The following is a 70,522-nucleotide window of genomic DNA, read 5'->3' as shown; positions in this document are numbered from 1 at the left end:
TGGAAGAGTGTTAAGCAAACTCTGGTGGCATCTTCTACTATGCAAGCTGAATTTGTGGCGTGTTATGGAGCTACTATCCAAGCTGTTTGGTTAAGGAACTTTATTTCTGAACTGAAAGTTATTGATTCCATCTCGAGGCCAATTACTATTTATTGTGATAATAGTGCAGCGGTATTCTTTTCAAAGAATAATAAAAGTTCTAGTGGATCCAAGCACATTGACATCAAGTATTTGGTGATCAGAGATAGAGTTATAGAAGGGCAGACAAATATAGAACATATTAATACAGAGGCGATGATTGCAGATCCTTTGACTAAGAGACTCACTCCTAAAGTTTTTAAAACACATGTTACTAATATGGGTATTGTGGAAACTTTTCATGTTTTTGGTTAGTGGGAGTTACTTATGTAAAAAGAACTACGTTTTGGCTTGATCCCTTTACAGGGTACGTAGGTAACCCATTTGTTTTAGGGTGCAGCCCCTTTCTAATAAAAATAAATCTCCCCTATTCATACACTAAGTTTTTGAGCATGCATTTGGTTTATGTCTTTTATTATAATATCATTATGATCTCGAGATATATGGGCAAAAGACATAAGATGAGTCTCTTTTAGAGACATGGCTTCATTTTGAAGCATTATGAGGACTGATATGAATTAGCACAACTTTTGATCACATTGGTGCTAAGTTCATACTACATACTACCACATTGGTCGGAGGATGGGGATCCATGTCGATAAGGATATTAGCATTTGTAGCTGTGGAGTGGTCTTACATCGTTTAAGTGGTGTAACGATTTCCATTTTCGATGTTGATATTCTTGTTGGACCGGATCGTGTTTTCTAAGGTGCTATCATTTGAGCTATGTATTTGTGTGGCCATCTATGTAGTCTAACCTGAGAGTCATTTTTTTTTTTAAAACAAGTTTTATTTTATAGCAATCAATGTTTGCCCAAGTGGGAGAATGTTAGAATATTTTTAAATATGGGCTTCATTTGATTGCACATTTTATAAAACGGGTTAGACATATATATATATATATATAGCTCACAATGGTATTTTGTTTTAACCCATTAAGTTAAGTGATCGGTTGGGGTTTATTGCATCTTAGTAATATAGGATTATATCCTATTTATATTGTGGTATAATTACGTATGTAGGCCTGAAAAACCAAGGGTCTTTATTCTGGAATTTTTATAGACCCATATTAATTTGAGTCCTTAATGGGTGGACTCCATAAGTTTTCATTTAAAAGAGGCTAGGTCCCTCATCCTCTCCATATGTCCATTGGCTTGCCCCATTGATAGCTGATAATTTGTGAGGAGCAAGGAGGAGAAGATCTGTCTATCTGCATTCTGCAAACATGGTTTCCGCAGGTATATTTTCACCATTTTCGTATTCAACATTGCTATCTTAGATTCTGATTTCTAGCATATATTTTCGTGTATTTTACAAAAAATGCTTGTTGGAAGATTCCTAAGATTCTCGCATCCTTTTAAATGCAGCAAAATAAGGCTTTTCAGGCATCCAATGGACTCATGTATCTCAACCAAACTTGTGCAACCTTCGAGTATTAGGCTCTCTAGATGTGGAGCTTGAAAGAACTTTGGTGATTATGTGAGCTCTTTGGAATGGCTAAGATTATGGACTTTCAGCTTGTTGAATATCTGTGAAAATAGCGTTATTAAAAAATATATATATATTGTGAGGTGTATACATATAGAGTAATACTACATACAATCGTACAATGCGCAAATGCCGTGCAGTTGCTTTGAAAAAGAGTGGGGTCCACTATTAAAAAATTAATTTATTTTCATGTGGATCCCATATTTATTCACTTTTTTCAAAGTAACTGCACGGCACTTGCATACTCACGACTGCAAATATCATTTCTCATACATCTAACATTAATAGAGGAATGAAAGATATTATAGAACTTGATTGTACTTTATACTCCTCCCAGGCTTGTTTGAGTTTGCCATGTTGCATTTCAAGAATAATAAGGTTCTCAAGATCAAAATCAGGAGGCAAAAATTCGAGGGGACACTTATGCCAACATAGCCATCTTAGCTCTTTGGAAAGATGCTCATAGCATCCTATGAGATGTACATCATTGAGTTGGAGCAATCTCAAATTCTTCATATCTGCGAATGCTTTAGTTTTCAAACCCTCATCTTTAAGTACAGGCACATTTAAGATGATACCCTTTACTGCTTCCTATCCCTGGCAAGATAGAAAGTTAGCTTAACAATACACATCATCTTCTGTAAAACTAGAAGATCCATGAAACCAGATTAAGCCAGGTATTCTCACTATAATCCAAACAAACAAACGAACAAACATGGGATTTATGCATGATTAGAACTGCTCAAAACTCAACTGCATACCTGTAAATGTTTTCAATTATTTGAATTCATTTACAGTTCTGGATAGTAATATCATAGGATATGTTGATATACCATTCACCTTATGATGCATGCTTTGCAGAAAAGGCAAACTCTCATGCATACCTACACGTCATGTATATTGTGTCTACGTGTATGCACATGTTTACAAAAACAAATTAAATGTTTCTTACCGTATGTTTCTTTAGTACATATAACACATCTTTATGAGAATACAACCTACTACGTTTTCCGAGATTACGAGGTGACCCTTCACGAACAACCTCCCTTGCCATATCTCGAATCAAATCATGCATCCTCAACTTATTATTGGAATCAATTATCAGAAGGGACCTCTGAACAAGAATGCTTATACCAATATCAGGAAAGAAACCACACCCACAAAATATTTTGCTTACATAGTCTTTGTCCATACCAATAAAGAAACATGCAGTATCAAGAAATATGTCCATTGTACCATCATCAAGTGAGTCAAAGCATATTTTAAGTTTTGTCAGAATCTGGGGATGAGGAATTTTTTTCAATTTTTCCAATGCACTTCTCCACACAATAATGCTTTTTCCTTATGGATAAGAACCCACAACTTCAAGAACTAAGGGAACCCCACAAGCATAACTCACTACATCACTGGAAAGCATATGGTAATCTTTTGGTGGATAGGGCATCTTGAAGGCATGCCAACTAAAAAGTTGAAAAGACTCTGAAGGACCCAGTTCTTGAACCTTATATATAAACATGTAACCTTTGCCTCCTGGACGGAGGTTTGCTTCTTGCATCCTTTGTAGTCTGACCTCAGTATGGAACCTAAACCAGAAGCTACGATCTGTTATTTGTGTTAGTAAATCTTCATCTCTAGTCAGTCCAACTTTGGTATTGAAGTTACATTCTTTCAATTCTAGTAGTAAATGTTCATATCTAGTTGTAATGATGACTCTACTCCGAGAACCAACCCATTCAAAGTTTCCAATTAATGCCTGTAATTGTTTCAAGTCATCCACATCATCAAGAACAACAAGAACTCTTTTGCAATGAAGTCTTTCCATAATCAAATTGATTCCTCTATCAATGTTCCATATCTTCAAATTCTTCATTTTCAAGATATCAGAAAGGAGTTGCTCTTGTAACTGAACTAGACCATTGGGTTGGTCTTCTCAATGAAGTATGCTTCATACCTGATCATTATATCAAAAGGAAATGAAAAAAAGGGCAAGAAGTATTTTAGCTAATCATTTGAGACTAATATGTCATGACAAGAAATTAAGTGGCATCAAATTTATTAAGACTAACTAAAAATTTTGTAACTGAACAAGACCATTGGGTTGGTCTTCTCGATGAAGTATGCTTCATACCTGATCATTATATGATCAAAAGGAAATGAAAAAAAAGGGCAAGAAGTATTTTATCTAGTCATTTGAGACTAATATGTCATGACAAGAAATTAAGTGGTATCAAATTTATTAAGACTAACTAAAAATTTAGGATAACCGTATAATGTTTTCTCTCTCTCTCTCTCTCTCTCTCCTCCTTATTTTCTCTCCGTACACTTTTCTATTTTTTCGTTTGTTTGGCTGGTGATGCTGTTCATGGGAGGCTAAGTGAGTGATTATTGCAAGTATGAGAAGGGATACGGGCATGTTGAATGCTGCTACTATTGATCTTAAGTCCTTTGAGGTAGTTAGAGCTGGGCGATGGATCCACATTACAAAAAGGGGGTGGAAGTTGGTGAGAAGCCTTCACTTGAAGTTAGCCACGACATGGTGGTTCACTAAAACTTTAGAGGATTGCTTGAAGGAAGGAAGGAGGGAGTTTTATTCAGCTCACAGAGAAGGAGACAGGGGCATTCATGGCGTTGGTGGAATTCAAACAGGGAGTCGGAGAAACAATATTCTCATTCTTGAAGGAAGAGATGGGAGGGGGTGGAGAAAACTGGTAGAGGTTTTGAGAGAGGCAGGTAGAGAAGGCCGTGTAGCTAGGTCAACACCTTCAACGATTGTGACAGCAACGTCGGCAGCTCAACCCTCTAAATTGTATATGGAGGCTCTGCAAATTTTTTAAATTTTAATATAAAATATAATAAACAGTTTAATATTTTCAAATTTTAAAATAATAATAATATTAAAAATTAATATTTTAATAATATTTTATTTAATTTTTAACTTTTATCTAAATTTATTTCATTTCATCTCAATATATATCCCGGGCCAAGAGTACTCGTCTTACGTTCTATATAGGACACAAAAGAATCGATCCCGTCGTATTCCCTGAACATCCGCCGATTACGAGGTCCATGTCTTGTAAGCTTCGTAGCAAGAGTGTCCTGCATCAAATCGTCTTCCATCATTTTCTTTTTCTTTTCACTGTACACCATTGAACCGGCCTCCTCCTCTACAAAACAATTTCAATGAACAAATTTATTTACAGTTTGCCACAATACTGTAATATTAATTAGCCAGGACGTACACAATATTAATTACCAGGCTGAATGATCAGGAGATGAACTCCACACTCCTTTACTCGATTGTACTCTGGCGCCTGTGAACACTCGAACTCGAAGGACACCTCGATTTCCTCCCCATTTATCATCACCTGACCATATGGGATTTCACTACCTCCACCCACCCCCACCTGAACCAAAAGTAAATAATCCTCAGACCCTACAGTGTAACAGATAAATCCTTCAATAACTTGTCTGTGGCCTCTTGTTTTATTATGGAATACCACGCTAATTGAACCGTGCCATACATGGAGAATGTTCTTATTACTAATTACAACTCCAAATACTAATCCATTAATCACTCCTTGATCTGAAAGTGGTGGTATATGAAAGGATATGGAAGACCCTTTTCTCTTATGGCTGAACCAATTTGGAATCTCGTCACCATAAAGCCATATCTGGCGCCTCTCAACCATAGACGGCCACTTCCACTTCTGCCATTCGGGGAAAGAAACACAAATGTTCAGAACAGAGAATAAAAGAGAGTGATCAGTGATAAAGAGAGACCCAGAAAGAAAGGGAAAGAACCTGGAGCTGGAGTAGAGTATTCTTCACAAAATCAATATCTTCTTCTTGTTCAAGGCACCCTTCCAGGCCAACCGCTATCGTAGATGCTAAACTCTCAAAGCCTTGAATGTCAACTAGTTTGTGGCAGTCCCTAAGTACAAGTGCATCCAATCGCGACTCCGAAATTGAGATTCTTTCCAGTGATTCGCAGCTAAATGCAAATAAGATCCGTAAATTTGCAGGGAGAGTTGAAATTGAGCGAATGGATCTAGACTCAGCTAAATTTAAACGGGTTAATTTAGGAAGGTGACAGATGCCATGAGGGAGATCATGAAAGTCGTTGACAGATAAATCCAAATCTTGGAGTGAAGATAAGCCCCCAAAATCAATGGGAAAGTCACCTTCCAATAAATTGCTGTTACGGAGACCTAGTTTTACCAAAGACCCAAAAACATGAAGGGAAGCCCTTAGGAAATTTCTGAGATTCCATGATCTATTTGATAGGTTAATAGTAGTTCTGTCTGCAAGGTTACGCATGATATTGAAGCAGCGACCCATGAGAAAACATTTGAGAGATTTTAGGTTAGAAATGCTTTCCGGAAGATTCATAAGGCTCTTGCATCCGTTCAAATTCAGCAAAACAAGTCCTTTCAGATATCCAATAGACTCATGCAGCTCTACCAAGCCTGTGCAACCTTCAAGTATTAGTTCCTCTAGATTTGGGACTTGTAAGAAGTTCGGTGATTTGGCGAGATCTTCGCAAAAACTGAGATTTAGAACTTTCAACTTGCTGAGTATCTGCCAAAACAAATTCGCAAATGAGTAAAAAAACCTCGTGAGTTCAGCGATTAACATCAAGTACCATTGAATAAAAGACATACAAGCTAGGCATGGTAAGATTTTGCATACATTATTCTCCAGCTTCCAGACTTGTTTGATTTTGCTATACTGCATGTCAAGCACAACAAGATTTTCAAGATGAAGTCTTGGCGGAAGAAATCTCAGGGGACAGCTATGCCAGCAAATCCATCTTAGCTCTTTGGAAAGATGCTCAGCGCATCCTTCGAGTTTTAAATTTTTTACACCCTTGATTTGAAGCAATCTCAAATTCTTCATGTTTGCAAATGCTTCAGATTCCAAAGATATGACATGATCTTCATGTATGGGCGGATTTAGGCTGAGACCCTCCACTACTTCCGATCCCTAACAGAACAAAAATGTTCGATTAGGAATGTATTTAATCATTTTTTTTCAAAAGAATATATAACACCTTTGGAATGGACTAGGCCAATGATGCATGCTTGATTGGCTCAGCATACCTACATAACACGTATATCATAGTTCTGTACTACTTGGACGGACATTCTTATATGATATAACAGGAAATATCTCTTACCGTATGGTTTTTTAGTACTTTCAACACGTCTTCATGAGACCACAATCTACTACGTTTTCCTGGATGACGTGACTCTTGACGAACAATCTCCCTTCCCATATCTCGAATAAGATCATGCATCCTCAAATTGGGATAATCAATCTTCACGAGAGACCTTTGAACGAGAATATTAATAGCAATATGTGGAAAAGATCCACATTCCTCCAGTATTTTGAAGACGTATTCTATGTTGACACCCGTAAAGAAACACGCAATATCTAGAAACACCTCCCTTGTAGTATGGTCTAGTGACCCAAAACTTATTCCAAGTATTTTCTGAATTTGGGCATTTGGACTCTTTTTAAATCTTTCTAATGTAGTTTTCCATTTAATAATGCTTCTTCCCCGCAGTTCAGAACCAAAAACTTCTAATGCTAATGGAACCCCTCCCGCATAATCCACTACAGCAGTCGAAATCTCACAAAAGTCTTCTTCTGGATGGGGCATGTTGAAGGCATGCCAACTAAAAAGCTGAAGAGAATCCGAATGATTCATTTTTTCAACTTTGTAGGAGTAATTTACTCCTAGTTTATCCAGCAAATGTTCATCTCTGGTCGTTATAATGACTCTACTTCCAGGACCAAAAAACCATTCACCATTTCTGGCTAACGCATATATTTGATCGAGCCGATCCACATCATCAAGAACAACAAGAACTCTTTTTCGGTGAAGTCTTTCTTTAATCAAACTGATTCCTTTGTCAACATTACCAATCAGAAAGATTTTCACTCTCAAGATATCAAAAAGAAGTTGTTCTTGTAACTGAATTAGACCATTGGATTGTTCTGAGACTTCTCTAACATTTAAAAGACAACTACTTCCTTCAAACCCATCGCATATATGGTTATAGACAGCTTTAGCTAAGGTTGTCTTACCAATTCCGCCCATCCCATACATACCCATGATGAGAAGTTCATTAGTACTACTTGTTCCAAGTTGTAATAAAGTTTTCATCTCTTCGACATGAAAATCTATTCCTACTGGGTGCTGGACAACATTCAAGCGAATGGGGTTCAATTTATACAGAACTTGTTCAACAATCTTCTCGATGAACCTTGCTTCATACCTGATCATATCAATTCAAATGGGAAAAAGAACAGTGAATTAAGTATGAGGAGAGAGAAAGAAGAATAAAAATTTTGGAGTTACAATCTCAATCTATTAGGAATAGAAAAAAAAAATTGAATCAATAATATTCATACGTCATTGCAAGAAAGTAAGTTCTAGCTAATTTATTAGGAATACCATTCAAATAAGTTTTTATAGATAAGTTTGCATGAAAATTAATTTTTACGTACTCTCAAATAACATGCAATAGTTTTTTCTTAAAAAAGTTTGTCAAGTTAATTATTTTCATCTAAGATCCCAATGAAAATTAAAGGACAAAAGTCAACTAAAAAAACTGCATGAAAAAACACGAGTGCTTAGAAGAATAAATACCCATTTGCATCGCTCTGGGGGTTGAAGCCAGAACAATCCGCAGCTTCAGTGAAAGCTGCTCTCCAACGTTGCACTCGTTCCATATCTTCTTGAAATCTCTCTTCGTGTCTAGCAAATGTTTCGGCAAAAGGCCCAGTCTGCTGTCGTATATCGGAGGGATTCACATGGTAAAATATCGGGATAAAAATGTGGTTCATGGTACTTCTACAATGAAGGATCTGAACAAGCTCATCGAGGCACCAAGTAGAAGAGGCATAATCTTTGGAGAAAATTACAAGGGAAATCTTTGACCCATGGATCGCATTGATTAGTTCCTTGGATATATTCTCCCCTCTTGGAAGCTCATTATCATCGCAGAATGTCCGAATTCCGATTCGCACCAAAGCGGAATAGAGGTGATCAATAAAATTCTTACGAGTGTCTGCACCTCTAAAACTTAGAAAAACCTCGTAATCCCATTGGTTCGAACAAGATTTGGTAGATGATCGTACTGAAAAATTACATACAACCTCTGAGCAAATAGGGAAACGATGGAAAAAAAAAAAAAATTTGGAGGTTAATTATAATTTCACACTAAAGCATAACAGATGTGATGTGATGGACACATTAATATTTCGAAGAGCTTGAGTTTAATGAAAAAGCTCTATTACTGATCATTTGACATGCACGTACAGTCTTATACTTTTTTTTTTTTTTTTTTAGAGTTTTTTTACTCGTTATATATATACGGACATTTAATAAGAGGATAAATTAAAAAATTATATGTATGATGTGTGATGTGAAGATAATAAAATATAATTTTTTTTAATGAAAATCACCGTAAATAATGAAGTGCGTAGATATGTCCCGATACAAAATCACTGGCATGTCTACTATTTATAGGAAAATAATAAAGTCACGACTATAATTCGAAGTTTTACAATTACAATATTGATTAATTATAAAACGATTATATAAAATTATAATTATTTTTAATGAAGTTGTAGAATTACATTGATTAATTATAGAGCGAGTTATAAAATAGCTGTAATCAAGTACATCATTCACGACAGTCATAGAAATCGCACATAAATTGCCCAAAGATAAAGTCATCTGTAAAATCGGATTATTAGAGGAATAACATGAATTAAAGAAAGCTAGCTTATGATTCTCGAACCTAACATATATAAAGTACTCCATAAATCACGAAAATAAAAGTAGTAATAGACGCAACATGGTATGATATTCTATTGTACTGATCATGTGCCAGAGAGAGCGGGGAAATTAATGGTACCGTCTTTGCTCATATGGTCTCCGACAACGAGAACCTTTTGATGGTTGTTTTGGCCTTGGAATCCTGGATCAAGCTTACGCTTCAAGCTTCCTCTCGCAGGGGTGGTTTGGCCCTCCATGGTTGGGTAGTTAGATCAGTGGCAGAAAGGGAGAGATGTTGGGATTAGCAAGGGCCAGAAATCGTAGTAATTTTGGTAATCAAAGAGAAAATATGTATATCGAATAATTAAGGCTCAGTTTCTGGGTTTGGACCAATTATACACACACATATATAGGGGACCGTCTTCAGTACGACTCCACGGGAGATCAATTCTTTTACGGAAATGTTTTGGGTCTCGAATTTGGATCCACTCCACGGAGATCAATCCTTTTACAAAAATGCCTTGGGTCTTGAATTCGGAATCTAAAATATGTCCCAAATGTAATTTTTTTTTTTTTACTGAATGATTAAAAAAATATTTTTTAATAATGTTGTTTTTTTAAAAAAATATTTATGATGATTAAAAAAATACATAAAAAAAAAAAAGAAGAAAAATAAAAAACCTATTCGGGACACACTTTGGGTCCCAAATTCAGGACTCATAGCAGTTCCCATTCTTTTAAGCGTTTTATCCATGCAGTACGCGTACGACTCCAGCTTTTCAGGTATTGGTTCAACCTTCAACGATGGAAAAGATCCTCTTTTCCTGTCTCGTTTGTATTCGTAACTCATCTCAATCCATCTCAATTCATCTCATCTCATCATTATAATTTTTTTAAATTTTTACACAAAATATAATAAACAATTCAATTTTTTTAAATTTCAAAATAACTTTTCTAAATTTCTACATAAAATATAATAAATAATTTAATTTTTATTCTACTATTCATAAACCATCTCAACTCATCTCTGAATCCAAACCATTATAATGTTTTAATTCTCAAAGAATACAAGTCAAAAAGCAAGAAAATTAAACGCGTTTTAGTTTTCTATTCTAATCTGATCTTTAAAAGCCCTCAAATTAAGAATAATATATATGGAAGTAGTCGACGTTCGTAGTTGATTTTTCAGTACCATTGACACTACTCATGTTGATGATTACTACAGATTTGGAATTTCGAAGGATGGATCAGTAGTTGTAAAAAACTTGGCAGTACTTGACATGAGTGATCACGATCAAAGAAATTAAAATGAACCTCAAGACCAAGACCCATTTAAATAACTCTTATCAGCGCAAAATATACGTACGACTGCTCAAGATCATTGTAACGCCCCATTTTTGGAGATACGAAGAATTAGCTCTTATAACTTAAATTCAAATTTTATAACATATTTAAAATACTCTAATATTTTCAAAAAGTACAAATCAATTTTTTCAAATCAAAATATATGTTCATCTACCATGACACCAAAAAATACCTCAATGAGATAATTTTAAAAACTCCGTAAATATTTAGAAATATCTAGGACTCCAAATACCAAATAACATAAAATTATAAACCTATTAAATAAGACTATCCAATCAACTTGTACCTTCTGGCACTTATTCCTCTATAATCATCAAACTAATAAACTTGTACCTTCTGACACTTATTCCTCTATAATCATCAAACCTTACTCTTGACTTCCAGCTGATGCATCAAAATTATCCGAAAAATATTGTGAATATAAGGGATGAGTTATCAACAACTTAGTAAGCAGAGAACATATACCAGTGTGTAAACATGAGCATTTACAGAGATTAGAATGCATAACAAAACATTTCCATTTTCAGAGTGCGGAAGTAGAACATGTTATCAAAATATCAGAGCGAAGATTCAGAAATAAATTCATTCAAAAATATCCTTTGGCATAGCATAAATGATCATCATCATTATTAAAACATCATATCAGAACATAGGTCATGTATAATTCCCGTGATAGGGTTGTATATCTGCAGATAGCCAAGCAGAACATAAATCACTCTGTCACCAAGATGTGCACTCAAAACAGAGACCACTACTATAACCCATTGCAGGACCGTATCCACTATTATTACCCGTGATTGGGCCGTATCCACTATTATTACCCTTGGTTGGGCCGTATCCACTATTGTAACCAGTGGTTGGGCTGTAAGTCACTATTATCATCCGTGGTAGGGCCATAACTAAACAGAGTGGAAATAGAATCAAATTCAGAATTAGAGAGTCATGCCAAAAGTTTTCAGAAATCAAATCTTATCCAGAGTACTGAACAAAATTATATCATCTTCGTAATCAAAGCAGATCCAAATCATATTTACATAATTATGCACAAATTTTCATATTCGCTCTTTTTGCATAGGTCAGAAATAATATGTCAAAAATAAACTCATGTCTACACTAGTCATGACAAAAATATTTTCTCTTTTATCAGAGTTCAATGAGTATGAATAATAAATAACTGAGGTTATTTTCACATTTCTTTTCAAAACATATGATGCACATTTTCGTAAATCAACCCCAGTTCATTTTTATTTTATACAAAATCTAGCATAGGAACCCCTTTTACCTTAACTTCCTAAATTTTTCAAAATTTTCTCAAAAATGCCGAACAAATATTAATCGTCACCTATAACATAATCATGTAATTTTCATAAATTTCCAATCGAACACGTATTTTAATATTTAAGCCTAAGATTCTAAAATAACCTATTTTAATTCCTCAAAAATCTAAATTCATGTAATCCTAAAATATCGTCACATTTCTAAATTTCCTCGATATCAAAATAATACTTCTGACTTATACATTAATATAATAATTAATTAGATCCAACAAAAATGAATATTATTTAACAAAAACCTTTATTTTAATATAGTTCAATATAGAAATTGGTATCTTTGGAATATAATCCAATTAAACACATTTTAATTTAAATAAAATACCATCTGCACAAAATATAAAATTTTGAGACTTAAAACAAAGCCCATAAAAATATAACTCTGCCATGAATTTATATTAAGGATAAAAATGTAATTAAAACTCTTGATAGTTTTATAATTAGAAAGGCAAAATTGTAAAAACACTTGAAGGAGTATGAGTTGTGCTACGTATAAACTATAAACCATAAACAAAGCCTTAATGGCATTTCCGTAATTACAAGGAGATATGGGTTATTTGTAAAACAAGCTAAATTTTACGTGAAGTACGTATGCGGGTAGAGGCTAATCGAGAAGGGAGGAGAGACGCAACGACAGTGCTGGGCGGAGGTTGAAGGTGGTCCACGCGGCGGCAGAGCACTGAGATTGAGAGAGAGGGAGAGATGAGTGAGAGAGAGAGAGAGAGACGGAGAGGAGAGTGGGTGAGTTCGGGGGTAGCTTACCGAGAGGAGAGCGATGAACTTGGATGAAGTGCAGCGCCCGACGATGCTCTCTGTGCAGTGGCGATGACTTCGAGGAGGTTGGCAGTGTGGGGTGGCAGATTTGTGGCACATGGTGGGGAAGACTACTTCCTCTATTTCATGGGTCAAAAACAGAGTATTTAGTGAGTGGTGTTTCTTTCAACGGCTGGGCGACGGTGATGTAGGGCATTGCTGTGAAGGCTCTTGACCTTGCACGGTGGCTGAGAGGGAGGAGACTACGATGTGGTGGTGGTGGTTATGCTGTGATATAGAGTCTGAGTGTCGGCTGGGCAATGCTATCACACGGTGGTTTCCGTTGTGCGGGATGTGGTTCGTGTGTTTCGGGCTGGGCTTGATTGTGGCAGTGGCTGGGGTGATGCGCGGCTGTTCCACGATGGTCCCATGATTAACGCTAGGAGATGCGGCTGCTGGTCTTCATGCGAGTGTGAGGATGTGCACTGAAATTGGACGGTGGGAGGGCATGCAACGCTGTAATTGCTATCTCTATGGCAGTGCACATGTTTCGTGGTGTAGGAGGGCAGAGGTGGATGGTTGTTCTGCTGTGGAGGAAGAGAAAGTGTGCAGGACGTGTTGAAGGTGAATATATATAAAAACAAAAACTGATAAAAACCCTAGAGAAATAAAAAGGAGAGACGTGCATTAGTGCAAGAGCGTGGAAAAACGGTCGTGAAGAGCAACCCTAGTTGTGGGAGGTTATACGTGCATGAGATATGCCTAAATAGGTTTTTGAAACCCTAGGAAAAAGAGGAAGAGATGTGCATGGCGTGATCTCACCGGTTTGGCTTTAGGGCTCGTTAAAAAATAAAAAATAAAAAATTGGGCCTTGAGCCTAACTCGTTCCATAACTTTTCGGGCCAAAAACTTAAAAATAAATCCCCCTTGCTCCATAAAAAATATTTTAACCAAAAAAAATAATCTAAAATATTCAAGCTCAATAAAAAGTCCATAATCCATTAATACAAAATTTGAAACCCGTAACCTATTCTTAAAAATTACTCGTTAAAACTCAGGTGGACTTTCCATTCATATTAAAATAAAATAAAAAATTTAAACACGAATTTTGTGTTGGACTTGGGTGTTACAATCATCGTTCAAAGTTCAAAACTGCATACATATGCTTGGCGGCACGCATGTGTACGGTAAATGCAATAATATTATAAATAAATGCATGCAGTCACACTAGTTACCAACTTGTTTTTTCTTTTTCAACGTCCTAGAAAAATAGATAGATACGATTATCTATCTGTCATTGCTAAAAAACTGGTGGGTGTAGCACTGTTAAAAAAAAATTTATATATGATTATATCAAAAACAAACTCCATGATTTTTTTTAGCAATCCTACACCCACCGAGTGCGTTGTGATTCAGAAGCATTTTCAAAGCCTTTATCCCATTCGAATCACAAAATGCATTATAATATTTAAAAACATTAATTATAAAATTGACAAACTTACAAGCATACCTTCTTTTTTTTTTATACAAAACCTTCAAACTTTATTGAAAATAAACCCTCGTTTAAGGCAGATGAATACTATATAACAAACAAATCAAACCAATACCGCAACCCAAAACAATAAAACAATAAAACAATAAAAAAAAAACAAACTAAAAGTCCTATAAAGATTATCGACAAATATAAGGCAAATCCAACCTCTCCAAACGCAAAAAACCCTTCAACTCTTTAGGAAGCAAGTCATACTTTTCATACATTCTACCACCTACAGGCCAAAAAATCTGCGACCATATTACCTTCCCAAAATTGATGAGAAATAGAGGAAGAAAGTCCAGAAGAAGCTACAAGAAACTCTTCCCAAAAATCTTATAGATACCAAATCGAGCATCTTCGGGTTCTAACCCAATCCACCACAATTTAGTCACGTTCTATTTCAACATGCAAGAAACCCATGTTAGTACACATCCTTACCCCTTCCAACAGCACGCTTAGCTCAGCCTCATTACTAGTGCCATGACCAAAAAACTTAGAAAAAGCTGCCAAGAAATGTCCATCACAGTCACGGATAACACCCCCACCACCCATACTTCCCGGGTTACCTCTACAACTTCCATCCACATTTAATTTCATCCAACCCTCCAACGGCTTCCTCCATTGAACAAGGTGAGGGCTACGTACAGTGGCTATAGGGACCCTAACTTCCAGCGCAGCCAAGACCTCTGCGTCAATACGAGAAACAGCACCCCCATTAGACATTCTATCCGAGATAATACGGAGCCACACCTTCACTACCCTCCAAATGCTTGTCACAGGTTCCAGGCTACCCTCCACGCGCGCCTTGCACCTTCGGATCCACAACCTCCAAGACAATAAACAAGGCAGAATACCAATTAAAAGACCCCTCATGAAAGATTTCCTAACAAACGAAAACCAGTGAGACTCTTCATGACCACTACAAAACATGATGCACCTTCTGCGTCCCAACGCTATTTCTGCAAGACCCCATAAATTATCTGCAAACTCACTAAAGCATTACACATGATCCCTCGACTCATAATGACCTGAAGAACAGCAATCGCACTTGGAAGCAATTGGGAGTTTATTTTATGATGTACTGCTTTCGGAATGTTAAGAACAGCTAGAAGGTGCATAGACATGCTCGAAAGGACATGCCGAAGAAGAATGAGGCGACCCCCATGCGACAGCAAATTAAACTTCCACCCTGCCACTTTTTCCCTGATTTTAGCCACTAAAGGTTCCAAATCTCGAACCTTAAGTCGCCCCACAACAATAGGAACACCAAGATGAATCACCGGGAAACTCCCCTCAAAAAACCCGACATCCTCTTCAAACCAAGCCTCCTACCCGTAGAGATATGCTTAGAAAAGAACAAAGCAGATTTTTCTTTGTTAATCAACTGACCCGACCACCTCCAATAAATCCCCAAAACTTCATTAAGTCTGCGCAAAGGCCTCCTCTCCCCATTAAGAAAAACCAAAAGATCATCCGCGTAAAGAAAATAAGAAATCAAAGGTACCCCCAACGGATGAGAAAAACACTTAATCCTACCCTCCGCAAAATTCCTTCTCAAAACACTTCCTCCTTGATGATAAAATAAATAAGACGATAAAGGATCTCCTTGATGGAGACCATGGGTCAACTTGGAAAAACCCTTGTAAGAACCATTCATCGTAATTGAGAATCATTGTGAGCACACACAGTTTACCACCAAAGCACGAAATTGACTTGAAAATCCAAGACACTCAAGAACATGTATAAGGAAATCTCAATCAACTCTATCATAAGTTTTGGACATATCAATTTTTACCATAAAATTTCCATCAAATATTTTTTTATTTAAAAAATGCACCATTTCTTGAAACAGCATAATGTTCTCAAAAATACTCCGCTCAAGAATAAAAGCGCCTGCTCCTGTGAAATCATCAAGAAATACTTAATCAAGAAATTCATATACAAACACAATTCAACTTTTACACGCACATCACTCATTTCTTCTCCTCGCAATTGACTATAGATACTCAATAATGGAAAATGATATGTCAAAACATGTACGTTTCGTGCAAATTTTTTGAACAAAAAGCAAGAGCAATTCGAAAAAAATTCCTCCTTTTTAAAAATGATTTATGAGAGACTTGAATGCCCTCAACTTGTAGCGAATATATATGTCGCTTCTCACCTATAGTAAAAGGCCTTTGAATTGTTTTTAATCACATATTAAAAGCTTGTTTGATCACTTGGAATATCTCAAAATTCTATGAAAAGTAGTGAAATAATTTGCTTTAAAGTATTTTATTAGATTTTGAAAAATGAGAGAGAAAATATTGAATAAAAATATTACAAAGTTAAAAAATTATTTGAATCTAGTTTTTTAAGATTATATTTTTGTAAAACTTGTATTATTTTTATGTTTGAATGATAATTAGATGAAAAATTGTAAAATCTGAAATTGAAAAGTATTTTGTGTTTAAGCGATCGATATTTGGAAAAAGAAATTATGAGAAACTTTGAGAATTTTATATCTCATATTTTTGTCCAAATGTCCTCTTAAGTCAATTAACTAGTAGCTTCAAGAGAGTTTATCTAACCGTTAAAGAATTGGAAGATTCTTGCTTATGACAGGTAATAGATTTTTCTAGCTAGATGATTGATGTGAACTTTCTCGAGAGATGGAGAGATTTTTCTAGCTTGATGATTGATGAGAACTTTCTAGGTTACACATTTTTTTTAAATGATTTACTAGAGATTTATATGTCCTAAAACTTGTATAGAACATGTTGCCTATGATCACCTACATTCTTCCTTTTTACGGCCTTTAAAATGTTTTTAAGCACATATTAATTAAAAGTTCGTTTAAATACAAATTCATCTTAATTCATCTTAAATCAATCATTGATTAAATTCATTACTTTTTAACTTAGTATAAAAAAGTTAAACTCATTTCAACCTACTTCATACATTTATACACATATCATAAACTATTTACATTCAAACACATCTTAATAGAACTTACAAAATACTACTATTTACATATCAACTCGAATTATCTGAGATCATCTCAACATTCAAATGCAGCCTTAGAGTAACTCAAAATTTTGTAAATAGAAGTGAAATAATTGAAGTTAAAATGTTTATTGAATTTTGTAAAATGAGAGAGAAAAATTTAAGAAATTAGTGATAAATGGTTTTAAATTATTTTTGAAAAATGAGAAAGAAATGGTTAATTTTGTATTAAATTTTTTGTTTTGTTTTGAAGTTTGTTAAAATTATAATGATTAGATAAAAAAAAAATTGAATATTTAAAATTAGAAAGTATTTTGTATTTGAGTGGTGTTTGAAAAAAAATTATAAAAAAATTTAAAATATCTCATTTCATCTCATATACTAAATGTTGCCGACTTTTAACGAGTATCAACAATTCAACAGTTGGTGTAAAAAGATCAAAAATTACAAAAAAGAGCCACTTTTCTTTATAGGGTGGAACAAAGAATCATTTCTCATGTTCCATATGTAGATAATCCGTTGGAATATCTGCATTCATATGAATTAAACTAATCATCATCCATGCCGAATAAGTTGGTCAGAAAAAATGGCATTTCAAATCAACATTTAAAGGTCATTGTACAGAGAATCTTCCAATCTGAAGTCTCTCTCGTTGAATTCTTCATTCTACTTGCAATCTTTGATACTTCCCATGCAGTTAGTGATTTCAGTGTTACTGATTGGAACTCAAAATCGTTGGACTGAAAATGTTTTATCCGGGTAGAAAGGTACAGGCCCATTAGTATGGCCAGAGGGGTTTTACCCTATTTTTGTAAGGTTGCGGAAGGAAACAAGGGAAAGGGATGGGTTGCAGAGAAGGTCTGGAAGAATCCCTTTTAGGTGTATTCCGTATATTTTATGTATATCAAAGCATAATAATACAACTAAATATAGGCACTGTTCACTGACAAACTAGCAAAATCAGTTGCCCAACAAAAGGCAAGGTAAAATGCTGAATACAATTGCTTCATGTAAGCGGTGCGTAGACGGTGCTGATGTGGAAAAATAAAACATAGTGTTTCGAAAAGATTTGACAAAGCTGTGTCATGCTTTTTGGGATTTGAGCCAACTGTCGCTCAATTTTTCTCTCTCTTGGCCCCTTTGTTTTGCTCTCTTTTACTGTCATTTTCTTTTGTTTTGTTTGTTCTTGAGAGGGAAAAAAGAAGAGAGATTCAAAGCTCTGACCGAAGGCAATGGCTCCTAAACAGCCAAATAAAGGCCTCTTTGTGGGTTTAAATGAAGGCCATATTGTCACCAAGAAAGATTTGGCTCCTCGACCCTCTGATTGCAAAGGAAAAACAAGTAAAAGAGTCCACTTTGTGAGGAACTTGATCAGGGAAGTTGCTGGATTTGCACCATATGAGAAGAGGATCACTGAGCTTCTAAAAGTTGGTAAGGACAAGGGTGCATTGAAAGTTGCCAAAAGAAAGCTTGGAACCCACAAGAGGACAAAGAAGAAGCGCGAGGCATGTCTGGTGTTCTCTGCAAGATGAGGTCTGATGGAGCTGGAGAAAAGAAGTGATCTATAACCTATGCAATATTTACGGTCCAGACTGTCTGAGACTCGTTCCGAGTCTTTTTTATTTTCTTTCCTTTTATTGAGACAAAATGTGTAACACTCTTATGCGCATTCAGTATTTTGCTAGAATTGAGGTGCGACTTGAAGACCAAAGACCCACATGGAAGTCTGCACTAATACGAAGCCAAAGACCCACATGAGGAAGATGACCCACGCAGATGAGTGGGCACAGATCCACTTGAGGATCACAACGCAAGAAACCAAAGACCACGGAAGTTTATGATCTGAGAGGAGCAACACCACGCCGAAGACGAGATTGATGTCCACTGACCAGAGCATCGAAGCTGGAATCCAAAACAAACAAAACTCTGTTTTGTTATTTATTATTTTTTTTAAAGCCGTTTGCATGCCGCTTACATAGGACAACTATACTGGTAGAACCCCATGTTTTGTGGCCCATGGCCAAGCCACTAGCCATGTGGAGACAAGGGTAGACAACCCCAAAACAGCCTCTTGGGCATGCCATGGGCCCTGCCTTGACATGCCCAGGATGCCCAAGGAGGCTGGGGACCAAGCCAGCCCATTCAGCATGGCCAGAGCGCGCAGCCCAGCGCGCCCGCCTCACGCACGCCCCGAGAGAGTAGCAGTCTCGCGCGCGCGCAGCGCCCACGCCCCACGCGTACGCCCAGCTCACTTGCGCCCCAGCACCCCACGCCCAGTGCCCAATGCCCCAGCGCCCAGGCACCCTGCCTAAGCCATGCCAGCGCCTAGATCAGCCACATGCCAACAGCCATGCCAGCCATGGGCCAGCCTAGCCCACCCATGAGCTCATGCATGTCATGGGTCAACTTGGTCCATGCCAACTATGTTATTTTCTATTATTTATTTTTATTTAATTATTTATTTTCCAAGGGACCTATTGGAGTTTTCAAGTTGTAATCCTTATAAATAGGACCTTTAGGCTTTGCATTTACATCTTTTGGCAAATTTCCTAGTGAGTAGACTATTTTGTTTTTGAGATCACCATTCGGTGCTAAGGCACTTGGACTCTTTGGGGTGTAATATATGAATCCCCTAAGAGAGAATCACACATTTCAATTCGTGAATATATGTGATTCAATCTATCTATCTTGTTCTTTTTCATCTTTAGGGTGCAATTCGTGAATCCCTAAGGATCCATTAATCTTATGAGTATTTTCTATTTCATCTCTTGTCTTCCATTTTCTATCTTTGATCTTATTATTTTATGTGCATTGTTCTTGAGTTGTTCTTAAGTATTCATAGTGTTTATCCATTTCATTGCTCATTTGATCCATTCCATACCTCATACTCGACCACCATAATGTTTATCATCTTTTCTTTAAGTTTGTCAACTTCCCATAAATTATTCCCTCCATACACCTTGCCCTAGTCGAAATACACATAGCCTCCACTCCCACATACACCATTTGGCCAACCCTAGTGTTGCCTTACTTTCCATATTAATTCACATTCCCATAATTGCACTTCATCTATCACATTCATAAAACCCTAACCATACCATCCACTTACTATATTCGGTCATCCTAAAGTCATCCACCATAAACCCTAGCCGCCCACCTCAAGCCCTATAAGGAAACTCATTCCTTTTAGGAGTTTTGACATCCTCACATTCAAATTCAAATCCCTTAATTTAAAGAATTGTAAATCATCTTCAATTCCTTAAATTACTCTTCCTACAATCTTTCTAGTCAACTATTGTTGACTAGCCATCTTAATTCAAACTCAAATTCCCTTCTTCCCTCAAAGATTCCCTCCATCTTACAAACTTCCATATCCATTTCCAAATCATCTAAAATCTAGCCAACCTTCCAAAGACCAAGTCAACCCAATCCCTTCATCTTAGCCACCCAACATCCAAAACCCTAATTCCACATTAACCATTTCCGCAACCCTAGCCAACCAAACCCTAACATCACTCTTCCAACTCATTCCCAAACTCAAGTATCATCCTAAACTCCAACCCTAAGCCAACTCTTCCAAATCTCGAAATCCACCTAAGCCACCTCACAAAATCCTAGCTACACTTCACCATACCTACCCTAATCACCATCCAAGTGGCCCAAACATCAAGGGTAACCCTTAAGCCATCCCCATTGCATCAAACACCCATAATCCTAAGTCCATCTTCCTAGACCACGCCACTCCTAGTCTTACCATAGTCCACGGCAACTCTAGTTGTCTCCAACCCGAACCCTAACCCTAACCCCATCTCATCCATTCAACCCGAGCCTCCATCATCTTGGCACTTCACTCAAGAACAAGTCTAGCCGCCCACATTGATTTGCCTTAACCTAAACACTTAGCCTACCCAAATACATCAACATCCCATCACTCAAACACCATCCTTTTGTGGAAGGCCAAGCAAGTTAGCAAGATCACTCGGTCACCATCATCACCAAGGCGAGTTAGTGGACCTTAATGTTAGGGACAAGACTGGAGTCCCTAACAGTACGTAGCAGTTTTGGACTACAATTTGCTAATTACAACGAATGAAAGAATAATGTAAAATGTAAATAATCTGAAATAAAAAATAATTTACTATCCTTTATCCAAACGACGTGTAGTATCCTCTTTATTATGTAATAGTTTTGTTTCTTTTTTCTTATATGTTTTCTTTTAAAGAGATCAGAACCTTTGAGAACATAACGCTTTGGCGATATCATAGGATACGGTACACAAGCTTTCTTAATGTGCAAAACGACATGTTATGCACGTTATTTATGCAGACATTCACTTCAATTGATGAACAAAAGCATCATGGAGTAGCTGTGTCTTTCTGAACTATACCGCCGCTACTCTTTTTGGCTGCACGAAGATGATTCTGGGTCTTCAATTCTTTCCCTGCAAACATAACACCAAATTTCCACGTTTATTCAAGGCGTCTTATGAATGCAATCTTGATTAGAAGAAGAACAAAAAATAAAAATAAAAAGTGAGATCTGGGTCGGCTTTGCATCCAAAAAGAGAGAGATTGGTTGCAAATCATAGGGTTCTAAGCCATGACATACACTTTTTGTCATGCACCAGTACTACAAATTACAGGTTCTCTCTACTATATATATAAGACATGCATAGAGAGAGAGAGAGAGAGAGAGAGAGAGAGAGAGAGAATGACAAACATATATACTTGGAAGTGAAGTGGAAACGGGCATTGCAGGAGGAGGGTGAGGATCGTGTCTCGGGTTGGCTCCATGGCCATCGTAGTCCTCGGTGCCCCAAATGGTTTCATCTCCTGTGGAGTAACATCAACAGTTTACATATGCTTTTGCCAAATATCTTCTTATATTAAGTGGATAGTGACCGTTTAAGTGAATCTGGTATTTACATGCAGCTTCAATTCGTTAAGATTTTTGGGTTTCCTCTGATCCATAAATCGTATATCTCGAGATGATCTTAACTACGTCAGACCTAACAGATAAATGAAGATAATGAAATCATATATCCTACTGCATGCAACAACGATGTTACATACCTGCAGGGATTTTGCGACCAGAGCACAGTATGGAAAAGGTGAGTGAGAAGAAGAAGACGCTGAGGCGAGCTTCAAAACCCATCCCTCTCTTTCACTGTTTCTCTCTCTCTCTAGCCGAACTGTGTGAAATCTGTTCATGACTCATGACCCATCTTCTATTTGTATTGCATAGGAAAAAAAAGGCAAAACGGCTATCCGCTGCCGCTGGTAATGACAAATGGCCAACCTTAAGATAAGCCTAAGGGATTTTTTTTCTATTTTTTTCAGGTTTTTATATTAGAAGTGAAATAAATAGAATTTAAGATGCTAGGATAAAATCAAAATGTCAGGACGGTAAAACATAAATAAGAACTGAACTTGTACAATTTTTATGTTTTTACACGCTTATAAAAGCAAAATTTCCCTTATTTTATTATGTCCGATCTCACTTTCATTTGGCTTCTAATCGTGTAACATTATCTATGATGTCTCATTTAGTTTTTGTTAGCAATCTGGTCAAAATGATTTGTCTTTATAGTAACAATCCAATGAGCTAATGATCTTTGCTCTTTGCTCCACAATTAAGGAAATCTCTTATAAAATCTGATTTTAAATGCAAACAGTGTAAGCAACATGATGTCATACATCAACTTACAAATCTAATTTTTCTAAAACAAAATGAATAAATATCAGTTTGATACACATTTAAAAGTTTTCCTTTAAGAGCCCCATCTCCAAGCTACAAATCATGCAAGAATTTAATATTGAATCCGTTTTCCGTTTCAAATCATATCTAATAGCACTTCGTTGATATTTTAGTGCATAAAAGCTGTTTAAAAAAGCAGCATATATATGTTTATGCCATGCTCATCATTCAGAGGTTCTCCTCGTAAAAGGAAATCATCCGGTGGTTCCAACATATCAAGAGTCGTCATCTCAAACAGAGCAACCAAAAAAGAAAAGGCAGTTCAAAAGCACCAAATATTTTTCTATCCACTGCTCATCATCATCTTTTCTTAAAACCATACTTCTTGCGTTCATAAAATAGGTCAGTTTTTGCACTACCTAAATTAACAATTTTCGGACATCCATCTCTATCTTTCTCCTGCTGCGTACACTCCTTGCAATAGTAGGCATCAGAAATCCCCACTCCTCCACAAATAACACAGCGACCCTGAAAGGACCCATAGTTGCATTCATCACAAACCCGCACAAGCGTGCAAGGGCGCACATAGGAGTCACAGATTACACACTTCCCATCACATTTCTCACAAAGTCTTCCAATGGCAATTCCTGGCTGCTTCCGGCACATAATCAGATCTGGATGATGCTTGGCCATGCTTTCTGAAACCAGCTAGTTCCTTAATGAGAAGTTTTAAAGAACACGCAAAATCCCTGCATGGCATTTTTTTTATCAGAGATTTTATCATCCAGAAGACAGAAAAGCTCATCCACAAACAAAAAAGAATATTAACAGCATCTCAGTTTCTAATTTCTATACTGGAATGAGTAAAGAATATTGTCCTACAGAGAACAAATCACAATGCCTGGCATATTAACATGATGTGTGCACGCACATCAAGCAAAATCAACCGCTTGGTTTAGACAGCTGACTATCATCTGATGACATAAAAAGAAAACTTCCAACTTTCCCCATAATCATCCAATCACCAACATTTTGTCAAACAAAAGTTTAGATAGGGAACAACTAGATGTCACAAAAGTCTCCAGCTGAAATTCACGAGGATTAAAATGGCAATGGTCCTACAAACTCAGGCGCCCTTCTCCAAGCAATTTGCCACGTTTCTTCAAGTAAAATGGATTTTTCTTTTAATTTCAACACTACCTCCTCCATGCGTTGGACGCATACAACTAGACAAGAAATCAAAATTTGCGTATAATATGTGAGCATTAAAAATCCAGATAAATGTCACACAATCAAATATATTTCCACGTTCTTCAGAATTCTAAAACAGTTCAGCAGTCAACGAATATGGGTAGGGTCCGGATAGACTATATTTATTTACTGACAAATGAATGAGAGGGGAAAATAAGAGAAAAAATCATTGCAGTGCCTGAGATAAAAACAATTTCAAACATGTCCAGGATGAGGAATTCAACAATGAGTTTAGAAGTATGCTTCTGTTCAAGTTTTGAGCCAAATTCAAGAATGGCCAAAACATTGCTCCTCACAATATGAACTTAACTGATCAATCAAGTTTTTCCCATCCCTGGTCAAATAAAGTGTCAGCTTATCATCACACTACAACAGCTACTACTTAATTCTAGCACCATGGTCCAAGAGACAATACATACGATACAAAACCCATGTGTGAAATGGAGGAAGAAACTATTCTTTTCTTTTCTTTTTCTTATCAGATCCATATAACATACAAATTGCGCCAAGCTCAAACTGAAATTATACACCAACTAAATTTAGGGTCATTAATGGCAAACCAGAATGATCTTAGGTCCTAAACTTCCAAGCAAGGTATAAACTAAATGGACCTACCTAAAATTTGATCAAACAACAGTAAGTCCAGTTTATTGTTTGTTACTATGCCCAATATATAGATAATCATTGTAAAAAATAAACTGAAATATACCATTGTAACAATACATCAATGACATGCAGATTATTTCCTTTCAAATTGTGTTACAAAATGGTCCTCCAAACCTAACTTGTTCTAAGAAAAAGTAATTGCACCACTACATCCCACAAAAGCTCCAATCAACCCTCAAGTTTCCTTAACAGCTTCTTCCCCTACTCTTTTTCTTAGCAACACTTAACAAGCTCAACCCAGTTGCTTATATTTTGTCCCAAAATAACCCACCCAACTATCTTTTAACCCAAACATTCTCAATAGCACTTCATCAAACATTTATTTCCTATAATATAGTTATTAGTTTAGGAACAATGCATGACCTATCAAGAACCAAGATGCAATCAAGTACAGTCCGATTTAAAAAAAAATGATAATAATTACATGGCACTTAAATCAAACTTTGATGAGAATATTTCGTAAACATGCATTAACAAAATGCACTTAAAATATAACAAAAACCATGTATGTGTCTGCTTGGCGTGCACAGCGCTATAGCAGGCAATACGTACTCAAACAATGCATCTTGGCATTTTTTCTAAATTTGATATTCTTTGACTAGCTTCTCTGTATCCAATTTCAATGCAAAATTTCTAGTTTTATGGTCTTAAAACCCCCAATATTTTAGGTATGTGCACTAACTCCGCCACAGGATTGCCTACCTCCGAATTAATTGGAGGTTGAATCTGAAATCCAACTTCACCTCCAAAAGTCTCTAAATATCCACTTCACTCCACTCTCGCTCCAACTTCACAAAGACCAAGCAGAAGTAGGGTTGGTGTGTCAGATTTGGGCCCTTAAGGCCTTCCAAACAAATTTAACATGCACAAAAAGCCAAAATGCAAACTACATGTTAGACATAAGATCCGTTTATGTAACATTCACGCCAAGATGCACAAAGTAATTCAAATGAAATAAATCTTGTAGACACGATCCAGCCTTCCAACAGGCGAATTTTCAAGAAAGGAAAAAAAAATAAGAATAATAATATGCCATATATGAACGCTGGATTTTGTAGATCTGCATTCCAACTCCTGGATATTAAGCTAGATCAATTAAATACAGAAACTAGTAAAGTTCTAGAATAATTGTAGAGAACTGTAGACACTTTCTCTGCAGTTATGTAACGGTTTTGATTCTCTTTATTGTTGTATAAATATCCCATGAATAGTAAATGAAAGTAAGGAACATTATTCCTAATATTCTCTCTCTCTGTTATGGTATCAGAGAAGCACAACTAGTTGTCTCTCTCTGATCCTCTATGATCCATGGAAGTCACCAACCCCACCCCTTCCCCATCTCTGCCCACTGCCACCTCCATAATCTCCTTCTTCTCCCATATCGTGACTACCAAGCTCACGACTGACAATTACCCACTCTGGAAGGTGCAAATCAGCACCTACCTCAGAGTCCAGGACCTCTTCTACCTTCTTGATGGCTCACGCCTAGTTCCTTTTGAATTCTTACCAAATCAACCCACCACAACCAACCCATAATACACGGTTTGGAAACGTACCGATCAGTTGGTTCTTAGCATCCTCGTTTCCTCCATCTCGGACTCCATTGTCAGTGATGTTCTCTCATCAAACACCTCTCTGGAGCTTTGGAATTCTCTTGCTGCAATGTACTCTTCACAATCGCAAGCCAAGGAGTTTCACATCCGTTTTCAACTTACTCATCTCTCACCCCCAGAATATCACTGAATATTTTGGCAAGGTACGTGCTCTCCCTAATACACTAGCAGCCACAGGCAATCCTCTTCCTAACAAGGAGTTTGTTTCCTATTTGCTTGCTGGTCTCAATGCTTCCTATGAATCATTTGTGACATCTTTTACCACTCGGATTGATCCTCTCTCATCTCATGAGTTATACCAAATGCTCTTAGTTCATGAAAGCAGGGTAGCTCATTTGCTTACTAAGAACAACAACTCATCTTCTGAACCCTCTGTTAATTTTTCCTCTGCTAATGGTGGTCGTTCCTTCCAAGGACAAGGTCCAAACCGTGGTGGCAGACAAGGCAGAAATGGCCGTGGTAGGACTGGCAACAATTCTGGTGGTGGACGCTCTTACAGTCCTTCACAACAATCTTACAGTCCTGCCAGCCCCACCTGTCAGGTATGCAACAAGCAAGGGCATGTTGCACTACAATGCAGATACCGTTTTGATCACTCTTATCAGCTCGAGGCTCCCCCATCTTTCTAAGCGAATTTTACTTCTCCGAGCACCTTCTCTGATGAATCATGTTATCCAGATTCTGCTACAACGCATCACATTACAAATGATACCAGTAATCTCAACCTTACGTTGGAACGGTACTCAGGCAGTGACCAGATTCGTGTCGGAGATGGCACAACTCTGCCGATTCAGCACTTTGGTAACTCTTCCTTTTCCTCTAATTCTTCCTCTTTTCTTCTTCAAAAGCTTCTCCATGTTCCGTCGATTACGAAGAACCTTGTTTCTGTTTGTAAATTATGTGCTGACAACCAATGCGTCTTTGAATTTCATGACACCTTCTTCTCTTTAAAGGACAAGCTGAGCGGGAAGATCCTCCTTACTGGTCCCAGCCATAATGGTCTTTACATTTTTCCTCCAGCATTGTCCTTTTTGTCTCCTAGTTCTTCTCCTTCCGTTCAAGTTGGTGAACAAACCTCCATGGCAAACTGGCATCATCGATTAGGCCATCCGTCTCTCAAAATTGTCTCCCAGATATTGCACTCCAACCATTTGAAGTTCCTTCCCAACGAGTCTACTTTTTTTTGTTCTGCTTGCCCACTCGCTAAGCACCACCAGTTGCCCTTTTGGCCCAGTCAGGCCCAATATACACGGCCTCTTCAATTAATTGTTGCTGACTTATGGGGTCCGGCCCCTAATGTTTCCAGAACTGGTTTTAAATATTATTTGTCTTTTATTGATGTTTTCACATGTTTTACTTGGATATTTCTCATTAAGCTTAAATCTGATGTTCTCAATATCTTTACCAATTTCTTGCCATATATTGAAAGATTGTTCCAATCCAAACTTACAACATTGCAAATTGATGGTGGAGGGGAATTTAAGCCCCTAACTCCATTATGTCAAAAATTGGGAATCACTCATCGTCTTTCTTGTCCACACACGCACACCAACAAAACGGGCTCATTGAGCGCAAACATAGCCACATCGTTGAAACCAGGCTCGCCCTTTTGGCCCATGCCTCTCTTCCTATGACCTTTTGGGCCAAAGCTTTTGAAACTACTGTATACCTCATTAATTTGTTGCCAAGCCCAACTTTAAATAACAAATCTCCTTATTTTCTGGTCCACAATCGTAACCCTGACTATAATTTCTTGAACATATTTGGGTGTGAGTGTTGGCCAAATTTAAGGCCCTACAACAATCATAAAATGGACTTTCGTTCTATCTCCTGTGTCTTTCTAGTCTATTGCCCAACCCATAAAGGGTGTCGTTGTTTGGACCTTAATTCTCAACGGCTATACATTTCTTGTGATGTGCTTTTTGCCAAATCTTCCTTCCCATTTCGCAAACCTCACACTCAGCCCACTCCACTCCAAAGCCCATTAACCAAACACGCTGCTCATCTTCCTCTTCTAACTCCCTCTATCCTTGGTCCAGGCCCACTACCTTCTTCCCTTCCACTCTCTCCAACTCGATCCTCTGCAGATTCCTCTTCTCCATTACCTAACCCTAATCTTTCATCTCCTCATCTCGCGGTTCCTTTGCCTTCTATTTAGGGGTGGCAATATGTGACACGACCCGTTAACCCAATACGAACACGACACGATAAAAGCGGGTTAGGGTTTAACCTTAACGGGTTCGGGTCAAAACGGGTTGACCCGTTATGACACGATTGCTTAACGGGTCACTAACGGGTCAACCCGTTATAACCCATTATGACCTGTTAAGAAAATTAAATTTACCTTTATACCCTTAGACCTAAAGGGCAAGGAGGACGCTCCACTTCCTTCTTCAAGTTCTAAATTTGTTTAGATCTGTATTTTAAATTTTTTATTATATTTTTTTTTTTTTTTGATAAGTAAAAAATATTTGGGATTGTAACATTAATATATTAACATTGTCTGTTTTGTTTATTATATTTGGGATGTAATTTTAATAATGAATATTATTACAAATTGTGTGGATCATATTTGTTTGGATTATAATTTTAGACTTGTAGTTAGTTTTTTTATTTTTTATAGATATTATTTATATTTAAATATTTATATAAAAGCAATTAAGTCAAACGGGTTGAAACGAAACGGGTCGTGTCGTGTCGTATCGTGTTTGTTCAACCCATTAACGTAAACGGGTTGAAACGAAACGGGTCGTGTCGTGTCATATCGTGTCAATTTATTTATTATTCATTAACGGGTCGTGCCGTGTCAACCCGTTATCTTATCGTGTCGTGTTCGGGTTTGGAATTTTGACACGAAATCCTTAACGGGTCGTGTTCATGTTGACCCGTTAAGTATAATGTACATGCCTTGACACGACACGAACACGACCCGTTAACACGATTTGACACCCCTACTTCTATTCCCACGATTCCCTCATCATCTCTTATACCTCCTCGATCACCCATCATCACCTACTCACACACTCAATCTTCTTGACCCCGTTTACCCACCGACGAAACTGTACTGCATCCTTCACGAAAATGTTTCATTGCCCAAGTCACTGTTCCCGACTCTCCTTCAAGCTACTATGTAGCTTCCAAATGGCCTGAATGGAAACATGCTATGTTGCAAGAATTTGATGCCTTGAAACACAACTCCACATGGAGTTGGGTTCCTCCCGATCCCTCGGCCAATGTTCTTGGCTGCTGATGGGTCTACAAGACAAAACTTCGAGCTGATGGATCCATTGACAGACGCAAGGCCTGTCTGGTAGTCAAGGGCTACCACCAGCAACTTGGAATCGACTATGAGGATACCTTCAGTCCAGTAGTGAAGATGCCCACCATCTGTTTGATTATTGCTCTTGTTGTTTCTCATGGGTGGAATTTGCGGCAAGTAGATATTCAGAATGCATTTCTACACGGGTCACTCACTGATACCGTGTACATGCAGCAGCCACAGGGTTTCATTGATCCAGTTCATCCCACTTACGTCTGCAAATTGCAAAAAGCAATCTACGGGCTCAAGCAGGCACCCAGGGCGTGGTTCGCTCGACTTAGTTCGTGACTCATTGGCTATGGCTTCACTGCATCACAAGCTGACCCTTCCCTATTCATCCTTCATCAAGGTGATATCCACATTTATTTGCTTGTTTACGTGGATGATATTGTTATTACCTCTTCACTGCCCTCTGCCACTGATAAATTGGTTACTAATTTGGGACTTGCCTTTCCTGTTAAAGACATAGGAAAACTTTCATTTTTCCTTGGTCTTGAGGTTGATTACTTGCCTACTGGTTTAATACTCTCTCAACGGAAGTATATTAAGGACCTTTTAATTCGTAGTCAGATGCTTCATGCCAAGCCTATTTCATCACCCATGGCTGCTTCTCTTAAGCTCTCTGTTTTTTATTCACCTGATCACGATGATGTTCATCAATACCGTAGCATAGTGGGTGGGTTACAATATCTCTCTCTCACATGGCCTGATATCTCTTTCGCTGTAAATAAAGTGTGCCAGTTTTTGCACAAACCTAAACAGCCTCACTGAAGTGCAGTCAAAAGGATACTATGGTACCTTAAGCACACAATTAACTTTGGGTTGTTTTTCTCCTCTAAGTCCTCACTTCAGTTGCAAGCATGCTCAGATGCTGGTTGCCCAGATGATCGTCGTTCTACTAGTGGCTATAGTATTTTCCTTGGCAAAAACCTTGTATCCTGGAGCTCCAAAAAGTAGCGTACTGTGGCACGCTCAAGCACAGAGGCTGAATATAAAGCACTGGCTTCCTCTGCTGCCGAGGTCATAGGGGTTCAAACTTTAATTTCAGAACTCGCCATTCCTTTGTCTAAGGCCCCAATATTATGGTGTGATAATATGGGAGCCACCTTTTTGGCTGCAAATTCTGTTTATCACTCAAGAACAAAGCACATGGATGTTGATTTCCATTTCATTAGAGACCGAGTTGCTTCTAAGAGCCTTATTGTTTCCTTTCTCAGCTCTTAAGGATCAAATAGCGGATGTCTTCACCAAACCACTGGTTTCAGATAAATTCTTTCATTTTAGATCGAGTCTCACTGTGTTAGATACCCCATTGGACTCGAGGGGGCGTATTAAGCTAGATCAATTAAATTCATAAACTAGTAAAGTTCTAGAATAATTGTAGAGAACTGTAGACACTTTCTCTACTGTGATGTAATGGTTTTGATTCTCTTTATTGTTGTATAAATATCCCATGAATAGTAAATGAAAGTAAGGAACATTATTCCTAATATTCTCTCTCTCTGTTACAGGAAAACCATCTTCGAGAGTAATCTTGAAATAATCCAAGCTAAAAGCATCATAGAGTCATACTGAGCTATGACTCATACACGATGACATGAGTTAAAAACAATTCAGTGCATCTAGAAGACATGAGTTAAAAGAAATTCACCATATTAGAAAAAAAAAGTATAAGCCAGAGCCAAAAGAAGAACAAAAGAGCTACAACAACCAAAAGGGGAAAACAAGGTAAGATTGGAAAGCACAGGGATGCCAGTCGGGACCCGAAAAACATCGAGTACCATTACAAAGCAATAAGGAAAAACAAAACAAAACCCTAGATTAAAATTGAAACCTGGCTGTACGATGGGAAGGAAGGGCGAAGCTCTGCCTCTGTTTGACTTCGAAGAAAACCGAGAGGGGCAGGCAGGTGTGTGGGCGAGGGAGTGTTGCCGGATTCGAGTCTGTGACAGTGAAGCGAGAGAGAGAAAATCAGACAGAGAGCGAGAAACAAACGGGAGAGAGGGGCAGTTTACCAGAAAACATTAGGAAAAACAAAACGAACAGTCACAGTAACAAACTTAAAACAACGAAATAATACTAGAAAACGCAAGAACCATACCCACAGCTAAACCGCGCCGAGGGGCGAAGGGCGATGCTCTGCTCCTTTGGTGTAATGTTGAAGAGGCTGCGCAGTCGATGGGGAAGTGGAAATGTTGAAAACGACCGAACCATCACTATTTGGGCCGGGCTTTTTTTTAGGACAGACCTAATAATTTTATCTATTGCTTTAATTATATGGTCTAACTACTCTTGGAATGAGGCCCACATGGCCCAACCCATTTCTATAATAGTTGATTTCTGTTGCCATAGCCCCATCCAACGTTAGATGAATGTAAGAACGTTCTCATTTTTATTCCGTTTCATTAAAGTAGAAAGTTAATTAAAAAAAAAAAAAAGAGTATGTCTCCTAATGAAAAAGAGTGTCAATAAGAAATGTTTTAATGTTAATGAGTTTTAATACAATCGTTTTAACCTTTAGTAATGATACACGCACCCGTCATTTTTATAATCTTTTATATAACTATATTTTAAAATGAAGGTATTTATATAAAATAATATTATTCTTATAAATTAGTTTATTAAAATGTCTCTCATTTAAAATATAGTTGTATAAATAATTAAAAAGGACATTGTGTGTTTGTCATTTTCTAACAATGTCACTATAGTCATGTTCGGTACCTTTCTATGTACCAATAAAAAGGTGTTTGACAAAAAAAAAAAACTGTTTTTGTCAAGTGAAAATTCTTGAAATGGTTTCAAACTTGAAAGGGGGAATGGATCAATGTTACTCAGATGGATAATTACAGTAAAAGAAAATAAGAAAATAAGTTCAACTTTATAAAAATCTTTCATTCATGGTTAGTGAACCAATTAGGCTACACGGGATAGATATTTGTAACCACATATTTTTATTAAGAAAATGATATTTGGCTCTTTGAGTTTATCCCTTAAAATTACGGTTCGAGTATTTATTTTTTAATTTTTTTAATGATTCAGATTATTAATGAAGTGATGTATTTTTTTTATTTTTAAAAAATATTTGAAAAAAAAATACAACCAATAATAAATTTAAGAGGACAAACTCATAGGTTGAGCAGCACCCTTTTTGATGTCCTCAATCTATTGTCTCTTCTATTGTCCTTGGCTTCGCAAGTAGTATTCGAGTCGAATCACAAATTCCATCAGAATCGACAAAAGACTATATATTTTAACATATAACTGATTTCGATGTGTTTTTGTTGGCTTTTGATCCATTCTTAAGTAACTCGACCCAATCTAGTCCGTTTCATGAAGTCTAATCAAATTTCATCAAATTTACTATAAACTAATAAACCTATTGACTAATCTATAAAGTAAGAAACTTTAGGCTGCCCTTTCAATATACGGCTATTCATATTCTTCACGCAACTACATCGGCAAGACCATCAAATTTAGCAAACTGATCAGAACCAGCTTTAGGAACTGTTCAAAGACTTTGTTCTTGAAGTTGCAGAGAGCCGTGTGTTGGATCTGTAAGCCAAGACAGGGCAGGACGGAGGGTCCCCGGAGGCATGTGTCGCGATATGGGCCAAAGTGGACCCTGTCCTACAATAAACTAAGCTTTCCAGAACTTTTTCTTTTTGTATGTTTCTTCTTTGAATTTTAGCATTACCGTATTCTGGGTTGAAGTGCAGGATTGAAAACATGTCTGAATCTGAAGTGAACTTTGATTCCTACCCTCCGGTCTTTCGCCAGTTGAGGCAGCATACCCAGAACTTTGACACGGTTGGTGCTATAAACCAGGTCCCAGATTCAGACCCTATACCTGTCATAGATCTCCAATGCTTAGACCTTGAACAGCTTGGGGAGGTTTGCAGAGATTGGGGTCTTTTTCGTTTGGTCAATCATGGGGTTCCTCCAACCCTTCTGAGCCAACTTCAAGACCATGCCAAGAAGCTTTTTTCTCTTCCCTTTGAAACCAAGCAGGCCATATTTAGCAGCCCTTTGTCATACTTTTGGGGCACCCCTGTCCTCACTCCTTCTGGTGCAGCCCTACAGATAGGTCCCCAGAATGTCAATTGGGTTGAAGGGCTCAATGCTCCTCTTCTTCAACTCTCGCAAATGCAAGCTGAAGATCCTGTACTTGCATCTTTCAGGTACACGTTTCATTTGCTAGTTCTTTTTTTCTTCCTTTTGCTTTGTAGACTGTTGGAAGCACATGTTAAAATCTTGAGATATTATGATAAATAAAATACGGCAGAGACGAAGGAAAAAAGATCATTCATACTATATCAAGTACTGATGATGAAAGAATGATAAATAATATTTTTTTTTAAAGGAAAATATCTCTAAAATCGATCGTTTTTAATCGGATAATTTAAACTCGTTTCATATTTGATATTAGTCAAAAGACTCAAAACTCTTATTTTTAGGGACACATTTATATAATATACCAATATATAGTTTGTTCTATATCATGTTTCACAAGAGTGCTACTAGAAGAATATGGAAAGCACCTGTCGAGACTTGCTACAACCATATTCGAAGCTATGGTGATGAAACTCAATCTAAATTCAGAAGAATCCAAGTCCAATATTCTATCAGAATCCACAGGATTCGTTCGTGTTTATCGCTACCCACAATGCTTTGTGGCTAACTCTGCCTGGGGCATGGACGTGCACACAGACAGCTCGGTTCTGTCCATATTGAACCAACACGAAGTGGGTGGCCTCGAAGTCCTCAAGGACAAGGAATGGATCCAAGTTAGACCTATTTCCAACACACTCATTGTCAATCTTGGAGATATGATGCAGGTCCCTACAAAAGACCTTCCCTCGTATATATATTTGCGATGCATTAAATGCTTGAGACATAAAACAAAATATGGTAATCTATTCGTTCATGAATTGATCTTTTCTGGGCTTTTTCGTTGATGAAAAGCTCTTTGAATATTGCAGGCAATAAGCAATGACGAGTACAAGAGTGTGGAGCACAGAGTGAAGGCAAGCAAACATAAAGAGAGGATCTCAATCTGCTACTTTGCGTTCCCAGGTGAAGGCACTGTGATTCGAAGCTCGAAGTACAGACCATTTACATACAGGGACTTCCGAGCACAAGTGCAAGAAGACGTTAAGAGCGTTGGGTTTAAGGTTGGGCTTGAAAGATTCAAGCTTACTGAGACCTCTTGAGCATGATGGGCTTCAACGATGTATTGAGAAAAATTATATTTTCAAACCGTTCTTTTTGCTTTGATGATGTAATAGAGTTTAATTTGTAAGAATATTTAATTTTATATTTTTTTATACATCAAAATTTTCTATTTACGAATGTTATATATATATATATATATGTTAGAATTTTATTTAGAGTGACCATATGCCATAATTTGTTAAGAAGTTTAATTCAATTAAACTTGGGTATTAAGAGTTTTATTTATAATAAACAACTAATAATGGATAATTCATATTCCTTTATGGGAGGAATAGTTCCAAGTCCAACTCTGATAGAGGGTCCTTAGCCTAGCCTATAAATAAAGAGCATGTGTACACCATTGGTATGGCAATAAAAATGCATAGGCCAGAAGATTCTCTTCCTATTCATGTTTAACATATTTTTCTTAAAATGAGATTTATTTTATGCCCTTGTTTATTCTTGAATCACCATGGCAAGAGGTACATGCTATTTTATTTCCACTGCTAGCTATTCCCTATTTAGTATTTTATTCTTTCATGTGGTTTCAGAGCCACCTTCATGCCAGTTGTTTCAGATTTTTGAGACATTTGTTTTTTTTTTCGTTTGAGTATGAAAATTCAATATCATTGTGTTTTCTTTGTGAGATCACATTTGGTTTGATATGAGAAGTTTTATGGTCTTTCTTGTGATTTATGTAGCCTCTGGATCTCTGGAAAATCATAGACATCTTGGTTTGGTTTTTTACTTTATAGCCCACATTCTTACATGTTCAATTTTGATTCTTTGTGATTCTTGATTTTGTATTTAAACATGTTCATAAATAAGACTATATAGTCCATGCTTACACGATTTTATTCCATTATTTATGCTTTAAGAGTCTAGGGTTTGATGTTTTATTCATAAGGTTTTAAGGCCGAATGATTTTTTCAAAATCTGTCACACGTTGTTGATACCTACTTCAAATAAGCATTAAATTGTGATATATGTTCTAATTATGAATAAACGCCTCAATAATCACTAAATTTGGAGCTCTAGAGCTCAAGTTATGTCCAAAAAACCCGTTTTGAGACCCGCAGACCCGACCCAAACCAGTTCCAGACCCGGTGAGGTAGGGGATGACCTCTTGCCAAGGCGTGTGAGATTCACGCGCCCATATAATGCATGATTACTGCCCCTCCTCTTTACTTGACAGGTGCTGATTATTTTAAAAAAAAAAAAAAAAAAAGGATACATGCGAATCTGCAATAAGGTCTAGGTTTTATAGAAGGATGGGTCTGCTTATTATTTTGGTTTCTTGACCTTATTAGGCCTTTGGTCTTTTAACACTTTTACCCATTAAAATGCACCCATGTTAGGCCAGCCTTTCGAGCTGGGCTATGTGCTTAGGTAGGTGCAGGTTGATCCACCCAGAATGATTTTTTACTAGCTCTATCTTTAGGAATAAAATATTAATTTTTAAATTATTATTTTAATGACTCGGCCCAAAGGGAGGTTATTATTTTGTAGTTTAATTAGAATAAGATAGATGGTTTAGTGTTGGTGGTAGATTTTCCTAGGCCCAAAGGTATGGAGAATTTATTTATTAGCATTGAATTGTTCTAGTCTTATTATTTAGATATGTAGTAAATTTATGTGTGATGCAACTTCTATTTATAGTTGGTTAAAATTTACTATTGGTTAAATTGACATTGTTTGATTTAAATAAAATAAAATTCATAGAATTAAAGTGTTTCTTGATTATTACAACATTAACATTTCTCACTTCACTTTTTAATGATATTACTCGTATTTCGATGCTAAATGGTGACAATTTCTCTGACTGGAAAGAAAATATTCTTCTGAGATTGGGGTGCTTAGAGTTTGATATAGCACTCTGTGTGGACGAACCACCTACCCTCACGAAATCAAGTACGCCAACATAGATTTCTAAACATGAATGGTGGGAGCGATCTAAAATCTTACATTTGTTGTTCATGAAATCTCATATCAACAAGAACATTAGAGGTTCTATCCCTAAAATTGATAAGGCTGAAGCATTCCTGAAGGTTGTTGAGAAACAATTCATTCGTTCCAATAAGGCTTTAGCTAGCACCTTAATGAAGAAACTATCAAGTAAGACTTTTGATAATACTAAAAGTGTGCGTAAGCACATTATGCAGATGAGGGACATGGCAGCTCAACTTGAGTCCCTAAAGATGGAGATCTCTGAATCATTCTTCGTACATTTCATTCTGAATTCTCTCGTTTCAGAGTATGGTCCTTTCAAAATCTCTTACAATGCACATAAGGATAAATGGTTAGTTAATGAATTATTGACCATGTGTGTTCAAGAAGATGAGAGATTGAAAAATGAGAGGCCTGAAAGTGTTCATATGGCCACTCATACCAATGGAAAAACCAAGAAAGGCAAGGATGCCAAACTGCATAAGCACAATGTGTCATTCAAGAAAATGGTTACCATAATGATTCTTGTTTCTTCTCCGAAAAGAAAGGGCATATGAAGAATGATTGCCAAAAGTATAAGAGTTGGCTCGAAAAGAAAAGTTATCTCCTATCTCTAGTGTGTCATGAATCATTTTTTGTAGAAGCTCTCTGAAACACATGATAGATTAATTCTGGTTCTACAATCCATATAGTTAATACCATACAGGGATTTCTCAAAACAAAGAAGACGAAACCAAGTACACAATATGTTTATTCAAAAAACAAGATGCGCTCACAAGTAGAGGCTGTTGGGATCTTTAGATTATTTTTAAAGACTAGTTTTGTTTTAGACCTTAAAAATGTATTTTTTATTCCTAATTTTTCTAGAAATTTGGTCTTAGTTACAAAGTTAATTGAGATTTAATTTGAGTTCAGATTTGTTAATCTTACTTTCAGCATTTTTAAGGATAATGTTTACATTGGTAGTGGAATAAGAGTTTATGATTTATTTAAATTTGAGTTAGATCCCAATTTTAAGAATAATTATTTATCCTTGCATATTGATGTTGGTATTAAGCGGAGCATCATAAATGAGAACTCATCCATGTTATGGCATAGGAGATTGAGACAAATCTTCATAGAGAGAATTAAAAGGTTGGTGAATGATGAAATCTTACAAAATCTTGATTTTATTGATTTTAGGACTTGTGTGGACTGCATAAAGGAAAATCAAACTAACAATACCACTAAAGGTACCACAAGGAGTTCAAGTATTTTGAAAATCATACACACTGATATATATATATATATATATATATATATATGGACCTTTTCCTATTCCCTGCCTAAATGGTCAGAGATATTTTATCTCTTTCATTAATGACCATATAAGGTATATGTATCTCTACCTTCTAAATGAAAAGGTTGAGGCATTAGTTGTTTTCAAACCTATAAAACTGAAGTAGAGAAATAAAAGGAAAAGAAAATCAAGATTGTAAGATTTGATATGGGAGTATTATGGTAGGTACATAGAAAATGGATAAATGATGGGTCCATTTGCGAAATTCCTCGAAGAAGAGGGTATTATTGCTCAATACATAATGCCCGACACATCGCAACAAAACAGTGTATTTGAAAGGAGGAATCGCACGCTTATGGACATGGTAAGAAACATGATTAATAATTCCAAACTGTCATTATTCTTGCGGAGTGAAGCCTTAAAACTGCTGTGTATATCTTGAACAGAGTTCCTTCCAAGGCTATCTCTAAAACACCTTTTGAGTTATGGGCTGGACGAAAATCAAATTTGAATCATTTACACGTATGGAGTTGTCCTATTGAAGTGAGGATTTATAATACTCACATAAAGAAATTGGACACAAGACCAATAAGTAGTTTTATCATTGGCTATCTAGTAAACTCCAAAGGATTCATGTTTTATTGTCCTTCAAATAGACTAAAATTGTTGAGAGCATAAATGCCAAATTCCTTAAGGATGCTGAACCTAGTGGGAGTGCTTGTCCTTGTAAGCTACAATTTCAGGAAGCACAAGAGCATACTAAAACTCCTTCATATGGAGGACGTATGATTATGCTAAGAGAAGATCAAATTGATTGCTTTGAGCAACAATCATTTCCAGAACAGTCTACTCATGAAGAACAGATTCAAGCAGAACCTACCCCTAGTTTACAAACTAGAAAGGAGATAGTATTAAGGAAATCCTCAAGAGTAAGGATACCAAAAATTTCTAATGACTATATGGTTTACCTCCAAGAATCTGTCTTTGATGTTGGACCTAAGGAAGATCCAAACTCGTTTTCAGAGACCATGAGTGGAGATAATTCCACATCTTGGTATGATGCCATGAAAGATGAGATGGAATTCATGGCTAAAAATTAAGTCTGGGATCTCGTTGACTTACCTAATGGAGCATCAACCATTGACTGCAAATGGGTTTATAAAACCAAAAGGGATGCTTCTGGTAATGTTGAACAACGTAAAGCTAGACTTGTAGTTAAAGGATTTACTCAAAAGGAAGGCATTGACTACCATGAAACCTTCTCTTCAGTTTCTAAGAAAGATTCATTCAGGATAACCATGTTATTAGTAGCTCATTTTGATCTAGAGTTACATCAGATGGATGTGAAAATGATATTCTTGAATGGGGATCTTGAAGAATATGTTACAACCTAAGGGTTTTAAAAATAACGATCAGAGAGTTTGCAAATTAAAGAAATCTATATATGAACTTAAGCAGGCCTCCCGCTAGTGGTATATAAAGTTTCACAAGGTTATTAGCTCATTTGGGTTTATTGATAACGTTGTTGATCAGTGCATATACCTTAGAGTCAATGGGAGTAAATACATTTTCTTAGTCCTATATGTAGGTGATATTTTGCTTGCAAGTAATGATTTAGGCTTGCTTCGCGACACCAAGCAGTTTCTTTCTCAAAATTTTGAAATAAAGGATTTAGGTGAAACCTCTTATGCAATTGACATAGAGATTCACAGAGACAGAGAACAAAGAATTTTGGAACTGTCTCAAAATGTATATGTTGAAAAGGTTTTGGAAAGATTCAACACGAAGAGCTGTAAGGCTTCAGTGGTACCTATTGTCAAAGGTGATACATTTAGTAAAATCTAATGCCCTCAAAATGCATTGGAGCAGGAGCAGATGAAAGAAATACCATATGCATATGCAGTAGGAAGCCTAATGTGTAGGTCATCTACACTAGACCTGGTATTGGCTTTGCTAATTATTGGCTCGATATCAAAGTAACCTAGGTTTGGGCTATTGGAAGACTGCGAAGAAGGTTCTACGATATTTACAATGAACCAAGGACTATAGATTGACCTACAAATACACTAACTGTTTAGAGGTAGTTGGTTATTCAGACTCGGATTTTGCTAGATGTGTAGATACTAGAAAATCTACTTCAGGATATATTTTTCTACTTACTGGGGTGCTATATCTTGGAAAAGCTGTAAGCAAACTATTGTTGCTACGTCTATTATGGAGGCAGAGTTCATAGCATACTATGAAGCTACTATACAAGCGTTATGGTTGAGGAATTTCCTCAGTGGTCTTAAGATGAGAGGCTACTAAAAATCTTCTGTGATAGTACTGTTGTAGTTTTTTCTCCAAGAACAATAAAATCAGTAGCAGAAGTAAGCATATCAACATCAAGTACCTCAGTGTTAGAGAGAACATTAAGAGTAATGAGGTGTTTATTGAGCACATAAGTACTGAGTTGATGATTGCAAATCCCATGACCAAAGACTTACCAGTACTGCAGTTCAAAGGTCATGTGGACAATATGAGACTTGTCAATTTATTTTATGTTTAGTTTCTCTTTATTTGGCCTACAGACATACAATATTCATTTTGGTTTTATTTTGGAGAATAAAGTTGTTTTGCGCATATTGTTTTTATCCATGGGGATAATGTAAAATAGGACCCGAATAACTTATTGAAAGTTCATTCATAAAGTTGTTTGCTTATATGATACTTATTTAAGGGGTATTGTGCATGTGTTACATGGAATGAATGACTTGACTTTATAAAGGGCTTTATCACCATAATTCGTGTATAATACTCTTTATCTGAGTGTGAATGTTTTATAATTAGTTGAAATAAATAATGTTTGGTCATATTTGTTTTTTTCTATCACCCTATATGGAAATTTGTGTGACATAAGGGTCAAGTGGGAAAATGTTAGAATTCTATTTAGAGTGACCCATATGCCACAGTTTATTAAGAAGTTTAATTCAATTAGACTTGGGTGTTAGGAGTTTTATTTCTAATGAACAACTAGTAATAGATAATTCATATTCCTTGATGGGAGAAATAGTTCAAATCTAACTCCTTTAGAGGGTCCCTAATCTAACTTATAAATAAAGGGATTGTGTACACCATCAGTATGACAATAAAAAGGCATAAGCTAGAAGATTCTCTTCCTATCATATTTAATATATTTTTTTTTAAAGTGAGATTTTTTTTAGCCTCTTGTTTATTCTTGAATCACCATGGCTGGAGATGCATGATATTTTATTTCCGCTATTAACTATTCTATATTCAGTATTTTATTCTTTTAATATACACCAACTTGCAAGTAAAATAAATAAATAAATTATTATTTTTCTTTTTTTGGGTGAAACGCATGGAGAAGAAAAGAAAATATTTTTTCTGACATGAGTAGGGCCGTGGTGGTTCAAGAAGTAGGTCTTTTGAGGCCTCTATTAACAAAATAATTTTACAAGTCGATAAACAAAGTCGCTTTAATAACAACGATTAACCACTTAAACAGTACTAGTATTTGATTCATTAAATTTATTTTTAAATTTTAATAAAAAAAATATTTTTCATATATCTAAAATCTCTTTATCCATAACTCCACATTGGATTAGCTATCGAATTCATCAAAATAATAATATAATATTATTTTTTAACAATATTTTTTTTTCATATTTTATAATTACACTAATCATACGTTAATTAATAATTTAATTTGATTATTACATTATTATTACAAGACGGTTAGAGATTAAACGTGAATAAAAAAGACCATTGAAAATTAAAAGTGAATAAAAAATAGATTTAATGAGTGGACAGTAGCCATTCAAATTTGAAGAAATACATTTATTTAATGTAGCTCAAACATTCACACTTATCTCTTTGACTAATTTAATGCAGCTCTCTTTTGATGAAATTTATTATATTTTATATTTGACTAGACTTTTGATGAAGCCAATACCACTACTCTTATCTTCAAATTAGATTTTGAGTCCAATATATTGAAAGTCTATATATATATATTTTTTTTTTGCAAAATTTTGAAGGTCTATATTGAGCAAACAAAGTGATTCTTTATTTCCTTAACGTGACACAAACGATTATTGACAACTTATTTTTGAGATTTTCAAGCGCTACTAAAAATTGGCCATGGTGATAAAATGCCACTTTTGCAACTTTCAAACTAGGGGTGCTACCACCCCTTCCCTGCCTTCGGGATGTAGGGGCGGGGTGCGGGGCGAATTCTCAATCCGTCATGTCTCTTTTTAGTTAAAAAAAATACTATTTTTATTTAATTTAAAAATTATTTATAAGTATAAAAGTAATTAAAAATACATTTTTAGATCCAAATTATAAATTTAAATTTTTTAAATATGACTATAATTTAAAAACTATGTAATTTTTAAATTTGCTAGTGCATATTTTGTATAAATTGCAGTATATTAATTTTTAAACTATATAATTTTTAAATTTTTCAATGTATATTTTGTGTAAATTGTAGTATATTAATTTTTAAACTATGTAGTTTTTAAATTTGTCAATATATATTTTGTAAATAAGTCTAACAAATTGTAATATATATTTATATATACATAATTTTTAAAATATAAATATATATTTAATAATATATATATAAAAAAATGGGAACAGGGGCGGAGCGGGGTTGAGCCCTCCCTGCCCCCACTAGGGGCCCTAGATGCTAGGTGGGGGACCCTGCCCCTGCATGGGCAGAGCGGGGTTGCCCTGCCCCGCCATGCGGGGGCAGGGCAGAAGCGGAGCGGGGGCCCCCCGCTGCCCACCCCTATTTCAAACAACTTTCCATTTCATGTCTAGATGATTTATTGTGAAGCCCTGCCATAAGTGTGCTACCATAAGGATTTCTCAAATCGACAATTTTCATTTAACAAAATAAAATGTATTGTAACTGCAACAATTAATTTTTTTAAAAGTTTGCACAGAGTTTGTATATTTTAAAATAAATTTGCATAAATCATTTTCTATATAAAAAAGCATTTTTAAAAGTTTTTGCAAGTCTTTTTGAAAAAACAAAAATCTACCGCTTTCCTTTTGCAGCGGAGGATCTTCAGATTTCTTGCCGTCATGCGTGCAAAGAAATGCGGCGGTTGGGAACTACTCTGCTGTTTCTCCACTGGACACGAAACGAAGAAGTCGCTCTTCCGTCAATGGGAAAGGGATGAAAAGTTTCACACTTGATGTAATATTTTGACTCAAGAATAACCCTTATAATATTACAAACTTAAAATTTGTCGCCTTTATTATTAATTTTCATGTATTTTACTTGAAAGAAAATACTGCAAGATAAGAAAATACATTGAGTGAGGCTAACACGCTTCTTAATATAAAAGTTCCGCACATTTTTTAAAAAGAAAAATAGAATTTATTATTAAAATTTCATATAAATCTTATATTTATTTATTTTTTTAAACAATTACGTGAGACTTACAGAAATTAAGACTGCAAAATTGTCAATATTATTTCCGTTTAATTTCACGAAAAAGTATGTAGTTTTTCGTACACTAATTGTCGGCTTTAGCTTCACTTTACTATACCACCTTATTATAAATGATAACAAGAATGAGAAAAACATTTGGTTTCGTTTGTTATCTTCATGGACCCAACAATCATCTGCATTTGCCTGCAACCTGGCTACTCCTGGAAATATGCGAGAACTTTATCTACGTCTTTTTTTTTTTTTTTAATTGTTTTGATGAGAGAGTGGAATTTCAAACTCAATTTCAAAGACCCCACGATATCTTTTTACACGCACCGGACACAATCCCCGTGAAAAATAGGGGATCCAGTGCGTGTGTTTCTTGGTGAGCAAGCTACATTTTTCTCTATCTTTCCTTCAAGTGCTGTACTCTCGGTTTACTCCTCAATGGCAACGCCGGCGATCGCATCAAAATCTGGGAAAAAGAGAAAGCGAAAGAGGTCAGCCGCGGAAAGAAAGCTCGGCATAGGTGAAAGAGTGGAGGTGATACAATGCCGCTTTTGTTAGAAACATCTTTTCTTTTCTTGATTGTTTTTCGTTCATAATTCATGGGTTGCGATTTTTCTGTCTTAAACAAAACTTTTGGGTTCTGAGCGCGCATGCATGTTTTTTTCTCTTTTAAAACTTTTTTGGATACCCAGTTGAGTTTTCGATCTTAGTTTATTATAAATTTTTATATTCGTATATTAATTATTTGCTTTCATCCTCCGGTCCTTTTAGTTGTGTGTTGATCGTTTGGGTTCCATTTCTGTGAATGCTATCTATTTTTATTCAGGCCACATTGTGCACTGCAGTTGTTTCTCTTACTGTTCTTGTCCATGTATGTGTCTAGTTTGTGTTCTGTTTGGTATTCCTTCAAGCCTGGAGGTGGGTTTTTTTGGGTGAACAAAGGCGTGGACTTGGGGCATTTTGCTAAATACTATTTCATTTTTTGTTTCCACATCTAGCGTTGCTTAGCCACTCACTTATCGAAATTTGCTACATGTTAATTGGGAATTCCAAGTATTAATTTCTTTGTAAGGTGTAAACTTTTGCAGGTAAGGAGCGAGGAAGATGGGTTTCAAGGTTCATGGCATCCTGGGACTGTTATCGCATGTTATAACCAAGGTCGTCGTGTTAAATACGACCATATCCTATGCAACGACGGGTCTGATAATCTTGAGGATGCTGTGCATGTTTCGCCTTTATTGGATGGCATTGATTTTGCCAATGCGAACAGCCACAATTATCGTGGGTCTATAAGGCCGTTGCCACCTCATGTGGAGTTTAATAAATGGGGCCTTCCCTATGGTCTGTGTGTGGATGTGTATTACCAGGACGCTTGGTGGGAAGGTGTGATTTTTGATCGTAATGAAGGTTCGGATGAGAGAAGGATTTTCTTTCCTGATTTAGGTGACGAATTAAAGACAGGAATTCACATGTTTAGAATAACTCAGGACTGGAGTGAGGTTACAGAGAATTGGCAGCCTCGTGGGACCTGGTTATTTCTCCAGTTGATTGAGGAATATGAACAAGAGGCATATCTTTGTGTTTCGGTGAAGCAAATATGGTATGACTTACGGGGAAAAAAAGGTTTTGGGGAGATTAAGGTGTGGACCTGTACCAGGAAAGACTTGTGGAAAGAGTTAATGTTGGAGGTCATTGATGAGAACTTGAGTATCATCCTAAAAGATGTATTTCAGGTTTTCAATCCCTGGGGCTTGTTACAAGAAACCAGTGGAGGATTGGTGTCAGCTAGAACTACCGTTGAAGTTGATATGAGCCCTGAAGCAAATTTGGCTAACTCTCTTGCTATTGTCCCCGTTGAGAATGAGTTGTGTAGTGATTCATTTATTGATCAAGAGAAACCTTCTGTGGATGGATTATTTTCTACTTTGGATGTTGATGAATCAGATATAAAACTTTTAGCCGACTCAGATGTACCTTGCCATAGTAAAGCAGTGTGTCTGGTAGCTGAGAATTTACCTGTATTGCCTTCCAATCCAGATGGAATTTCTAGCACCAACTCAGTGACGATTGGTGAAGAACTCTCTAGTACTAATTCTCATAAGATCAATTGGAATCCCAAATGTTTGACACTAAGAAAAACTAAATATTGGCTGCCTGCTGGCCCTGATTTAGTTCCTGGAGCTGCATTCTGCCCAATTGCTGTTACTGATTATGCACATTTAAGTATGAATAACAGAAAGCCTGGGAATTCTTTAACCACAAACGTGCGGAAGCATCTATCATACCTGGGTTGGAAAATTGAGTTTATGAGAGATGGGGGCATAAATAGACTACGCTATACCTCACCTGATGGGAAATGTTACTATTCACTTCGTCAGGTCTGTGATGATATGAGGGAATCCAGCACAGAGATGATCTCTTTAATCTCAGACGGCCAGAGAAGTTTGCATATTTCACCTGATCATAACACTCGTACATTGAGGTTAAAAGCCAGCCTCCCAAAGTTAAAAAGAAGAAGGGTGTTTGGACGATTGCCAAATTTAAGAAATGGTCTGCAAAGTCATTGTCCAACCCGTATCCTATTATCAAGCAAAAGAGTACAGCAGGTGGTTACTCCTAGACCCTCACACCACAATCCTCGAACTGTACTCTCTTGGCTGATAGACAACAATGTGGTGTTGCCGAGAGCAAAAGTATATTACTGTAGCAGAGATAGCCACCATTCAATGGCAGAAGGGCGGATAACTCGTGATGGAATAAAGTGCAACTGTTGTGAGATGGTGTTTACTCTTCATAACTTTGAAGTTCATGCTGGCAGCGAAAACCACAGACCAGCTGCTAATATTTTTCTGGAAGATGGCAGGTCTCTGTTGGATTGTCAAATGCAAATGATGCGTGCTCAGAAGATAGTAAGCTTCACGAGAAAACCGGAAGATAGGATAGAGGAAAATTCTCATCAAGGCAAGAATGACAACATTTGTTCTGTTTGTCACTATGGTGGTGAATTGATTTTATGTGATAACTGCCCATCTGCATTTCATACAGGCTGCCTCAATTTGAAGGTAGATTTTTTTTCTGAATTCTGATCTCATAACTCATAGTTATCAGATTCCTTGGACTTTATTCTCAGTCCTCAAGACCTTTCCTTAGGAATTATATGATTGAGGCCATTGATTTTTTTTGGAGTGCAAATTTTTTTATCACAGGATGTTCCAGATGGTGATTGGTTCTGCCCATCATGTTGTTGTGGAATTTGTGGGCAAAAGAAATTCGGAAGCGATTGTGAACATCTGGTTGATGACACTGTTCTCACATGCAATCAGTGTGGGCGTAAATGTGGGTTAGCTATAATCTGCCTGGGGCTAAACTGCCTATTATTTAAGGGTATGCAAATCCATATTCTGACATTCTTCTAATAACATTTTTGTCTATTTTCTGTAGATCACGTTGGCTGCTTAAGAAATAGAGGAGCCGATAAGCTGGAAATATATCCTGAAGACAAATGGTTTTGCTGCAAAAAGTGTGAACGGGTATTTTATATCCACTTTTTTTCCAATATTAATTACTTATGTCAACAACTGTTGGTTTTGGAATTTATTATGTTTTTTGCTGTTTCTCTTAATTCATATATATATAAAAAGAAAAAAGAAAAAAAAAGACAATATTGCTGCAACCAGGCCTTGAATGCCAAATTTCATGTAAAAGATATATTCTTAGGTATCCTTCTCTTATGATTTTTTCTTTTCATGTCAAATTTCAAGTTTGATTTTCACATTTGGGAGGTACTGTTTGAAGACCAGAAAATATAAGGAATTGGATCATTCCATGCTTTAACTGCCTAAAGTATTACTTATAAAAAAAAAACTGCCTAAAGTATTTACAAGGGCTAGAACTCTCTTTTAATAGTTTGAAGAATAAATGCAAAAGCGAAAATGCTGAGCTAGAACTAATTGTCTTGGGAAATATTAAAAAGCATATCCAAATTGATTTTGCTCTTTATAGAATTTCTCATTCTTTCTATTATGACGCAGTTCATGGAACAGTGGGGGATTAGAGTTCTTGGTATCTTTGTAATTAATTGTTCCTGGTTGCAATCTCTATATTTAGGTTCCAGCTGGTATTTGTGATATCATTAATGCAATCCAAGTTTGCAGAAATATTTATTACAGAGATATTTGCAATTAATAAAAATATGAAAAGAGCAAATTGAGTGAGCAGAAGTGGCTGTTATCTTCTATTTTCTATTGGGAATAGGATGCAAATGTGTATGATTTTAATTTCATTTTATTCTTTCGGTAGTTCATGGATGTATTATATTCATTTTGTTTTTGCAGATATTTTTGGGCCTCCAAGAGACTTTAGGCAAACCAAGTCCAGTGGGTGAGGGTACTCTGTCTTGGACATTATTAAAGCCAATGGCGCCTGATAGTCATGATGTTGAGGCCTTGTCAGAGAATTATAGCAAGCTTAGTGTCGCTCTTGGTGTGCTGCATGAGTGTTTCGAACCTATTAAGGAACCTCGCACTTGCACTGATCTTGTTGAAGATGTTATTTTTAGCAGAAGGTAAGAAGTTCTTTGTTTTGGCTGTGTTCGTTATTTCATTATATTCCTTTATGTTAGCACGGTACATAATTATTTTATTTCATAGCACATAATACTCTACTTAATCTATGATCTCTTCAAGCATTGTTTTCATATACTCTTACCAGTGTTGAAAATACAAATGAAAATGGAATCATAGTCTAAAAAACAATATATAACCGTGATCTATAAATAGAATCGTGATCTAAAAGAAAAGTATACATTTAACATAGTTTAAGAAAAAATTGCTCGATTGATTCATTATAAATCATTGATTTAATTTGGCATAAAATTGATTTTATTTGGTACACCAACGAAATCTTAAAACTCTTATGTTTGTGGCAGCCACCTGTGCCTCTGTGCAATTTACTAATTTTCAGCACTAAACCATGATTTCTGTGCTTTGAAATATTTTAGGTCCGAGCTTAACCGTTTGAATTTTCGAGGGTTCTACACAGTGCTTTTGGAGAGAAATGATGAAATGATTGCTGTGGCTACTGTAAGGTGAGTCTATAAAATCCCTCAGTTTTTTGCCTTTTTTATTTTTTTTGGATGTCAGGGACTCTCTCTAAGGCAGGGCTCTTCGGACCCACTCCTGTAGAGTAAACCCCGGTCCCGTGCCAGTTTTTTTCTTTTTCAAAGTGTGCTCTTCTGAATTGTTGTCCTGATCTAGGATCTATGGAGGGAAGGTGGCGGAAATACCGCTTGTTGGGACTAGACTTCGATATCGTCGACGTGGAATGTGCCGCATCTTGATGAATGAGCTGGAAAAGGTAACTACGTTGCAAAAATGACTAAGGACATGTTTGGTTCTCGAAATGCCATTCCTATTCCTTTAGGAATTGAAGGACCCATTCATTTTCTTTTGTTTGGTGATAAATGATGAATATCTCAATGTAATTGAAGTAAAATTTCTATAATATCCAAATTTCACATTTTTTTTACAAAAATGCCATTATTCTTATTTTTAAATTCAAAGGTAAAATAGAAAAGAAAAAAGTTTCAATTAAACTTATTATTAAAAAAAAAGAATAAAAAAGATGGTGGTCTGCCACCTATCAAAGCCTAGGGGTTGGCCGGACCTTCCATTGGCCGTGGGGGTGGACCCCATTGTGGCCATAGGGGTGGCTTGGTGGGGCGGGCAGTCGGGGGATGCCAACGGCCACCAACATGATTTTTTAAAAGAAAAAAATATGTTTTTATAAATTTTACATCGATGCCACCGGAATACCTATTCCTCTCATATTTGGATTCCTCATATTTGAGAATAGTTATTCCCAGCCATCTCCATTCCAGCTGCCTATTCCACCACCAAACGCACCCAAAAAAATTTTACATTTTTTTTTAATCATTCCAATCCTCTAGGACTGCTAACATGTATTTTTAGTTTTATACACATTCAATGCAACTTTAAACAGTATTTTCTCAAAATTGCAATCTTCAAAGCGATATTCTCTCCTATTGTAAGTGGACGTCAGCCCTTATACCACTTTCTTTTACAAAAAAAAGTGTTTTTGTTTTCTGTAGTCTTTTGAAGTCTTGTTTAAAACATTACCTTTTTTTTTTTTTTTTTTTCTTTTTATAAATTGAAAATTAAATGGTTGGATAAATTTTTGAAGTAGAATTTTGGTAAAAAAAATGGAAGGACAGAGTCCCCCCGCCCCTCAAATTTTAACTTGTGTTGTTAAAATAAGTATGGAATACAGACTTATAGCGATTTCTCACCATGATTTTCACTCCATTTCTCTCTTTTTTTTTCTTAAATGCAGAAGCTCATGGAACTCGAAGTCGAGAGGCTTTTTTTGCCTGCAACTCCTAGTGTGCTGAACACGTGGACTACTTCTTTTGGGTTTACAAAGATGACAAGTTTGGACAGATTTCTATTTTTGGATTATACTTTCTTGGATTTCCCGGATACTGTTATGTGCCAGAAACTCCTAAGAAAGAACCCTCCAATTGATTCAAGCCCATCAAGAGGTATCCTCTTTATCCTCCAAGTACGTTATACAAAGGGAAGTAAATCACTAAATTAATGTAAATACTCCATATGGCAGGAACACAGCATGATCTTGTCTGTGGAACCAGGGACGATACTGATTTGGATGTGTCCAGTGCCGTCTCTGAAGTATATCAATCAGAACAAGTGGATGAGAGCACGTTTATCAAACAGGGGTTAGTGACGTATGTCTAACCTCTTACTTCCTCTGTGTATGAAATGAAAAAATATAGGATTCTATCTTCACGGACAATCACATTCAATCCTAGTGTCCAAATCTGTGCTACATTAAGAATATGAATTGAAATATTTTGTTCTGGATGTTGTTATAATATAATAATTCATATTCCAATGATAAAACAAGTCAACACTCTGGGTTGAATACATTTATGGACTGCCATGGCCCAAATAAAGAGGTCCAAATCCCCCATCGAAGCAGTGTTCTTATTCCGTTCTCCGTTTCTGTTTTTGATTGTCATCTAAAATTTATACCAACTATTCAGAAATACTGTAATTCCAACTCAACTGGCTAGACTTGGGCTCAATAAATATAGAAAAATGATATGAAGACTGATTCACTACATAATTCAAGAGTTTTGAACAAATAAATAAATTTCAACCCTTCTAAAAATAACAGTTCTTGCTACCACCCAAAAATGGGACTCTTTGCTTGTGTGTGTAGTCGTGCAAACCTTGAAATTAGGTACATACAATATGACTATGCAGCCTGCTCCACAATTTTAACTATGCTTTGCAGGTAAAGCTTCTACTGCTCCATATTAGATAATATTAAAATGAATCGTTGATATTTAAAACTAATGCCTTCCTTTTAAGTAATTTACATGCATGAAAAAATAAAAAGTAAGAACATGTGGGAATCCTTCTCTAAGTTCTTAATCGCATCTCATGCTGAATTTGCTCTCATTGCAGCTATTAACAGAAGTCCATCTGGTAAGAAGTTTACGGTTAGAATTAATGTACAATCGGGCTTTAGTGGGTTACTTATGTCTGAGTCTTTTGACAACCTCGTTTGGTTACATAAATAAGATGAGATGAAATAAGATAAAAGTTGAAAGTTAAATAAAATATTGTTAGAATATAATTTTGTAATATTATTTTTGTTTTGAAATTTGAAAAAATTGAATTGTTTATTATATTTTATGTGGGAGTTTGGAAAAATTGTAATGATGAGATGAAATGAGATGAGATGGTTTGATTTGTGTAACCAAACCAGGCAATGCAATCATTTTTTCAAAGTTTTATGTGCAATGTGTCTCATAGATTAAACTTTTTGTTTTCTTAAAAACACTTTGGTCTTATTAACCCTAGAATCCACCCATATTAGTGCTTAACTCTTACTGACATACTAGGGGCTCGCTTGGATAATGAGATGAGATGAGATAATTTTAGATAAGTTGAATAAAATATTGTTAGAATATTATTTTTTAATATTATTATTGTTTTCATATTTGAAAAGGTTGAATTGTTTATTATATTTTGTGTGAAAATTTGATAAAGTTGTAATGATAAAATGGGATGAGGGGAGGTGAGGTGGCTTTTGTATCCAAACGAACTCCTAGGTCGTTGGTGAGCACATATGTTTTTTCCTTTCCTTCTTTATTCCTTCCTTTACCCTATTCTCTTTTCTAGTTGGTGGGTGTAGTTTCTTTTGTCATCAATTCCATTCTAAAAACATGTTTCTTCAGGTGATTTCTGCTCCTGCGGGAATGAGCCACTTATCTCCTACCCGATTGATCATTTCCTTCCTTGTGCATTTCTTACTTCAAAAATAAATCTTGTTTTTATAATCCTGTTCGGTATTCATACATGTGGAGGTGTAGGTTATGTCGCTGACCATGGGGACTTTTGTCAGGACCGCAGGCACCAAAGGAGCCGGTAGCATCAGCCCAGTTGATATGGTTGTCATGTTATTTTACCTTGTGAACAAATCTTTTCTTCCATCATTCTGTCTTTGTTCTTCTCCTTTCCTGATTTTGGTATGCCTATTTTCTTCTAAAATAAGATTTTTTGACTGAATCTTTGTCCAAAGGTGGATCCACAATGTCTCAGTGAAACCAGTAGAGAGTGCTTGCTTGAAGCTGCTAATTTTGACAAGACAGGCAGAAAAAAGAGTGATTCTGATTTCAAGTTCTACAAGCGGAGGAGGGTATCATCCCACAGAAGCTGAGCTTGGTTCTATTGCCCAGAAAACTAAATAGATCGATCTAAATGCAATCACAGCACAGCGAAGTGAAAATCGTTCTAGCCTGTCAGGGTGAGGCTAGAAGACTTAAGAGGTAGTTGTTTAGACTTTGAGTACTTCAAGTTGTGCTCCACCAGATGATTGTACAGAATACATTAGGAAGGAGCTTCGCGGTTCTAGAGATGGATGTGACTACAGTGCTAACTTTTATTTTTCTTGGATACATAGTATTGGTGTAGAAATGTAGCCATACAAACATCTCCAGCAAAAATACAATGCATATCTGAGACTTACAATCTTAAAGGGAAGAAACAAGAGAGATTTTTACAACAGCATTACCAGAGAAGTGTCTAAAAACTGGCAGGCTGCAAATCAAAATTGCTTTCGCAGGCTGGGAGGACTTGAGACTATGCTCTTAAGGTCAGTTGCCTCCTCCATACTAAGTTTAACCGCAAAAAATGGATTCAAGATTCAGAAATATTTGGTGGGGGTTCGATTATCGAAGTCCCCAAATCATGGAAATTAATTTGTTGGACCGGTGCTTTGGGCCCCCTTCACTTGCAAAGTTTGGATGACAGCTTAGCCAAAACCATTTTTGGCAATGGGATCATATAAATGTTGTACAATTATTTTAAAAAATTAAATAAATATAAAAATAATAATTTTTTAATAATATATTACATTCTTTTTCAAAATGATTATACAACGTTTATATATTTTACAATTACTAGTAGCATTACTCTTAACATAATCACATTTGAATCTCATTTGAACGCTCATTTAAAGAGTAATAATAAAATTATAAATCTTTTATAAATCTATTTTAAATGGAGGATAATCATGTCAGATTTAAAAGATACCAATCACGAAAACTATTTTTTTTTTTGGATGGCGTTATAGTATTTTATTGATCCGAAGTAAAAAAGAATTGTAAAGAATATATCATTCTTTTGTAAAAGATTTGCCTATTTGGGGTTTCGCCCATTACGGACCAAATATATAAAAATTTACATAATAATTATTTTTTAAATAATGAACTTACTCGCATGACATATGCATCTTAAAACAAAATGCGTAGAAGAAAACAAATACATATTATCTACTGATGAATGAGCAAACGAGACGGCATCTTTCCTTTCCTTTCCTCCTCGAATGTGCAATATTGGTCCTAAAAACTTCGCATCCGACGCACGAAACCTATATATCACATATTGGTCCTAAAAACTTCACTAAACTTAGATAATGAAGTGTTAATGTCTATCAGCATTCGAATTTATCTTTAAGGAAAAAAAAAAAATCCAAAAATGATAAAAAAAAAATACCACATTTCACATAGTGAGATGAAAGTACCATGTAGCATTACTCCTTATTTATTTTTTTTATGACTTTTATAGAAAATTAAAAAAAAAAAAATCATTATTTAGGACTCCTTTGGATGGCTAAGGAGAGACACATTGCCGTTTGATGTTATATGTCCACTGCTGAGATACCATTCCCACAACCCCAGACCCCATACAATGTTTGTCTGATAATGATTAATGTTTTTCCTCATTGGCATTTGGTACATGCACCAAACGGTTAGGGGGTTCGTTTGTTTTTCTAGATAAAATAAATTGAGATAAAATTTAAAAATTGAATAAAATATTGTTAGAATATATTTTTTTAATATTATTTTTATTTTGAGATTTAAAAAAATTGAATTATTTTTATTTTGTATAAAAATTTAAAAAAATTATAATAATTAGATGAAATAGATTGAAAAATTTTGTGAAAGATTTGAATTTTCTTCCCCATTTCGGAAAACATGTGAGGTCAAATCCTAGGATGAGATCAAGGTTAGGGTCGCTCTCTCTACTTAACCCGATTACCAAATGTCTTCCCTTTTTCTTTCTTTTTTTTTTTTTTTTTGCAAATTCTATTGATAATTCCGTCCACGTAGGCTAAGTTGTAATTATAAGCTGTAATGCGATATAGTTGTGTTGTATAAAATGACTGCCATCATTGGTTTCTGTAGGGAATGCTATCTTTGAATTTCAACCAATAAAGTTTAGAGGCAATATAAATCTCTCAATCATGGCAGTATCTTTGACAAACCATGTGGGATTTGAATTTCAATTTGTATGGTGCTTTACAACCCTGACATGATTTACATGCATGTATTCATTTTGGAGGTTTAAAAGGAAAACCTCAAACTCGTGTAATTTGAGGTTGGTAAAGATGATTCCAAGATTTCCTCGGAGTTTATTTAAAAGAAGAGTGAGAAGAAGGAAAGCAAAGAGCATTTGCATTGAGCAATTGCCTACTTTGATAGAAAGGGGGATAAAAAAAAAAAAAAAAAAAACAATGCAGCTGCAAGTATTCTTCTTCTTCTGCCTCCATTCAGTGATTGAGAGTAGGGAAATCAAACTTTGTGGCGCAAACGAGGGAGGGCCAGGGGACATGCATGGCTCCAAGTGGGATGACCTCTCAGCCAACCCTAGCTAGCTTTAACAATGGTCAATATCCTTGGCCCCATCTCCCCAACTGGCTTCCTCTTGGTTACCTACTCTCTTAACCTTTTTGTTAAACACTGTTTTGCCTTTTCAAGAAGATCTACCAGCTAGTATCCAAAATTGACGTGAATGAAACCAGATTTAACTGGGGTTTCTGTTTTTCACTCGAGTTCTAGCTAATCTTGCACTAAGGGTTGCAATAATCACTTTGTTATGTTTGGTTGCTCCTCAAACAGTAATAAGGATGAAAATAATATTCCTCTTCTAACTGAAGGTTTTGTCGCCTTCAATCATACTAATTTTATTTAATATATTGTCAGAAAACATAGACTGACAAAATCAGATGGAAAAATGTAAAGCCCAAGCCGCAAATTCTGAGGTTGTGTTTGGATGTTGAAGTGAGTTGAGTTGAGTTGAATTGAGTTGAGATGATAAAATATTATTAAAATATTATTTTTTAATATTATTATTATTTTGGGATTTAAAAAAGTTGAATTGTTTATTATATTTTATATTAAAATTTAAAAAAATTATAATGATAAGTTGAAATGAATTTTGTAACCAAACTCACCCTGAATCTTTCTGATCTGTTTGAAGGTCCAAATCAGCTTCACAGGCACACCGCCATCAATACATTTAACTCACGTGAACCCATCTAGCTACCATCACATGCATCCATGTTACATACAACAAACAAGATGTCAAGACCCCCTCCATTTTTTTTTATATAAAACCGCATTGCACAGAACCAAACACCCCGCATCCCCTCCTCTTCATCCGGCCTTTATATATAGGACGTAGCACCTCTCCCTCCCTTTTTGCTTTTGCTTTTTTCATTCCTTCCTAATAGCCTCTGCAATGGTTCTTTCCAATGAATCTTCTCGCTTTACTTTTGGGTCGTGTCTAACAATTCTCTGTCTACTTGTGGTACAACCCCGCAGAGCCTCCTCAGCTCTCCTATTCGGCTTGAGAAACCACCATACTAACCATCAACACAGACGTCCCATGATCCAAGCCAACCAAAGCACTTGTGCATTGTTTGCTGGCACCTGGGTTCGTGATGACACATATCCACTATACCAATCTTCCAACTGTCCAATCATAGACCCCGAGTTCAACTGCCAAATGTACGGTCGGCCAGACTCCGATTACCTCAAGTATCGATGGCAGCCCCTCAATTGTGAGCTCCCAAGGTAAAAAATTGCAGCTTTTTCTTGCAACAGCAGGATTATTGTATTTCTGTTGTACAATTTTTGTGACTTTTGTTGTAGCATGTTCATGGTAGGTTCAATGGGCTTGAATTTCTACTGAGAATGAGAGGGAAAACAGTGATGTTTGTGGGTGACTCGCTTGGACGGAATCAATGGGAATCTTTGATTTGCATGATTTCAGCTGCAGCTCCTACAACCCCAACAAAAATCTTCAGAGGCGACCCTCTCTCAACCTTTAAGTTCTTGGTCAGTCTCAGTACAGTATTGACCCTCCCTGTCCGTCTTTCTTTCAATAATTTTACAAGTTCGCATTTACTTTCTCAACTTTTACGAATTCCAAGAGATAAAGCTAAAAACAACGCATGATTTTCTGGTAGCCACGCCCCACAAGTCATTTGACTCATCTACGTCACGATTCATGAATCCTTGAATTAATGCTAGAGGGCTAGGATATAGTTATTTTTATAGTACAAAAACCAGTTGGAAAATTTGTTGAAAGACGCAACAAAAGCAGTCAGTATTATCTTCTGCCGGTTGGCTATCTGCAACACACTAAACACCTTTTTTTAATCCTTTTTTTTTTGGGCCCAGAATTATAGTCTATACAAACTAGCCATAATTGTGTTATGCTATAACATTATTGCAGGATTTTAGTCTGTCCATATCATTTTACCGAGCTCCATATCTGGTTGACATAGAAAAGGTGCAAGGAAAGAGAGTTCTGAGGCTGGAAGAAATGTCCGGCAACGGCAACGCTTGGCGGGGGGCCGATGTGCTGTCCTTTAACACCGGTCACTGGTGGAGCCACAAAGGATCCCTTCAAGGGTTGGCAAATTCTTGCCCTTGTTTTCAACTTAAAAAACATACATCTACAATTTATTTGTGTATGATATGTATGTTTAAGAGGTTGACTAGTTTGATTAAAGGTTTTAAGGTGATAATTTTCAGGTGGGATTACATGGAATCAGGAGGGAAATTTTACCAAGACATGGATCGGTTGGCTGCTTTGGACAAGGGACTTAGAACATGGGCCAATTGGGTAGACACCAACATTGACAGCACCAGAACCAAAGTGTTCTTTATGTCCATCTCTCCCACACACTACAAGTGGGTTTCTCCCTCTCTCTCTCTCTCACTCTCTCATAATTAATTGCGTTGGGTGGAAATCTAGGCTTCATTATTGTGTGTTGGAGTGCTAGACTGCAAGTTTCAAATGCTAAAAATTTGCTCCAACATGAGCTGTTTATAAAATTATAAGTTGAGAGTTGGGCTGTACTGGGCCCAACCTGTTGAATACTGTGGCTTAAATCCTTAAGAAAATTTATGTGGTCTACGATACTCCCGAGTCCCTTGAAGTTTCTTTATCAAAGAAATAAGAAAAAGCAGAGAACAAGATGAGTGTTGCGAGGCATTCAATCCTAGGGAACGCCTAAAACGACTAGTTCTTTTAAATATTTCTGTATATATAATATTTTTGGAAGCTGTGATAGTCATATGATGACAAGAAAGAAAACATGACAACAATTAATGATAGTTCTGCACAGGGAAAGAAAATAAAAAAACAAATCAGTAAAAGAAAGTTTCTGTCGGTGGCACTAAGCACAAGCAATGCCGTCGGCGGACAAACTCGCTTCTGTGCTTCACTAGAAATCACAGTGGCCCACCTGGTGTTTCCTATTGGTAATCACACTTTAGTACTATTTACAGGGGTCTGTTCTGATTATCCAGCGTCTTCAAGTTCAGTTACCAGATCAAAATATCTGGCTTGCTGTGTTAGGTTCCATAATGTTAATCCTTTAGCCAGATTAGAGACCTAAAATGTGTTGGTGGATGACTTTTTTTTGGCAGCCCGAGTGAATGGAATGTTGGCGCAACATCATCAACAACAAAGAATTGTTATGGAGAAACAGTACCAATTACAGGAACAACATATCCTGGGACATACCCTGATCAAATGAGGGTGGTGGACAGTGTGATTAGGGACATGCATAACCCTGCATACTTGTTGGACATAACCATGCTATCCGAGCTGAGGAAGGACGGCCACCCTTCCATCTACAGCGGAGATTTGAGCCCCAAGCAGCGAGCCAACCCTGCAAGGTCTGCTGATTGTAGCCATTGGTGCCTTCCTGGATTGCCTGATACTTGGAACCAATTGTTCTATAATACTTTGTTTTCCTTAATTTAGTGTGTTTGTTACTAGTCTATGGTTTTTAGTTGTTGTGATAAATTTAGCGAGAGAGTGCAAAATTGCACCTCTCTCGTGTAAATTAATGTCATATTGTTGGGAAATAAGACTACATATATCTATATATATATATATATATATATATATATATTGTTGTTAGATATACCAACTTAAAGATCTTGCTACTTTTTTTCAAGATTGTTGGCCCAATCTCATTCAATAGGTTACCTACACAAATTTGTAATTAACACAATGAAACTTACCGTCACTTTCTTTGGGTACTTCAAACTTAACATTTACCATTTCAACATTTATTGCGTGTAATATATGCCATTCCCAAGGTTCAGATATTAGAATATTCTTGTGTTAAATTTTACACGACTCAGGAGGTGACAAGATCTTACCCATCTAATTTAGACTCGATTTAAATATATAAAATCATCTCATCTTATTATTATAATTTTTTTAAATTCTCACGTAAAATATAATAAATAATTCAAATTTTTTAAATTTTAAAATAAAAATTATATTCTAATAATATTTAATTTAATTTTTAATAAAATATCTCATTTTATCTAAAAGTTGCTTAACCAAACAAATCTCAAAATCTTGACCAACACATGTTATTCTAAGTTGTTAATTTCTTTTTTCTTCCTCGTGAGTCGTCGAAAAGAAATGACATAGTATATGCAAAGATTTTATAATCTCTACACGACTTTAGGTACATAAGTGGCTGTAGTTTAGTGGTAAGAATTCCACGTTGTGGCCGTGGAGACCTGGGCTCGAATCCCAGCAGCCACACTCTAGCGTTATATTTTTTGTGTTTTCCGCAAAAATGCATAGCTCCAGAAGATGGTTGCATTTATAAGCCCAACTTCCGCGGAGCGAGGCTCTTTGTTGACAAATCGTTCTAATTCTTTTAGGCTTTTGAAACGAGGCCCACTTTCAAAAGCGGCCTGCGCCTTGTTTAACGAGCTGTGCTTAGAGTTAACCGTGCAATGAGTTTGGGCTAGTTTGTAAAGAAAGACGCTTGTAGAATGTCTCCCTACGAATTAAGTTTTTCTGTCGTTTCGTTTCGTTTCGGAAGCTTTTGGGATTGGTCTTTCTGCTTTAAACTTGGCTGAGTTCTGCACTCTAGACTTGGTCAAAAACCAACGTAAGAAAGATGCTAACAAAAATGGTTCATTAATTAGGTACATATAAGAATCATTCTTTATAGTATTTTGGGTCTGCCTATTGGTTATTAGTATTGCCAATCATATCAGACTTCAGTAATTTTTGAAGTTGGAGATAAAGAAGGAAGATTTCCCATTTTGTCTTAAAAACAGATGAAATATATTCATTGCACACTTCAAAAACTATGTATAAGGAAAAGTAGACTACGTTGATCACACATCATCTTACAACACCATAATAGTTATTTCTTGACATCTAGAGTATCCCTTTCAATATAGCAGGGCTTGCAAAGTGACTCAAATGGTTCAAGTCACAAATAATTATGTCCTCCATAGGCCTACTAACTTTGGATTGCAACTCCTGGAGTGCTAACTTCCATCTTCAGATGTACATTATCAAGAATCTCTGGTATGCCAGGGCTGACAGAGGGGACCTGTTTGTCATAAGCAGAAAGATGGACTCCTAAAGCAGCCCTCCCAGAAGGATCAAGATTGTTGGACCATGCAGCATCCCACTCGACAGCTTTAGCTGTGCTGCAGGCTATACTCGCTCCACCGGGGACGGTAAGCCTGGCCGAGTTCTGCAAAACCAAACAAAAAATGAAGGCAAGCATGACCGAGTTAGTTCTTGATGTTATCCACATTGAAGACTAATGTCTGCTGGCTAAGTTAAGTTGGTTTCATCACCTGTGGGAAGAACCTCTCAAAAATGGTCCTGTAGTAGTAGGCTTCTTTTGTGGTGGGAGTGTTTTGTGGGAAAATGTGTGCAGCATTAAGCATCATCTTATCAGTTACCTGAAAGTATGAGTTGAGCCCTAATCATCAGCCACGATAGTCATATAAGATCATTTAGCTTCCAGTAGCAGTGTGTGTAAAGTTGAACTAAAAAAAGGTTCCAAAAAGCAGAAAGCAGGGTGATATGGGTTATTACATGCAGAGCAGCATGGGCTTTGAGCCCATCAATCCAGCTATAGCCAACTCCATCGCTGAATTGTTCTTTTTGCCTGTACAGAATGTGCTGCAGGGCATCGAGGAGGACATTACCATGATGATAAGTAACGTTGAATTGTAAACTTATTGTTCAATTTGCAATACCTTTGGCAGATAGGGACGCTCCTCATCATCGAAAGCCTTCCTTAGAACCCATTTCTCAATGCGTCCCTCTTCTCGTTTTATCTGAAATTGATTGAAAAAGATGGTAAACCCATTTGAGTGATTTTTGTAATTTTTAATGATCTTAGTTCCGATGGAAAAGATAAAGGAAACTCAATTTAGCGAGTGTTAATTTTGTACCATTTTCCACTGGGGATCAATATCCATGGCAACATTAATGAATTCCTTGTCTAAAAAGGGAACTCGAGCTTCCAAGCCCCAAGCAGATGTTGCTTTATTTGCTCTAAGGCAATCATACTGGTGGAGTGCCTTAATCTGCAAACGAGAACAGAATGTAACATATAATCTTTCATGCTACCAGCCCTATCAGCGACCTTTGTGCCTCAAAAAATTATAGTACCTTTCGGCATGTTTCCTGGTGGAACTCTTCCTTGTTGGGTGCCTTGTGGAAGTACAAATATCCACCAAAAATCTCATCAGAACCTTCACCAGAAATCACCATTTTCACCCCTAGCGATTTGATTTTACGTGCCATAAGAAACATAGGGGTGCTTGCTCTTATCGTTGTAACATCATAGGTTTCGATATGGTAGATAACATCTTCTATGGCATCAATCCCATCCTGTCACAACACAGACAAAAGTTGTTAGTTTTTGGATGGTCACGAAAACGAATCCAAACTTGAGATTTAAATGCTAGTTTTGTCTTGATACCTGAACAGTAAAGTGAAATTCATGATGAACTGTACCCAAATAATCTGCAACTTCTTTTGCGGCCTTCAGATCGGGGGAACCCTGCTTATCAACAAAAAAACTGGTCTTAAGACTAAAAGAAGCTTCACTGAGCTGCAGTATAATTGGTTATCGTGAAAATTTACAACAAACCTCTAAGCCGACACAAAAGGAATGGAGTTGTGTTCCCCATTGCTTGGCAGCCTTTGTCCCAGCCAAGTGGCGGGCAGTGATGGAGGCAACCAAAGATGAATCAAGGCCCCCAGACAGCAGAACACCAAATGGCACATCAGTCATCAGCCGTTTGATCACAGCCTGCACATAAAATGGGCAAATGAGACAAAGTCACAAGATTTCTCTTTATCTTAACCAAATCTGGAACCCTCTCACGAGGCTTGGAGCTGTGACTCCAACCGCGAAGTAAAGGAAGCGTCTGGGCCTTTGGCAAATCACATTTTCAAGAAACTCGGGCAAAGTTATAGAATTACAAGGACTGATGAAATAACTTTTTGAGTCCCTCTTGGGAAACAGTATAGGAATCTCACATTTTCAAAAGCACGTCTCAGCACAAGTGGATCGTATGGGGTTGTGGGAATAGCCTCGGAGAAACAAGGAGGATTGTACCATCGCCTTAATCCACCTTCTCTGCTCGAGTACAAGTGGCCAGGAGGAAAGCTCTCAAAATGCTCACAGTCATCATTTAAACCTTTAAGTTCAGATGACACCCAAATCGAGCCTGAACATAATAGAATAAGGTTTAGTTTCTAACACCAATTTCAGTTCAAAATTGCAGATAGACATATATTGCCATGGCTGCACTCAAAAAACAGGATCCCCTGAAACATTACCATCAAGGCTCCAACCGATGTAGAGGGAGGTGATTCCAATAGCATCACGGGCAACAATGAAGCTATTGTCGCGGGTATCTAGTAGAACAAAAGAAAACATGCCGTCCAACATGTCAATAAAACTTTCCCCATACTCCTCGTACTGCACAAAGATTTAGCAAGACTGTTATTGCTTAAACAAGAACTATACATGTCCTCTATATGTTAAAGTTCAACAAGAAATTATCATGTGTGTCAAAATGCTAAAAGCTTCTTTTAGATTATGAATCAAGTTTGATATCGATTAGTACAAAGACATCCCAAAGACTCACCAGGTGGGCAATAACATCGCAATCACTGCCAGTTCGAAACTTGTGATTCGGCAGACGCTTCCTCAGATCTTCATGGTTGTAAATCTCTCCATTTACCTGATGTTCAACACAAACTTCTCCATCAATTTTGCAATTATAATAAAAAAAATAAAAATAAAAAATAAAACAAAGAAAGCTCTTGGACTCCGAACAAACTAATCTAACTGCAGGGCAATATACTACTACCTACTTGTCCTCTACGCTACTAACACGAACAAAATTTTAAAGCTGCTGAAAATGAATGTTAGATAGCTAAAAGTTGAGAATGAATATCACTATCATGAATAATTTAGGAACATGGCCTACCGTGACAACGATTGACTTGTCCTCATTGAAGAGAGGTTGATCACCGGAAGCGGGATCAATAATGGCCAACCTCTGATGGGCCAGATAACAATCCCCATGCTGATACAGCCCGCTCCAGTCAGGACCACGGTGCTTCAATCTGTAACAAGCAGAATTGAAACCATTTCAGAGTTGCAGGTTGTTGGTTCCTCGTACAAGCTAAACCATTTTCATTTAACATCCACCATTAGTCGTAGTAAGTAATGTATGTATCATGGACCCACATCCCACATGGTTACCATGATTAAATTCTTATCCTTTCCATATTTTACTATCACTTATCCCCCATAATTTTATCCCTTTTTTTTCCACATGGGTGCCCCCATATGGCGACAATGTTTCTTTCCTTTTTTCTCCGCCATATAGCAACAATTTGGATGGAGCAAGAAACTTGGTCATTCAAAACAATTAATTTTCCTCTCTGAGGACAGCATAAGCTTGGGACCACCATATCAACATGGTCAAGATCAGACGTTGATGGGGAAGAATTACAGCAACCACAGTATCACTTCTGCATACGGATTGTAAGACCAACACCATGTCCACGCTTTGATTAAGTTCAGATAATGATGGTTTTTTCTCCCTTATATTTTAAACCTATGCAAAATATACTCGCCGATATACAAAACCGTTCGATTTCTTGGAGGCTTGAGAAAAAGGAAAATGGAGACGTTCTCCATGGCAGGCAAACAAAATCTTGCGTAGAAATTTTTGTTATTTGTTGAACCTCCAAAGACGTTGAAAAAACCAACTATTTTTCTGTTGTGCTTACCTTAAAAGAAGCAGCTTAGAATGGGGCAAATTAAGGAAACATGAACGGATAAGATAAACAACCATAGAGAGAGAGAGAGAGAGAGAGAGAGAGAGAGAGAGAGAGAGAGAGAGAGTTTAAGGGATATAAATTGCCTGCGGGAAAGCTCAAGCACGCGAACCCTTTTGGCCTGAGAGTCATCAGAGCAGCCAAGAAGAGCAAGTATTCCACACATTGTGAATGCAGAACCTAAGACCAAGAACAAGAACGTTTTTGCTAATAAAATTAATATAGGTGAAAGAGAGTTTTGATCTTTTCGACCACTCGATTGAAAGCTAAATACGTACTTAGAAACAACGAACGAGAAAAGAAGGTGGTGGAGGGTATATAGGAGGGAACACCACGTATTCTGGTTTGAAGGAGTAGGTTCTTCCCATCTCGGCCACGTCTATTTATAGCGCAGGAGCTCCGAGGCCGAGCAAATGGACCTCAACGACATGAAATATTTTACTGTTCATTGCGGGTCCCGCTGCCAAGTTATCCTTGTCTTCGCCACGTGTTACAAGTATTTTACTGTTCATTGCGGTTTTTTTTTTTTTTTTTTCTTTCCCTCTAAAAAAATGGAAAACAAGCAGATTTATATCGGTAGTTTCAACTTCCAAAGCTCCAGTTTCTACGGTTTTATCCGTTTGGGAAGTCTTAGTGCTGAGTCAGCAGTGCTCTTTTCTTTAATTTAAGTAAGACCGTAAAAAAAGTCATAAGAATTATTAGAGAAATAGTTTTCCACACCATTTTTTCAACCGCCCACGTGTCAGTGACTAGGATGGTAGCGCCACAGAATGGTCAGACTTTTGACGTGGCTTTGATGGACTAGTTTTGGCCCATGCAAGTGGTGATATATAAAAGAAGCAAAATGATTTATATTTTTTATAATACATTTTATAATAATATGTTGAATAAAGGGCAATGTTATAAATATTTTATAAAAATAATATTACTTCCTAAAAATATATTTATCTTACAATATTATTATGAGATGTGTTGTAAAAATATGTTGTATATATATATCAATACTCATAAAACAACGCATACATGAAGAATTTAAAAGTATTTTTTTTCTTTTATGTGAGGTAATGTGATTGGTAATTGACATCATTTGGTTATTATTTAGAGAGTAATGCTAGGAACAAGCTTTAAATAGATAAATTTCATATAAATTTTTTATAAAAAAAAAAAGAGTTTTACTAATAAAAAATAGTTACTTTTTATACTTTTTTAACATGAGGTCTACTTTTTTATAAGGGCTTGCATGAAACTTATCTATTTGAAACTTGTACAAATCATTTGTCTTATTTAAATTCAAAATCGTGTGATCCATTTTTTTCTACCCAAAAAAAAATTGTAAGATAGATATGAACCATCAGAATTTGGTGGCCAAGAGGCTAAATTTTCTCTCAATGCAATTATTTTGTTTGATTTCTTATAAAAAAAAAAAAAAATTGTGTTACACAGAAATCTCACATTCTACACACCCACTTAAAAACATGTGATTTTACTTTATAATATCTTTAAAAAAAAAAATTTATATAGATTCATGCATTATCTGCACATTTTTTTTAAAAAATGTACTAGACTTGCGAAACTTAAAATTTTAAATTTCATTTCTCATAAAAATAATAGTTTCAGACAAACTAAAACTGATCAATGGAGTCAATTTCCAGAAAAAATCACTTTTTTTAAAAAAGGGTGGAGGATGTAAATGATTGCTTATTGTTTTTGTCCCCTAGCTAGCTTCTGATCAGTACTCTTACAAGAAAAATTATTTGAAAATATATCAAGTTAATTATGCATTGTGTTTTAAAATAATACATATTGTCCCATTTCTTATTATTATATATATGTTTGTTTTGTTTTTGTTTTTGTTTTTGGGGTACTGCATGTTTTAAGGAAGCTCTACATGAGTACGTACCTAGCTAGCTAGCTAGCTTGATAGTCTTGGAATCACCTGATGAATTATATTATATACATATGTGGGTGTTTTCAATTTCCATATATACCGTAAGCCTTATGTCACGTTCACGTTTGCATGCATTATATATGGTCCAGACTCATGGTTATTATTATAACCTATTAACGTACAATATTCCGTATATATGGAAGTGATTTGCAATAATGTAGGTAGCTAGGGATCGAATCAGAGTTTTCTAATTTCTTTTTTAGCGTTATTTTTGTTTTATTTTATCATTTTTAATTATATTTATTGATGTGATCAATATATAAATGTGATTGGAAATTAAACAATACATATATATATATATATCCAGTAGTACTGTACTAATTACCTTTAAAGTCTCTTTTATTTTGTCTAAGCTAGCTGCGTTCTTTACTTTGAAGTCTCAGGTGTTCTTCCAATCGTCTGTTTTTGTATTTTTTTTTTTAGTCTAATATATATTTGTGGTTATTGATCTCTGGACAGGCATCATCAACGCATTCATGCATGCAGTTCATTTATTATAGACTACTCAGAACATTGGTAATGATCTAGTCATTACTAAGTTTAAAATTTGATTAGAATCTTAATTTTTAGTTATAATATTAATTTTTGACTAGGTAAGTCCACATTAGACTAGCCATTATAAAATTAAAATAATAATATAATATATATATTTTTTTGTAAATACAATTTATATATTTCTTAGATCTTCATGATTTGTAAAAATAATGTATCTATTCTATCAATCAGTAGAAATAATGTACATGCCATACATGTTTTACTATTAAAAGAGAGAGAAGTGATGAAATAATTAAATATTGTTTTCTATTGTGAATAGTAGCTAGCTATATTTAAAGAAGACTTAAGATTTACTCTTCATCAAGTCTTAAGTTTTGGACCATTAACTAGTTTAATGTAAAAAAAATTTCTCATATCTAACTAAAATTTAGATTTGTATTGACATTTGATTAGTTCATTGTCAATGCTCTCATCTGAAGAAAAGATGATCAGAAGGACAGACCCATGGAAAAAAGTGAGAGAGAGAGAGAGAGTAATGTATTAACGGACGACTGCATTTTTTAATTAACTTCTGTGACTTTCTGCGAATCGAAACGAACAGACCCATGGAAATGGAGCCAACAATTCTGCATTTTTTTTTCCTTTAAACTTCTGTGACTTTTAGAGGCCTGATCGATCTTGTGCATGAAATGAGATGATCAGGACTAATTAATCTTTTTAATCTGTAATTGACGTTTCGTTAATTGATAGGCCATGCTTAATATTTTACTTTAATTTCATGTTCTTTTCAACTCGATCGATGAATTATACATATATATATAAGCGAAGAAACTGCCAAAAACCAAAAGGATCATTTTCTTATTTAGCTAATTCCAACTTGGTAGGCAACCCGCAAAAGCTTTCTTTTACATGAACGGCTTCGGTTTCAGACACCTCGGCTTCGACTTTTGGCATATTGGAAGGTCATGTTTGGAAAACATTAGTTTACATGGACTATAATAAGAATATTTCTCTGCTATCTTTTTCTTGGGTTGATCCTCGCATGGATATTATTATTGAGAAATGGGTGGTTGCACATGCACATGGCTCGAGCTGCCATACTTCATTAATTATATATAAATGAATATATATATGTGCCATCATGTTTCGTAATTAAGCTAATTTATTCTTGTTTATTAATTAATTAATTAATTAGCGACTAATAAAATGCTTTTTATATTAGATACCGTATCAAATATGACGATTTAATTATGGTGATGCTAATGCTCGCTATATTCTATTCAAAATAAAGCTAATAATGCAAATCTGTTAATTGTTCCAGCATTACCGGAAAAGAAAGAGATCACGGGAGGAACCCACAGCTGGCAGACCAATTGATCAAGGCGCGCAGGCATTTGGTTATCAAATAACTGAGCTATAACGTCCTAATGATCAGATCAGAGTAGTTACGTACGTTAGTAAAGCAAGCAGCTCTGATAACATATAAAGGCCTCGTTTTTATTTGTAACCTATCTCAATCAATCTCAATTCAATTCATCTCATCTTATCATTATAATTTTTTAAAATTCTCACACAAAATATAATAAATAATTCAACTTTTTCAAATTTCAAAACAAATTTCTCAAATTTTTACACAAAATATAATAAATAATTCAATTTTTATTTTACTATTTACAAATCATATCAACTCATCTCTGAATCCAAATCACTCTTAATCTCATAGATAGGTAAATGCTATCGAGGCTAATGTATATACATTTCCTGCTGGTTTATTGTTACCGTGACCCAACTTGATGATATGACTCCACAATAATTTGTTACGATTTTTGAGTGGATTTTCAATGAGCTAGGCTGGTTTTTTGAGTGGTTTATTGGCACATTCACTAGAGTCTTGTTCGACAATATTGGGCTTGAGCGAAATCTAATCAAAAAGTTCACTCGACAATCATTCAAAAGTGGGCTCGAAAAAAGGCTAGATAAAGAGTTTTCTTGATGCACACTCGACATTTCGCTCGAGTGAATATTACACAAAAGTAAAAATTAAAATTTTCATCTTGTAATTTTATAAATATACTTATTTTTATGTACAGTATAACTATTTTGAACAATAAAAATCGTCTCAAAAATATTCCTTATGATTTCTTAACATAATAAAATCTTCTGTATTATGTGATTATTTTTTGTGTACATTTTACTTTATTGTCATCGTGTTTCGCAACACAAACTGGATAAAGGCACGAAGATAAGATTAAAATTAACTTGAACAACTGAATTAAAAAACCCAGATTTATAATTTGCTCATCTGATCAAGGCCTTACCCTGTACATAGTTCTAGACAAGGTAAAGGGAGAGATGGCACAGGTTGATTGGTGGAGCATGTTGTCAGACATCTCGTTTATAGATGCGTTCGGCTAAACACGACAGCAGAGAAATAAATGAGAAGCATTATATCACCGTGGCTACAAATTATTGTAGCTTGTTCTGTTCTTTCTACTGGGCCAGTACTGTACATGTTGAAAGAACCCCAACTTCTGGGTACGCCCCAACACGTGTGGACGTACTTTTAGAAAAATCTTTACTGATATATTAACAGATCCAAATACACTGCTAATTAAAGCTAGTTCTTACAATAAATAGCATATATATTTGCATGTGAAACAAGATATATATATATATATGGAGTCATGTATATATTCTTCAAATTTGCAATTTAATTGGTTAATTTGCTAACATCTGTCGTTATATTTGGACCTAAGATTTCGTTTCTGCAAGGTCCTACTATTTTGCCAGAAGTTTTTGCATTAGTACGAGTTCATTAAAGATTCGCATGGTCACTGGCTATAGCAATTATGGCTGGTTGCAGCTCTTTCTCCTCCATTATTGAGTCCTTTTTCTTCTTTTAATATCAATATTATGAGTAAAATAAGAAACTGTACTGAACGACGTTCATTCTCAGAGAAACTTCACGTGTAAAGCCAGGCCCCCCAATGAGTACGTCTACGACTCGACAACAGCTGCATCGATCTTTTTTTTATATAAAAAAAGATATGGAACCAACGCAAAACCTATCGAATCTGGTCTGACAAAACCATACATAAATGACAGCTGGTGATGTAATTTTCTTTCAATTATATGGCTTCCAACTCTTTAATTGTGCGTAGATTGATATTTTTTTTTAGTATGATCATGTCATGATATGTGGAGCATGCAAGAGTTCAACTGAAAAGATAGAAGAAATTATATATATATACAATTATTTGGAAGGGATCCAGAGGGAAGCATCCCACCTGCATGCATGTTCTTAAGTTGTAATTGATAAAAAAATGTTTTTTGAGATTCCTTTTTTATTAATTGATCACTAAGAGGGAAGTATATTGGAAACAAAAAACAAATAAACAAGATCTTTAGCATTGCTTATGATCATCGTATTAAAAAGTTTATGTTCAATATCATGTCACACCTGGTTCATACAAACATTTTTTTATGTTACAAAGTCAAGTCTCCTTAATTATTATGGCCGGAAAATCCTATCCCTTGTTATTAGTCCACGGCCGGCAATATAATAAACAATGAAACATGATGAGGTGATCTTACGAGAGAGAGAGAGAGAGTAGACAGAGAGATTCTTTTAATCTATTTTATAAACCTGTTTTTAAGCAATTAGCAAGCACCTTGCTGTCTCCAAACAGCTAGCCATTAATTGATCATGAACGACCACAAAAGTTTTATCATCCAAGAATATAGCCATGAATCTATATTACGCTACGAATTTTTTGCTAAGATATGTAATCGTGGCAAATAATTAGTTGATGACAAGATAATTGTTCGTAGGAAAAAACCAAGCCTTCATCATGAGATTGCGTCGGCATGTAACATTTTACGGCCAAAAAAACTTTTTTACGACGACTTTTTGTCGCCGAAAATAAACTTACTTGGAATATGGTTTTAATTTTGGATTATTAACTTTTGCGGCAACGTTATAAGCTTTTGCGGCAATAATAACCTGACACAAATTATCGCCGCAAAAGCTAATAAAATTAAAACATTTCCCCTTATTCCTTTCTCGCCCTCCCCTGCGGGTGATACTCTCGTCTCTCTCTCTCCCTGCGACTGCGAGCCTCTCCCCCCGCCCCCGCCCCCCCGGTTGCGCCACCGCGAACGGCTCCCCTTATCGTCAAGCCACCATGGGTCTTTCCCCCTC

The 70,522-nt window shown here is 36.1% G+C and overlaps 6 protein-coding genes, 1 non-coding gene and 1 pseudogene across 15 annotated transcripts; 5 read left to right on the top strand and 3 right to left on the bottom strand.

The window, feature by feature from the left end:
- Window positions 1-3,365: 3,365 nt before the first annotated feature.
- Window positions 3,366-9,768, bottom strand: LOC109002263 (disease resistance protein RUN1-like). 2 transcript variants are annotated; one of them, XM_035685102.1, is made up of 8 exons: window positions 9,555-9,768; window positions 8,282-8,792; window positions 6,803-7,907; window positions 6,316-6,609; window positions 5,428-6,204; window positions 4,880-5,333; window positions 4,626-4,790; window positions 3,366-3,577 (listed from the first exon to the last, which is right to left on the bottom strand). In XM_035685102.1, exons 1-8 carry the CDS (start codon window positions 9,670-9,672, stop codon window positions 3,507-3,509), a joined length of 3,495 nt encoding a protein of 1,164 aa, XP_035540995.1. In that variant the 5' UTR covers window positions 9,673-9,768; the 3' UTR covers window positions 3,366-3,506. The 2 variants fall into 2 exon arrangements, with proteins under 2 accessions (XP_035540995.1, XP_018835477.1); XM_018979932.2 differs by having other exon boundaries at window positions 8,282-8,771.
- Window positions 9,769-18,609: 8,841 nt separating this feature from the next.
- LOC109002155 lies at window positions 18,610-18,947 on the top strand (annotated as a pseudogene).
- Window positions 18,948-23,223: 4,276 nt separating this feature from the next.
- LOC109002271 (PHD finger-like domain-containing protein 5A) lies at window positions 23,224-32,132 on the bottom strand. Of its 3 annotated transcripts, none has more exons than XM_035685103.1 (4): window positions 32,034-32,132; window positions 31,767-31,875; window positions 25,703-25,844; window positions 23,224-23,832 (listed from the first exon to the last, which is right to left on the bottom strand). In XM_035685103.1, exon 4 carries the CDS (start codon window positions 23,774-23,776, stop codon window positions 23,444-23,446), a length of 333 nt encoding a protein of 110 aa, XP_035540996.1. In that variant the 5' UTR covers window positions 23,777-23,832; window positions 25,703-25,844; window positions 31,767-31,875; window positions 32,034-32,132; the 3' UTR covers window positions 23,224-23,443. The 3 variants fall into 3 exon arrangements, with proteins under 3 accessions (XP_035540996.1, XP_018835495.1, XP_018835487.1); XM_018979950.2 differs by having other exon boundaries at window positions 25,703-25,788; XM_018979942.2 differs by lacking the exon at window positions 25,703-25,844.
- A 1,246-nt stretch (window positions 32,133-33,378) lies between these two features.
- LOC109002286 (gibberellin 2-beta-dioxygenase 6) lies at window positions 33,379-35,273 on the top strand. Its single transcript, XM_018979963.2, has 4 exons — window positions 33,379-33,523; window positions 33,649-34,110; window positions 34,443-34,767; window positions 34,912-35,273. The coding sequence occupies exons 2-4, from the start codon at window positions 33,659-33,661 to the stop codon at window positions 35,140-35,142; spliced, it is 1,008 nt and encodes a 335-aa protein (XP_018835508.1). The 5' UTR covers window positions 33,379-33,523; window positions 33,649-33,658; the 3' UTR covers window positions 35,143-35,273.
- Window positions 35,274-44,008: 8,735 nt separating this feature from the next.
- On the top strand, window positions 44,009-52,940 carry LOC109002292. 6 transcript variants are annotated; one of them, XR_001997992.2, is made up of 11 exons: window positions 44,009-44,358; window positions 44,913-46,886; window positions 47,031-47,160; window positions 47,266-47,354; window positions 48,159-48,388; window positions 48,824-48,910; window positions 49,080-49,179; window positions 50,176-50,383; window positions 50,461-50,578; window positions 52,244-52,321; window positions 52,453-52,486. XR_001997992.2 is itself a non-coding variant. In XM_018979983.2 (11 exons), the coding sequence occupies exons 1-11, from the start codon at window positions 44,263-44,265 to the stop codon at window positions 52,588-52,590; spliced, it is 3,216 nt and encodes a 1,071-aa protein (XP_018835528.1). In that variant the 5' UTR covers window positions 44,009-44,262; the 3' UTR covers window positions 52,591-52,940. The 6 variants fall into 6 exon arrangements, 4 of the variants coding, with proteins under 4 accessions (XP_018835528.1, XP_018835521.1, XP_018835548.1 ...); XR_001997990.2 differs by having other exon boundaries at window positions 50,461-50,587; XM_018979983.2 differs by having other exon boundaries at window positions 52,276-52,321; window positions 52,453-52,940.
- Window positions 52,941-55,846: 2,906 nt separating this feature from the next.
- Window positions 55,847-58,600, top strand: LOC109002326 (protein PMR5-like). Its single transcript, XM_018980018.2, has 5 exons — window positions 55,847-56,290; window positions 56,383-56,554; window positions 56,955-57,133; window positions 57,257-57,415; window positions 58,157-58,600. Exons 1-5 carry the CDS (start codon window positions 55,956-55,958, stop codon window positions 58,494-58,496), a joined length of 1,185 nt encoding a protein of 394 aa, XP_018835563.1. The 5' UTR covers window positions 55,847-55,955; the 3' UTR covers window positions 58,497-58,600.
- A 625-nt stretch (window positions 58,601-59,225) lies between these two features.
- Window positions 59,226-59,297, top strand: TRNAH-GUG. Its single transcript has one exon. It is a non-coding gene; the product is annotated as a tRNA-His (tRNA).
- Window positions 59,298-59,807: 510 nt separating this feature from the next.
- Window positions 59,808-64,234, bottom strand: LOC109002332 (asparagine synthetase [glutamine-hydrolyzing]). Its single transcript, XM_018980031.2, has 14 exons — window positions 64,157-64,234; window positions 63,965-64,058; window positions 63,020-63,158; window positions 62,675-62,770; window positions 62,364-62,505; window positions 62,061-62,251; window positions 61,669-61,830; window positions 61,498-61,578; window positions 61,185-61,406; window positions 60,965-61,099; window positions 60,767-60,847; window positions 60,603-60,689; window positions 60,359-60,466; window positions 59,808-60,252 (listed from the first exon to the last, which is right to left on the bottom strand). Exons 2-14 carry the CDS (start codon window positions 64,042-64,044, stop codon window positions 60,013-60,015), a joined length of 1,764 nt encoding a protein of 587 aa, XP_018835576.1. The 5' UTR covers window positions 64,045-64,058; window positions 64,157-64,234; the 3' UTR covers window positions 59,808-60,012.
- Window positions 64,235-70,522: the final 6,288 nt, after the last annotated feature.

Source organism: Juglans regia, chromosome 14 (genome assembly GCF_001411555.2).
Source record: "Juglans regia cultivar Chandler chromosome 14, Walnut 2.0, whole genome shotgun sequence".
Lineage (NCBI taxonomy): Eukaryota > Viridiplantae > Streptophyta > Magnoliopsida > Fagales > Juglandaceae > Juglans > Juglans regia.
This window is presented reverse-complemented; position numbering and strand designations above follow the sequence as displayed.

What these genes read in the sequence shown, in the direction of transcription:
- LOC109002286 (XM_018979963.2), top strand. Translation starts at nt 33,659, where the DNA reads ATGTCTGAATCTGAAGTGAACTTTGATTCCTACCCTCCGGTCTTTCGC. An exon ending in CCTGTACTTGCATCTTTCAG is followed by an intron (nt 34,111 to 34,442) that starts GTACACGTTTCA and finishes ATGTTTCACAAG; the next exon opens with AGTGCTACTAGAAGAATATG. An exon ending in ATCTTGGAGATATGATGCAG is followed by an intron (nt 34,768 to 34,911) that starts GTCCCTACAAAA and finishes TGAATATTGCAG; the next exon opens with GCAATAAGCAATGACGAGTA.
- LOC109002326 (XM_018980018.2), top strand. Translation starts at nt 55,956, where the DNA reads ATGGTTCTTTCCAATGAATCTTCTCGCTTTACTTTTGGGTCGTGTCTA. An exon ending in CTCAATTGTGAGCTCCCAAG is followed by an intron (nt 56,291 to 56,382) that starts GTAAAAAATTGC and finishes TGTTCATGGTAG; the next exon opens with GTTCAATGGGCTTGAATTTC. An exon ending in CACAAAGGATCCCTTCAAGG is followed by an intron (nt 57,134 to 57,256) that starts GTTGGCAAATTC and finishes GATAATTTTCAG; the next exon opens with GTGGGATTACATGGAATCAG.
- LOC109002263 (XM_035685102.1), bottom strand. Translation starts at nt 9,672, where the DNA reads ATGGAGGGCCAAACCACCCCTGCGAGAGGAAGCTTGAAGCGTAAGCTT. An exon ending in AGACCATATGAGCAAAGACG is followed by an intron (nt 8,793 to 9,554) that starts GTACCATTAATT and finishes CTATTTGCTCAG; the next exon opens with AGGTTGTATGTAATTTTTCA. An exon ending in AAGTACTAAAAAACCATACG is followed by an intron (nt 6,610 to 6,802) that starts GTAAGAGATATT and finishes TTGTTCTGTTAG; the next exon opens with GGATCGGAAGTAGTGGAGGG.
- LOC109002332 (XM_018980031.2), bottom strand. Translation starts at nt 64,044, where the DNA reads ATGTGTGGAATACTTGCTCTTCTTGGCTGCTCTGATGACTCTCAGGCC. An exon ending in GTGCTTGAGCTTTCCCGCAG is followed by an intron (nt 63,159 to 63,964) that starts GCAATTTATATC and finishes TGCTTGTTACAG; the next exon opens with ATTGAAGCACCGTGGTCCTG. An exon ending in GCGATGTTATTGCCCACCTG is followed by an intron (nt 62,506 to 62,674) that starts GTGAGTCTTTGG and finishes ATCTTTGTGCAG; the next exon opens with TACGAGGAGTATGGGGAAAG.
- LOC109002292 (XM_018979976.2), top strand. Translation starts at nt 44,263, where the DNA reads ATGGCAACGCCGGCGATCGCATCAAAATCTGGGAAAAAGAGAAAGCGA. An exon ending in TGATGAATGAGCTGGAAAAG is followed by an intron (nt 49,180 to 50,175) that starts GTAACTACGTTG and finishes TCTTAAATGCAG; the next exon opens with AAGCTCATGGAACTCGAAGT. An exon ending in ATCAAACAGGGGTTAGTGAC is followed by an intron (nt 50,588 to 52,275) that starts GTATGTCTAACC and finishes GACTTTTGTCAG; the next exon opens with GACCGCAGGCACCAAAGGAG.
- LOC109002271 (XM_035685103.1), bottom strand. Translation starts at nt 23,776, where the DNA reads ATGGCCAAGCATCATCCAGATCTGATTATGTGCCGGAAGCAGCCAGGA.